A 72,089-nucleotide genomic window follows, 5' to 3' on the forward strand; every position below is an offset into this window, starting at 1 on the left:
ATGCAGCCATCCACAGCCAAGCATTTGATGAAGTTCATGGGGTTTAGGGGGAGTCTTATGGAAGATTTGGGAAAAGGATTGCATGGCATGAAGAGTACAGGAACTCCACAGAAAGATCAACAGAAGCAACTAACCTGAAAACCCAACCAAAGAGCAGATGGGGGTAACCTAGACACCTACCCCTGCACTTATATAGAAGATGCTTGGTCCTCATCAGGTTCTTCAGTAACTGGATCAGGTTCTGTCCTTGAATCTGTTGACTGTGTATGCATCCCTTTCCCATAACTGGTAGTCTTGTCTGGCCATAGTGGGAGAGGATGTGTGTATTTCATCCAGTGACATGATGTGCTGGGAGTTGTGGGGGTGAAATCTAGAAGTTAAGATCTTCCTGCTCATAGGAGATGGGGGGAGGTATGGAGGATCTATATGAGAGGAGGACTGGGAGGAGAGGAAAACTGACATTGGAAAATAAAGTGAGTAAATAAATAAATAAATAAGAAAAACTCAAAAAGAGTAAACATTAAAAAAAACAGGAAAAAAAAGACTTAGTTGGAAGTGTGAGGAGGTGGGGAGGTGTTACATGTAAAATTAAAAAGCAACACACAATCACTGGCTAATCACTGGCCATTGGTCTTGGTCTGTTCTCATCCTGGCAGACAGGTTTAGACCACATTTTCCCTTTAGGAAAATCCTGTCCCACCAAGACTGACTCTGCCTCTCCAGAGCTCAGCAATCACTCTCTCTATATCCAGCAGCTGACTGTTGCCAAATCTACCCAACACTCCCCAATTCCCACATCTAGCTCGGGTGCATTTCTTGCAAACCCCTGCTCTGCCAGTTGCCTTTCTCTAGAGCCCAGTTGAGCCGCCACATGAAGGAAATACACCACACAGTCATAGTTTAGAACTAACAGAGAACAACCACCCAGCACAGAACCTAGCATCCTAATTATATGAACTATTCTATGTTAGAAATCTTCCAGTGGAGGATCCTGGTAGATCTACCACCTGAACTAACATCCTCTGGCCTACAAGGTCTCTGCCTTGCTCCCACCATCCACAAGCAAGGTTCTTTTTCCTGCAATACCCTTCCACACCTGAAAGTCCCGTTTCCTCATCCAGTGATTTGTTTCTTGTCATCTTTATTATCCGATCAATTAGGGGGGAATTCCACTACAGGGAGGATCTGGAAGATGAACATTATAAAAATACACTGTATGAAATTAACTTTATTTCAATTTAAAATTACCCTCAAAAATATACACACACACAGAGTTAATGATTATAGTTGATCGGAACTTTCAAGAATAAGGATCCCAAATATCTTGATGTAATTAAGGAGAACTGGGGAAGAGAGGGGAATAAAGAAGATAGAGAGCTGTAGTCAAGAACCTTACATGAGCTGCAAACTCATGTCAGCAATTTTTTGGCTCTTTTTTAATTAGGTGTTTTCTTCATTTGTATTTCCAATACTATCCCAAAAGTCCCCCATACCCTCTCCCCTACCCACTCCCCTACCCACCCACTCCCACTTCTTGGCCCTGGCGTTCCCCTGTACTGAAGCATATAAAGTTTGCAAGACCAATGGGCCTCTCTTTCCAATGATGGCCGACTAGGCCATCTTCTGCTATATATGCAGCTAGAGACACGAGCTCTGGGGGTACTGGTTAGTTCATATTGTTCCACCTATAGGGTTGCAGATCCCTTTAGCTCCTTGGGTACTTTCTATAGCTCCTCCATTGGGGGCCTTGTGGTCCATCCAATAGCTGACTGTGAACATCCACTTCTGTGTTTGCCAGGCCCCAGTCTCTAGATGGTCCATTCTTTTTAATAGCTGAGTAGCACTCTATTGTAAAAATGTACCACATTTTCTGTATCCATTCCTCTGTTGAGGGGTTTCTGGGTTCTTTCCAGCTTCTGGCTATTATAAATAAGATTGCTATGAACATAGTGGAGCATGTGTTCTTCTTACCAGTTGGAACATCTTCTGGATATATGCCAAGGAGAGGAATTGCGGGATCCTCTGGTAGTACTATGTCCAATTTTCTGAGGAACCACCAGACTGATTTCCAGAGTGGTTGTACAAGCTTGAAATCCCACCAATAATGGAGGAGTGTTTCTCTTTCTCCACATCCTCGCCAGCATCTGCTCTCTCTGTAAGATTGAGAATTGACAAATGGGACCACATAAAATTGCAAAGCTTCTGTAAGGTAAAAGACACCGTCAATAAGACAAAAAGGCCACCAACAGATTGGGAAAGGATCTTTACCTATCCTAAATCAGATAGGGGACGAATATTCAATGTATATAAAGAACTCAAGAAGGTGGACTCCAGAAAATCAAATAACCCCATTAAAAAATGGGGCTCAGAGCTAAACAAAGAATTCTCACCTGAGGAATACCGAATGGCCAAGAAGCACCTGAAAAAATGTTCAGCATCCTTAATCATCAGGGAAATGCAAATCAAACAACCCTGAGATTCCACCTCACACCAGTCAGAATCATTAAGACATATCATCAATTTTATGAGGAAGTACAGCATCTTATATACTGTTTGTAGGGTGAAAATGGGTCAAGGTTATCAGAAATTGAAGTTTAAAATTATTGGTGAATTGTAGTCCTCAGACACAGCTGACTGAGGACTAATAACTACAGCCCATTTATATTTATATTTATATTTATATTTATATTTATATTTATATTTATATTTATATTTATATTTATATTTATATTTATATTTATATTTATATTTATATTTATATTTATATTTATATTTATATTTATATTTAAGTTGGATACCCAGAATCCAAAATATTAACATTTTTGGGCATTGGGCCTAGCCCAAACCAAACCTTGCCAAGGCTACCCTCCAACAAGGATCCATAATTAGCACTCTCTTTGTCTTTTCAACTGGGTCTCTGAGAAAGCATTGGATCTGCCTGGAGCCTAACATAGTTGATATTACATTACATTCAGTAGTGACCTACCAGGCAGCATGTGCCTACTAGGGCAAAAATGGCATCATTATTATTATTATGGAAGTAACTAGTCACATTCTGATTGGAAGGCAGGTCTGTTCTGCATAAGGGAATTCATGCTTAGTACTAGTATATTACACCTAGTATAAAACTGAACAAAAGCCCTAGGGAGGTCATAGACTTTGAGAATAATCAACGATAGGCAAAAAAGATTGTAAGAACCAGAGAACGGGGACCCATTTTAGAAGGTTCTATAGACATGTCAAGGGAACATAAACCCATGAACTCTCAACAATATGTTTATGAGAACAAGGTCAGCATATTGCCAATACTAGTGAGTGGATATATTAATATATACAGGGGAAATTCGATGTGGTCTTAAGGATAGATGAAGAAATAGACATTTATAATGAATTAGAGCTTTTTTCATGAAGGATTAAATGTGCAGAATAATATATCGGAAAGAGATGCAAGGACAAGCAGAATGTATAACATGCATGTTACATAGATACATGACATGGTTCCTGCACAGAGCTAGTGTGGCTTTAGTCTCTCAATGAGAACTTGCTTCTGTACTAGAAATTATGGTTAGATCCATTTAGTGGGCAATGGGAGGGAGGCCAGAGGAAGATAATTTACACAAAGCTGCACGAGCTGCAAGCTAAAAAAACAATAATTTTATCAGAGTTCTATGAATGCAACATTCAAAGTCATAATCATATTAAGTTCCTAGAGTGATACAGAAAACTAGTGCATGTCTTCCATCTGGAATTTCCTCTCATGTGCATGGTTCCTAACATGGTTATTGTTAGGATGGTTGGTTTAGGTTAAGAGTTTGAAAAAATAAATGTCTGTAGCTTTAAAAGTGAGTTGTGAACAGGGTAAGTATATGCAACTTCAAAGGACAGTTATCAAGCTAGGGGACTAGCCGCTATGCCACTAAGGGCAAATCCTTTAACATCTCTGATCTGATGATTGCAACCTAAAAGTTGGGAATCTAAAGACTAGAAGGTTCCTTATATCCTTTCTACAAATAGCTCTTGGGTCCATAGAGTAACAACCCAGAGATCACTAAAGAACCAGTGGGAAGTAGAAAATTGATGCACATGACAAAATATGCCCGAAATCATTAGGGAAGTCATCCTAGCAACCATTACACCAGAGAGTAAGTATCTGTAGTATTTCCCGGTAATTGGCTTTTGTCCTTCCAACTTAACTCTCAACAGAATACCAGAGTTGCACTCTCACTTGTTGTGAGTGGATAACTAAGTCCATGGCCATAAGCATTCATTAAGGAGAACCATTCCACTGAACAGGAAAGTACACAGAAGGAAGAATAGGTAGTTTGAACCTTCCAAAGGAACCACATCTTCTTCTGGGATTGGGTTTGGGGCTAAATATCAAGACTTTGAATGTAGACTCTGTTCTGTCAAGACTTGTGAAGTTTTTAAAGTAGGACTAAATTGAGGCAAGGTTTTTAGAGATTTACCTCATCTATGCATGTCTCCTCACCTCTCCTAAACTTCCTTGCCCTCATAACCATTTTCTTTATATTTGCGCAGATTACTGAATGTCAGTGAATAGAATTACCTCAAACATAAAGGTCTGCATTAATTTGGAGTATGAGGGGACAGTTAAATTCTTAAATATCTTACTATGACATTTATTGCCTTTGTTTGTTGACTTGTATTATAAGGGAATAGGGGAATCTTCAACCCAAAGAAGCAGTGAATGTCAATCCTGACAGTTGTGTAAGGATTCCAGAAAGACCTGAATCAAAACAAACTTAACTTTGTTTCAGAAAAGTTGGCTGAGATAAAAATATGCTCGTCGCATGCTGTTGGTGTGTTTGAAAATGAAATTATAATTAACCTACTGATGGCTGTGAGGTGTTACCTTGAACTCTGTGTGGCACCTTGGCACAGCAGCTGAACTTGCTTTATTGAATACCCAAAGACCTGAACAGGTGAAATCAGGTATGTCCGGGGCCAATTGTACTTTCAGAAAGAAGATTATATCTCTGTTAGTGCTGACTGTAAGAGGGCTGAGGATTAACTGAGCAGCACTAAACAGAAAATAAAGATGAGCTTTGACTGCTTGTCTATGCCTCCCCTTTTCTTCATCCTTGGGGTAATACTTTATTTCTCTTCTTCAGAATTCTGCTTTAAAAATAAGAAATTGTTCTCTGTAGAAATACAGAGCTTGATCCATAACTTTTGGTTAACTAGAGATAAGGTAAGTGCTAAAGGAAGGACACATACCAATGTAACCTCTTTTGTCTTTTTGGAAGGACTCAAACAGCTTTTTGTTATTCTCCTTGGTTGTGCTAAGTCTGAGACTAACAGGATGACAAAGCAGATATCCAAAGTCAGACAACAGGAGCAGATAGCATGGGTCTGAATGTCAGCCTCTGGCTTCTTTAACTTGAATTATTTATTACTCAGTATCATTCTCTGCTTCACCTGGTTTTGTGCCCCAAAAAACTCAAACTGATGACATCTTTGTGGGGTCAGCACTCAAAAACATCTCCATTAGCTACTTGTACCCAATAAAGATCCCATTCAAGGTTTATATCAGAAAACTTTCCTTCTGTAGCTACCCAGAAAATGGTAAACACAGGGAAAATATGTATCAAAGACAGTAGGTATATCCAGAATTGCCCCTTTAGCAAATTGAAAAATTATCAAAAATAATTTATAACTTGGAATAAAAATAAGTATCCACACTTGCCCAGTCTCTTTTGGAGATGATGGACTACACAGAATACACCAAAGCATGGCAACCCATGTTACCAGTATGCATGTTAAAAAACGTGAATTCTATTGCAGGTGATGGAGCAAGAGTTTCCCTGATCTAAAGACATTAAATCAGTGTTCCTAGGATGCTCATAAATCTCCCAAGAAACTTGGGGACCAAGATAACTGGTGCTCAGTTTGGAAGAACAGAAACTTTAGTTATCTTAAGCAGCTTAGACAAATTCATAGTGCAAGGGGCATCACAACTAAACCTCTGATTATGAACCTTTGACTATATTCCTGCTATGGTGCTGTCCAAGTAACAAAGATATCCTGAAACTGAGATAATCCTTCCTGAAAGTCAAGAATAGACTACCCACTTCCAGATTGGGTGTTTCATAGAAAGAGTTCCCAAGATTTAGTCCATGATTTTATTGTGTACACATGAATAATTTTATCACAATTATAAGTTATATAATATTCCACGCTACTTTCTAAATGTAGCTTAAATATATTATCAAAGCATTTGACAAATTCTTATAAATAGAGGAACTTTCCCTAAATGAAAAAGATAATAAAAATTACTAAAAAAATATTCTAAGATATAAAATGATTTCATATTTATTTTGAATGAACAACACCTACACTGTCATAAGACTGAAGCAGCAATTATACTCAGAAGTGGCAATAAAACACAAAAGACACTTATTTCAATCAGTCACATAGGCCATCTATTTCATAAGCTCGGCAATTTCATGGGTGCATTAATAAATGCTTCCAGTCAATCTTTAATTATCTTCTTAAATCCTCATGACAGTATATGAATCAGGTAAGATCTAAAGAATGAGCAGGTTTTCATTGACAGCTGGAAAGGAAGCACTGGGTTCCTCCTATGGAAAGGTAATGTACTGTTACTCTCAATCCAGACTCAGAGAAAGAGATAGAAAATGTTATTATTCCCCTTGAGCCAATGATGTTTTCTTTTTCTCCTCCCCAATACTAACCAGGATTACCAAGGCAATGATTAAGGGAAGAAACATTACTGAGATCACTGAATTCATCCTCCTAGGATTCTCTGATTTTCCCCAAATCACAGCACTGCTTTTTGTTATGTTCCTTACACTGTATATTACAGCACTGACTTGGAACCTGTCCCTTGTTGTTTTAATAAGGATGGACTCCTACCTCCATACACCTATGTACTTCTTCCTCAGTAATCTTTCCTTTATAGACATCTGCTATATCTCTTCTACAGTCCCAAAGATGCTTTCCAACTTCTTCCAAAAAAGGCAAACTATCAGCTTTGTGGGCTGCATAGTTCAATACTTTATGTTTTCCACCATGGGACTGAGTGAATCTTGCCTCATGACAGCCATGGCCTATGACAGGTATGCTGCCATTTGTAACCCTCTTCTGTACTCATCAGTCATGTCACCCACACTTTGTGCTCAGATGGTAATGGGAAGCTACACAGCAGGATTTCTAGGTTCTATATCTCAGGTGTTTGCCATGCTGCAGCTCCACTTCTGTGGATCTAATGTCATCAGACATTTTTTCTGTGACATTCCCCAGTTGTTAAATCTATCCTGCACTGACACTTTTTTTGCACACGTAGAGCTTCTCATATTAACAATGTTGTTTTGTATTTCAAATGCTTTAGTCATCATAATATCCTATGGCTATATTGTCTTGTCCATTCTGAAGATCACTTCAGCTAAGGGTAGGTCCAAGGCATTCAACACCTGTGCTTCTCACCTGACAGCTGTTTCCCTATTCTACACCTCCACTGCTTTTGTCTATTTTAGTTCCAGCTCTGGTGGCTCCTCCAGCTTTGATAGATTTGTGTCTGTATTCTACACTGTGCTGATTCCTATGTTGAACCCTTTGGTGTATAGTCTGAGGAACAAGGAAATCAAAGATGCTGGAAAGAGGTTACAGAAGAAGCTGGGATGCTGCTAATAAAAGAGTCTAAGATTTCTGGCAGGTTTTCCCTACAATCTACCTACTTATGTGATTAAAAAAAAACTTTCAAAGTTATAATATCCATGTGGACTGTGACTGACTCGATGCTAATGAAACATAATCCTTGTAAGTCCTATAGGTTTATCCTTTTCGTGTTACATTAGAAATAGCTTTATCTGTTATTATTTATCCACAGTATTTGTGAAACAACCAAATTTATAAGTTTTTGCTGCTGCGATAAAAGACTTTCAGCCCTGGGTCCTGTCCTTACAGAAGGCTGGAAGCATCCCTGGGTTTAGAACTCTTATCTCACAAATGGCTCAATACAGCAGAATAAAGACCTGGTGAAGACCAATGTTGTTCTTTGTTTCTGAGCAAGAAACCTCCTGTTAGAAGGAATAAAATTAGCATTGACTTGGCTGTGCCTCCTGGGAAAAACAACTACTTCTGACAGTTAAATTATTTCTAAGGCAAATTAATGCTAATCATCTATGAATTTTGATGTTTTATTCTTGTCTCCCCTAGTAACTGGGTGAATAAAAAAGATGTAGATGAAGACTACAGTAAAGATGCAGGAAATGGTTTGCTCATTTACTATGAGTATGATTATTTGATTCTTGAAATGAGTCCATATGAGATTTCAAATTTAAATTCTTAATGATCTGATACTGTGGTACTCTAACATCCTTTCTTAAATCACGGCAATTTACTCTTGGTTAACATGGACAATAAGATAATACTATGAAATTGCTTCTGATATTTCAAATATATATTCCATGTCTTATGAAAGTACCCTCATGAATTTACTGAGTACTCAGTCTCTAAAAATGAATAGAAAGTGTGTAAAATGTTACACATGTCTTTAAAATTAAAGAACAATATAGGTATAATCAAGAGCCTACTAAGTATCCCTCAAAGATTCTGAACAGCAGTGTCTGGAGGAGTTTGGATAGCCCGTTTTCTAGAGAGTCTGGATATATCTCTGTGTTTTGACAGGTGAATACAAGTTCAAGATTAGGACACAATGGCATCAGCTTGTTCCAGATTAACTTTCCTCTAGTTTCTTTGCCACTTGGGATTATACATGACAATGCTCAAAATCAATTTTAACTATAATGGGTTTTGCCTAATGAAAAAGAAGCAGAGGTGATGCAAAGATTTGTGGGAAGAAATCTTTAGAGATAGGTTATACTTTGCCTTTTGTGCATTCTCACTTTGCCACTGAGATATGCAATGTTGCTAACATTGCTCTATATGTAGAGATGTTTAAGATGGATTTAGTTGGCTGACCTTGGCTGACCTTGGATAAACAAAATAAAGCTTTGTAATTAAGCTCTTAGGTTTTTGGCTGTTTGTTTAGCAGAACAGCACCTCATGCTTTTAACATCTGATTTAGTATGATCACAAACTCCTGATACTCAACAACTCAAAAATTTTCAACTCTAGTCATTCACATTATTTCACCCTCTACAAATAATTTCTTTATCCTCTCAATTATTTTTTTATTATAAACCATGCTAAAGTTTACTTTGAGGACATATAGACAACTTGAATTTCATATATTCTCCAATTACTCCAAGCATGAATTTATCAAAGAATGAAAGATAACTATTTTGATAACTATTAAGATAACTTTCAAATTAAGGCAGCTGTATCTCTAATAACACTAATTATGTGGAATATAGTAATGATGTATGATGTATTCTCACTGGAAATCATTCAAATTCTTAAGTTCAAAAAGTATTTACTGATTAAATTTAATTGCAAAAATAGAATAGAAAAGCAGTATTTGACCAAAAATGTAATGATATAAATTTTCTTGCATCTGAAACTAAAGATAAAATATGTAACTTAAGATACAATGGTTATAAGCAATAGGTTTAGACATGCCAAGTTAGGCGTATCACAGACATTCTCTCTTCTTTCTATTCCCCTAGATCTAATCCCCCAATCTCATCCTCAGTGCTGCAACAGAATACCAAGTGTAGCCTTCCTTTCTGACTAATCACATTTCCTGTGGATCCCATAGTCCATTCACTTCTAACCTCCCTCCCGATAACCTCTTAGTAGCTTTATTACAGCCCCCAAACCCAGTAGGTAACCCAAGGGCTGCTCTTACTAGGACAACAAGTAGGCTGAAGGTAAACCCACACCTCTCCCTTTGCCACTGAGATCCACAGCTCCCTGGTCTCATCCCCAGATCTATAGCAGGAAAGCCACTGTGGATTCCCTTTCCTTTCTAACACCATTCCCAACTGTCCACAAAAACTATCTCCCACAATATTTCTTACCACAACTCATCCCAGCCTACAACACCAGCAATTATTCCCTTTAAGCCACCAGCTGAGCCAGCCAGTAAAACAAGAAATCTATAGCTATCACACTCTCCAAAACCCAGGGAGGAAGCAGAATCAAGGAAAAAAACAACCACCAAACAAAAACAAAACCAGAAATTAGCACCTAGACCTATCAGCATCCCAAACCAAGACATATAGACCTCAGCATAAAAACACAATCAATTAACAACTAAAGTAATATTTCCCTACCAGAGCCCAGCTATCCTATCACAGCAGGCCCTGAATATTCCAACATAGGTGAAGCATAAGAAAAAAAATCATTAAAGTCAACTATACTAAGATAATAAAGGTCCTTAAAGAGAAAATTAATAAATACTTTAAAGAAATCCAGAAAAGACACAAACAATTGAAGATGAGTAAAACTGATCAAGCCCTGAGAATGAAAATAGAAGGAATAAAGGAAATAAAAATATGGAAATTCTGAAAATGAAAATTTAGGAAGTTGAACAGGAACTACAGAGGCAAACTTTATCAACACAATACAACAAATGGACAAGAAAATCTGGGATGGGGATGATTACAAGTCTATAGGCATTGAAGATTCAGTAGAAGAAACAGATATGTCAGTCAAAAGAGGTTAAATCTAAAAAGTTTCTGACCCAAACATCCATGAAACCTGGGACACCATGGAAAGACCAAACCTAACAATATTAGGATAGAGGGATGATAAGAATCCCAGGTCAATGGCCCAGAAAATATTTTCAAGAAAATCATAGAAGAAAATATTACTAATTTTAAGACGGACTGCCTATAAATGTACAAGAAGCCTACAGAACACCAAAAATATTGGAACAGAGAAAAATACCCTCACCATATAATAATCAGCATACCAAACACATAGAACTGTCAGGAGCCATCTAGGATAGGATAAAGCTAGTAAGTGACCTTCCAGGAGGTGGCCCACTCTTTTTGCATAGTCTGTAGTGGTAAGGCTACAAAGAGACTTCATCTCAGGATTGCTTCTTGCAGCTGACATGCCTTTCCTGTCATTATCAAATTAATATAATAATTCCTGGGCATTAACCCACCCTATTGATCAAATTTCCTGAAGATAATATAAAGATGAACTTTTATGAATTCATGTTATTTAGATAAATTAATGGTTTTATAGAATTCCATATTCGATTCAAATAATCTTTGGAAGAAAGTTTTAGGAGATGGTCTTGGTTGCTTTGCTAGAAAGATATAATAAAGTTAGAGTTAAGGGTAGAATGCGACCACTCCTTATATAGTAGGTAAAGGCTGCATAATAAGAAACACAGTGAGCTTTTATCATTATACTAAAAAGAGAAATAGGTTTGGGACAAATTTGTATTCAAAGAAACACATTTAGATCCAAGGTTAAAGCCACAGGTGTGCACTAGAATAAAGCAATACCTTGTAAAAAGCTGTTGCTTTGCTCTTATAACGAGCATATTAGAATGAAACACTGCTTTAAACTTAATATCAACATCCTTCTGTAACTCCAATTTTATATAACATCTTATCTCTGAGACAATTTTCTGGAGAACTTTTCATCTAAGAAGGTATAAAAGAGCCAGAGAAAGGAACTAAGACTGTTGATTGAATGGTTTGGCCTGGAGAGCTCTGTTTCATCCATCCAGCCACCCATCCAAGTGTATACATCTGCTTGTCTGTACATATGTGTGTAAGTATATGTGTATGTATGTGAACATGCATGAATACTTGTGGAGTGTATGAGAAAGGTGGTTTGGCCCAATAATAAATGTGAATGTATTAATGTATAAATAAGAATGTGAATGAGAATGTAAATGTATGTATGAAATGTATATGTGTCTGTGCATAAAGCATCTTAATTATTTTCCTTTCTGGTTCACAAAGAGTTAAGCAGCCTAGCCAGAGAGGCTTTTGGCTGACTGGACAGAGAAGGGAGTGATAGTAATAAATTTTATACTTAATTCCCACTGCTAAACAAGAGGTGTTAATCACCTAAGCCAGTAGTTTTTAACCACAAAATAAATAAGAAAGTTTTTAGGATTTTTTTTTAGAAGTTCTCAGCAAGCATTCAGAATAGTTACAGAGCTAGAAGTCCAGAGAGCATCAGTCTTTAAAGCTACCTCTGAGGACATCAGTCTTTAAAACTCCATCCAATCTATGTCTCACTTCAAACCATTCCAGGACAGACTGGCTCCCAGCACAGAGCAGAGAATGAACATTAAAATCTGCAATGGGGGGGCTGGTGAGATGGCTCAGTGGGTAAGAGCACCCGACTGCTCTTCCGAAGGTCCAGAGTTCAAATCCCAGCAATCACATGGTGGCTCACAACCATCCGTAACGAGATCTGGTGCCCTCTTCTGGAGTGTCTGAAGACAGCTACAGTGTACTTACATATAATAAATAAATAAACCTTTAAAAAAAAAAAAAAAAAAAAAAAAAAAAATCTGCAATGGAAAAAGACCAAGGCAAACTTATTAGAATTCCACCTGACTTTCTATCAAGATTTTAAAAACCATGAGGGCCTGGACAGATGGCTGCAGACTCTAAGAGACTACAGATGCCAGCCAGATTTTATGTTGCCAAAAATGGAGAAAATAACATATTTCATGATAAAGCCAAATTTAAACTATATCTATCTACAAATCCAGCCCTACTGCAAATGATAGAATGAAAATTCTAACATAAGGAGGTTGACTACAACCATGAAAACACAGGAAACAAATAGTTTCACATCAGCGAAATCAAAAGAAGGGAAACAAACACACATATATACATGCCTCTACCACTACCATTAACAACAAAAGCAACAACAAAATAACAGGAATCAGCAAGTGTTGGTCACTGATATCTCTCAATGCCAGTGTTTTCAATTCATCAGTAAAAAGATATAAATTAACAAAATGAAAGCAAAGGTAAGATCCATTCTTCTGTTGCATCCAAGAAACACTCCTCAACATCAATAATAAGAATTACCTCAGTTAATGGGTTGGAAAAAGATATCCCAAGTAAATGGACCTAAGAAGCAAGGTTGTATAGGCATTTTTCACATCTAAAAAAAAATACACTTCAAATGAAAACTAAGCAAAAAGAGATAGGGGAAAACACTACATACTCATAAAAGGAAAATCCAAAAAGAAATGACATTTCAAGTTTTTGTTCGTTGGTTGGTTTGGTTTGGTTTTGACTTTTTTTTTTAATTTGGTTGGTTTTTTTTTTTTTTTAAGCTGGTTGATTGGTTGGTTGGTTGGTTGGTTGGTTGGTTGAATGGTTGTTTTTTGGTTTTTTGTTTTGTTTTGTTTTCAAGATAGGGTTTCTCTTTGTAACATCGCTAGCTGCTCTGGAACTTGCTTTGTAAATCATGCTAGCCTCGAATTCACAGAGGTCTGCCTAGTGAGGGCTAGGATTGATTGCATGCACCACCATTCTTGTATTCTTGTATACATTTTAATTATTAAAGTCTAGTTTCCAAACGCAAAGGCATCTAAGTTTGTAAAAGAAACACTATTGTACCTTAAATCACATATTAACCCTAACAGTGATAGTAGAAGACTTCAATACCTTACACTCACCATTGGACAGGTCTTAATTCAACAGATGAATACTGAAGCTAACATGTTATAAACCAAGTGGACCTAACAGATATATACCAAATCTTTTACTCAAACACAAAATAATATATCTTCTTCTCTGTACCTCATGTGACTTTCTCCAAAAATCGACCACACATTTAGACACAAAACAAGTCTCAACAGAAACAAGGAAATTGATATAACTCCCTGCATCCTATCAGACAAACACAGAATAAAGAAGGATATTAACAACAGAAACAAAAGAAAACTTACAAATGCATGGAAATTGGACAACTCTGTATTGAATGAAAAGTGGGCCAAGACAGAAATAAAGACATTAAAGACTTTCTAGAATTCAATTAAAATGAATAGATGGCATATCCAAAATTATGGGATACAACAAAACTGGTGCTAAGAGGAAACTTCATAGCACTTAGTGCCTACATTTTTTTAAAAATTGAAATATTTCACACTATAAACTTTATAACATACTTGAAAGCTCTTGAACAAAAAGAAGTAAGCACATCCAAGAGCAGTAGATGACAGGAAATAATCATACCAAGGGCTAAAATCAATAAATAAATAAATAAATAAAAAACAAGGAGAACAATACAAAGAATCAATGGAACAAAGATTTGGTTCTTTGAGAAAATAAACAAGATAGACAGACCTTTATTCAAACTAATTAATAAACACAGAGAACATTCAAATTTACAAAATAAGAAACAAAAAAAGGAACATAACAGCCAACAGGGAAATCCAAAGATGGGAATGGGTGGGAAGATACCCAGGAAGTCCCAGACCAGCTCAGAGGAGTAGGGGAGGGGAAGGGGGGAGGATTGTGGGAGGAACTGACAGAGAGGAGTAATGTGTGGGATGTAAAGTGAGTAAGTAAAAAATTAAAATTTAAAAAAAAAACTGTACTCCAGAAAATTGAAAACAATCTAAAAGGAAAGAATGGTTCCCTTGACAGGTGCCCCTTATCAAAGTGAAATCAAAATCTGAAAATCAATTTGAGTAGATTTACAACCACTAATAAAATAAAAGCAGTCATTAAAAACTCCACCACCAAACAAAGCCTGAGAACTGATAGTTTTAGTGCAGAATTCAACCAAACTTTCAAACAAGAATTAAAGACAATTCTCCTCAAATTATTTCACAAAATAGAAACAAGAAATATTACCAAATTTATTTTACGAGGCCACAATCACTCTGATACTCAAACCACATAAAGACTCAATGAAGAAATGGAATCACAGACCAATTTTTCTTGAGAACACAGATGTAAACACACCAAATAAATACCTGCAAACAAAATCTTAGAAAACATCAAAAAGATCTTCCACCATGATCAAGTAGGCTTCACTCCAGAAATGCAGGGATAGTTCAATACATAATAATCAGTAAATGTAATCCTGTTTATGTATGTGTTCACATGTATGTGCACAAACTACAACTATTCACCTATTCATGCTGAATGCATTCATCCAGTGATGTGCAACCTCGGCCTAAATCAAGAGTGAGTTTGAGATTATAATCTGTCTTCTGTTTTAACAGTTCTGAATTATGTCCTCATAGTATATGACGTTCATTATAAGACCACTTTATAGTGCTATAAAAATTCATTTATAATTTTGGTTATTTAATAAACAATTACTTAAAGGTTACCAGTTCAAGTATTTACATTTTCTTTTTCTTTTTTTTTATACATTTTAAAAATATTTCTATTAGGTATTTTCCTCATTTACATTTCCAATGCTATCCCAAAAGTCCCCCATACCCTCCCCTACACTCCCCTACCCATCCACTCCCACTTTTTGGCCCTGGCGGTCCCATGTACAGGGGCATATAAACTTTGCATGACCAATGGGCCTCTCTTTACAGTGATGGCCGACTAGTCCATCTTTTAATACATATGGAGCTAGAGACAAGAGCTCTGGGGTACTGGTTAGTTCATATTGTTCTTCCACCTATAGGGTTGCATATCCCTTTAGCTCCTTGGGTACTTTCTCTAGCTCCTCCATTGGGGGCTCTGTGATCCATCCAATAGCTGACTGTGAGCATCCACTTCTGTGTTTGCTAGGCCCCAGCATAGTCTCACAAGAGACAGCCATATCTGGGTCCTTTCAGCAAAATCTTGCTAGTGTATGCAATGGTGTCAGCGTTTGGAAGCTGATTATGGGATGGATCCCCAGATATGGCAGTCTCTAGATGGTCCATCCTTTCGTCACAGCTCCAAACGTTGTGTCTGTAACGGTTCCTTGGGTGTTTTGTTCCCAATTCTAAGAAGTAGCAAAGTGTCCACACTTTGGTCTTCATTCTTCTTGAGTTTCATGCGTTTAGCAAATTGTATCTTATATCTTCAGTATCGTAAGTTTCTGGGCTAATATCCACTTATCAGTGAGTACATATCGTGTGAGTTACTTTGTGATTAGGTTACCTCACTCAGGATGATGTCCTCCAGGTCCATCCATTTGCCTAGGAATTTCATAAATTCATTTTTTTAAATAGCTGAGTAGTACTCCATTGTGTAAATGTACCACATGTTCTGTATCAATTCCTCTGTTGAGGGGCATCTAAGTTCATTCCAGCTTCTGGCTATTATAAATAAGGCTGCTATGAACATAGTGGAGCATGTGTCCTTCTTACCGGTTGGGACATCTTCTGGATATATGCCCAGAAGAGGTATTGCGGGATCCTCTAGTAGTACTATGTCCAGTTTTCGGAGGAACCACCAGACTGATTTCCAGAGTGGTTGTACAAGCTTGCAATCCCATCAACAATGGAGGAGTGTTCCTCTTTCTCCACATCCTTGCCAGCATCTGTTGTCACCTGAATTTTTTATCTTAGCCATTCTGACTGGTGTGAGGTGGAATATCAGGGTTGTTTTGATTTGCATTTCCCTGATGATTAAGGATGTTGAAGAGTTTTTCAGGTGCTTCCCTGCCATTCGGTATTTCTCAGGTGAGAATTCATTGTTCAGTTCTGAGCCCCATTTTTTAATGGGGTTATTTGATTTTCTGGAGTCCACCTTCTTGAGTTCTTTATATATATTGGTTATTAGTCCCCTATCTGATACAGGATGTTGGGTGTTGGATTTTGTCAAATGCTTTCTCCTCATCTAACAAGATGATCATGTGGTTTTTGTCTTTGAGTTTGTTTATATAATGGATTATGTTGATGGATTTCCGTATATAGAACCATCCCTGCATCCCTGCAATGAAACCTACTTGGTCAGGATGGATGATTGTTTTGATGTCTTCTTGGATTCGGTTAGCGAGAACTTTATTGAGGATTTTTGCATCAATATTCATAAGGGAAATTGGTCTGAAGTTCTCTATCTTTGTTGGGTCTTTTTGTGGTTTAGGTATCAGACTAATTTTGGCTTCATAGAATGAGTTGGGTAGAGTTCCTTCTACTTCTATTTTGTGGAATAGTTTGTGCAGAACTGGCATTAGATCTTCTTTGAAGATCTTATAGAACACTGCACTAAACCTGTCTGGTCCTGGGCTTTTTTTTTTTTTTTTTTTTGGTTAGGAGACTATTAATGACTGCTTCTATTTCTTTAGGGAATATAGGACTGTTTAGATCATTAACCTGATCTTGATTTAATTTTGGTACCTAGTATCTGTCTAGAAACTTATCCATTTCATCCAGGTTCTCCAGTTTTGTTGAGTATAGCCTTTTGTAGAAGAATCTGATGGTGATTTGAATTTCTTCAGGATCTGTTGTTATGTCTCCCTTTTCATTTCTGATTTTGCTAATTAGAATGCTTTCTCTGTGCCCTCTAGTGAGTCTGGCTAAGGGTTTATCTATCTTGTTGATTTTCTCAAAGAACCAACTCCTCGATTGGTTGATTCTTTGAATAGTTCTTCTTGTTTCCACTTGGTTGATTTCGCCACTGAGTTTGATTATTTCCTGCCTTCTACTCCTTTTGGGTGAATTTGCTTCCTTTTGTTCTAAAGCTTTTAGGTGTGTTGTCAAGCTACTAATGTGTGCTGTCTCTAGTTTCTTTTTGGAGGCACTCAGAGCTATGCATTTCCCTCTTAGAAATGCTTTCATTGTGTCCCACAAGTTTGGGTATGTTGTGGCTTCATTTTCATTAAACTCCAAAAAGTCATTAATTTCTTTCTTTATTCCTTCCTTGACCAAGGTATCATTGAGAAATGTGTTGTTCAATTTCCACATGAATGGTGGCTTTCTATTATTTACTTTGTTGTTGAAGATCAGCCTTAGTCCTTGGTGATCTCATAGGATGTATGGGACAATTTATTTATTGTATTTTGAGGCTTATTTTGTGACCAATTATGTGGTCAGTTTTGGAGAAGGTATGATGAGGTGCAGAGAAATAGGCATATCCTTTTGTTTTGGATAAAATATTCTGTATATATCTGTTAGATCCATTGTTTCATAAGTTCTGTTAGTTTCACTGAGTCCCTGTTTAGTTTCTGTGTCCATGATCTGTCCATTGGTGAAAGTGGTGTGTTGAAGTCTCCCACTATTATTGTGTGAAGTGCAATGTGTGCTTTGAGCTTTACTAAAGTATCTTTAATGAATGTGGCTGCCCTTGTATTTGGAGCATAGATATTCAGAACTGATAGTTCCTCTTGGAGGATTTTACCTTTGATGAGTATGAAGTGCCCTTCCTTGTCTTTTTTGATGACTTTGGGTTGGAAGTCGATTTTATTAGATATTAGAATGGCTACTCCAGCTTGTTTCTTCAGGCCATTTGCTTGGAAAATTGTTTTCCAGCCTTTTACTCTGAGGTAGTGTCTGTCTTTTTCCCTGAGACGGGCTTCCTGTAAGCAGCAGAATATTGGGTCCTGTTTGTGTAGCCAGTCTGTTAGTCTATGTCTTTTTATTGGGGAATTGAGTCCATTGATATTAAGAGATATTAAGGAAAAGTAATTGTAGCTTCCTATTATTTTTGTTGCTAAAGTTGGCATTCTGTTCTTGTGGCTGTCTTCTTTTAGGTTTGTTGAGGGATTACCTTCTTGCTTTTTCTAGAACGTGGTTTCCGTCCTTGTATTGGTTTTTTTCTGTCATTATCCTTTGAAGGGCTGGATTCATGGAAAGATAATGTGTGAATTCGGTTTTGTCATGGAATGCTTTGGTTTCTCCATCCATGGTAATTGAGAGTTTGGCTGGGTATAGTAGCCTGGGCTGGAATTTGTGTTCTCTTATTGTCTGTATAACATCTGTCCAGGCTCTTCTGGCTTTCATAGTCTCTGGTGAAAAATCTGGTGTAATTCTGATAGGCTTGCCTTTATATGTTACTTGACCTTTCTCCCTTACTGCTTTTAATATTCTCTCCTTATTTAGTGCATTTGTTGTTCTGATTATTATGTGTCAGGAGGAATTTCTTTTTTGGTCCAGTCTATTTGGAGTTCTGTAGGCTTCTTGTATGTTCATGGGCATGTCATTCTTTAGGTTTGGCGAGTTTTCTTCTATAATTTTGTTGAAGATATTTTCTGGTCCTTTGAGTTGAAAACCTTCAATCTCATCTACTCCTATTATCCATAGGTTTGGTCTTCTCATTGTGTCCTGGATTTCCTGGATGTTTTGAGTTTGGATCTTTTTGCATTTTCCATTTTCTTTGATTGTTGTGCAGATGTTCTTTATGGAATCTTCTGCACCTGAGATTCTCTCTTCCATCTCTTGTATTCTGTTGCTGATGCTTGTATCTATTGTTCCAGATTTCTTTCCTAAGGTTTCTATCTCCAGCGTTGCCTCACTTTGGGTTTTCTTTATTGTGTCTACTTCCCTTTTTAGGTCTTGGATGGTTTTATTCAATTCCATCACCTGTTTGGTTGGCTTTTCCTGCAATTCTTTAAGGGATTTTTGTGCTTCCTCTTTAATATCTTCTACCTGTTTAGCAGTGTTCTCCTGTATTTCTTTAAGTGAGTTATTAAAGTTCTTCTTGATGTCCTCTACCATCATCATGAGATATGCTTTTAAATTCAGGTCTAGCTTTTCCGGTGTGTTGGGATGTCCTGGACTGAGCGAAGTGGGAGTCCTGGGTTCTGATGATGGTGAGTGGTCTTGGTTTCTGTTAGTAAGATTCTTATGTTTACCTTTAGCCATCTGGTAATCTCTGCAGTTAGTTGTTATAGTTTTCTTTGTTTAGAGATTGTTCCTCTGGTGATTCTGTTACCCTCTATCAGCAGACCTGGGAGACTAGCTCTCTCCTCTGAGTTTCAGTGGTCAGAGCACTCTCTGCAGTCAGGCTCTCCTCTTACAGGGAAGGTGCACAGATATCTGGGGTTCGGACCTCCCTCCTGGCCGAAGATGAAGGCCCAAAACAGGACCTTTCCCAGAGGCTGTGCTGCTTTGGCCTGTCACAGAAGCTGTTAGCTTCTGTAGTGCACACTCTCACCTGTGCAGACCACTTTCGGTGGAGTCCCAGAAAACCCATTTTTACTTATGATGCAGATCTTAGATGTTTCTTGCCAGGACTTTGTGGTGAGAAAATGGATAATCTGAAAATAGTAAAGTTTTAACTGAGTTAACAATGCATTTTCTTTTCCTTTTCTCTTCTTATTTTTTTCTCCTCTTCTCTTCCTCCTCCTCCTCCTCTTCTTCTTCTTCTTCTGTTGTTGTTGTTGTGGTTGTTGTTGTTGTTACTCATCAAGGATCATCAAGATGATTATAAAAAGAAATATACTGAGATAACCCAGTTCATCCTCCTGGGATTCTCAGATTTCCACCAAATCACAGCTCTGCAATTTGTTATATTTCTGTACCTGGAACAAGTACCTCATTGTTTTAATAAGAATGAATTCCTACCTCCACACTTCTTCCTTGTGATCTGTCCTTAGTAGACCTCTACTATAAACTCAATGGACCCCAAGATGTCACACCCATCTACAGCTCCAGGTCCAAAGGATCCAGTGCCTTCTTCTGGCCTCCACAGGCATGCACATGGTGCATATGCATACATACAGGCAAAAATTCATACACACAAATAAGTAATTTTTTTAAGTCATGTAGAAAGGAAAGTTACTTCTTGGCCATGACTCAAGAGACAAAGTTATTCATGCTATTAGTTTACATCCCTGGAGTGAGTTCTATTTATCAAGCATCCTGTAAAGACTTTCTTATTCACACCTTATTTAATGACCTCAACACCCGTTGAGCCAGAAGTCAATATTATATTAGCATTACAAAAAATATGCTGATGTTTAAGAGATTAAACAATTTCATATTCATTTTTTCTATAATTATTTTTTATTTTTATTAGATATTTTCTTCATTTATATTTCAAATGCTATCCCAAAAGTCCCCTATACCCTCCCCCTGCCCTGCTCCCCTACCCACTAACTCCCACTTCTTGTCCCTGGCGTTCCCCCTGTACTGAGGCATATAAAGTTTGCTAGACCAAAGGGCCACTCTTCCCAATGATGGCCAACTAGGCCATCTTCTGCTACATATGCAGCTAGAGACACAAGTTCTGGGGGTACTGATTAGTTCATATTGTTGTTCCACAACAATATATGAATATGAATATATGAATATGAAAAATGTATAGTTCATATCATCTTTCATTGATAAGATAGCACAGTAAGAATTTGATACAAAACATCTCAGTTGATAATTTTTGTCCCTAACAACTACACTTTTAAAAATTAATTTATTTTTTATTCACCTTTTGTTTTAGCACAAGTCTTCATCTCTTTGTGTATGAGGTTTACTTCTAGCAGAAGACATCTTAAAGTGAAAGGCTGTTTTCAATATAAAATGGAGTCTTCTTGGAACCAAGAAAGTAAGTCTTATAGGAGAATACAGTGGGAAATATTGGAAATGGGTAGCCAATCCCATCACTATTATGCCAGAGGACAATTATTAGCTTTAATGGTTGTTTAGCTTTGCACATTGGATCCTGGAGTAGTTGCAGTGGGCAGCTTCTAGGATTTGGAGTGGGAGTGAGAGTATCTCTGACCATTAACGTAATAAACTTCCACAGGTCATTTGGAGACTTTGGTGGCAAAGGAAGAGGGATTCCAGAAGCACACATTTTTATTTATGGAAAGTCATTTATGTACTGACTTTACATATATAGGTGTGTGTATGTGTATGCATATGTATATGCATGTGCATAAGTATATGTATGTACATTCAGAATATGGATTGTATTCCCTGTCTGTCACCTCCACACCTAGATATAGTACATCAAAAATTATAGCCTTACTCATTTACTTGCTCTTGAATATATATATGTATATATGTGTGTATATATGTATATATATGTGTATGTATATATATATATGTGTGTGTGTGTGTGTATATGTATATATATATGACATGCTTTATTTTACCTTAATCTTGCTCATATTTGTGGGCAAGAAAAATCTAAAGGGGCTACAGAAAACCTAATTCCAAAATTACCTGAAACTTGGTGATTCGAGGGGCCCATTTTGCAATTGATAAAGTGAAGCTCTGGATAGATGAAGGAGTTTCCCACAGCCCCTTCCAAGATGGAAAAGTTGCTGAGGGCAAAATTCCACTTTATTATTTCTACTCAGTTTCCATTCCTTTACACTAAATCTCTATTAGTCAACAAGGTATATGCGATATAACTTTATAATGCCAACAGATTGTGCTATGGGGAAGATTTACTTTGCTAGCAGATGTCTGAAATTATTAACTGGATGTTAATAGTTGCTATAATCTTTGAGACATTTCTATCTCTCTTTCTCTCTCTGTCTCTGTCTCTCTTGTCTATTTCTGGCTCTTTCTGTCAGTGTGTCTCTCTCTGTATCTCTTTGTCTCTCTGTGTGTCTCTTTCTGTCTGTATATCTGTCTCTCTGTCTCTTCCCCCTGCTCTGTCACTCTCTCTCTGTCTGTCTCTCTGTCTCTCTGTCTGTGTGTGTGTGTGTGTTATATGTTCATCTGTGTGAACTTGTTCATGAGGAAATTGCATGTGATGGGCAGAGGTCAACTCATTGCATATTTCTTAATGTTTTCCCACTTGATTTTCTGACAAGAGTCTGTCAATGAAATCTTAGCTCATAGGTCTTACTGCTAGCTTGCTGGCCATAGATCTCCAGCCATTTTCTGGGATTCTACTTATAACTTGCTGTTGAAAAAATTGAAAGTTGAGAGGAGAGTCGGCCTCCAGGGAGGGCTCTGACCCTGGGACTTAGGTGAGATCCCCATCTTGTATCCTGGGTCTCTCAGAGACCAGTCTATGCAGGAGATTGTGCGGGGGCCACAGAAGCAACAGAGCTTCTTGGACAGGGGCCCTTTTGGCCTTCATTCTCAGCCAGGAGGAAGATCTGAGACCCAGACCTCTGGGCACCTTCCCCACCAGAGGAGAGTCAGTCTCCAGGGAGGGATCAGACCCCAGGACTAAGGTGAGATCCCCATTTTGTATCCAGGGTCTATCAGAGACCAGTCCATGCAGGAGATTGTGCGGGGGCCACAGAAGCAACAGAGCTTCTAGGACAGGGTCCCTTCGGGCCTTCATCTTCAGCGAGGAGGCAGAGCTGAGCTCCAGACCTCTGTGTACCTTCCCTACCAGAGGACAGCTTGCCTGCAGAGAGTGCTCTGACTCCTGGGACTCAGGAGAGAGTTGCACTCCAAGGAGTGCTGACAGAGGCTAACAGAATCACAGGAGGAACGAGCTCCAGCCAGAGACACCTAGAGCATCTAACATCAGAGATTTCCAGATGGCAAAAGGCAAACATAAGAATCTTAATAACAGAAACCAAGACCACTTGGCATCATCAGAACCTACTACTCCCACCACAGCAAGTCCTGGATACCCCAACACACCCAAAAAGCAAGATTCGGATTTAAAATCATATCTCATTATGCTGGTAGAGGATTTTAAAAAGGACATTGTACTGGCTATTTTTGTGTCAACTTGACACAGCTGGAGTTATCACAGAGAAAGGAGCTTCAGTTGAGGAAATGCCTCCATGAGATCCAACTGTAAGGCATTTTCTCAATTAGTGATCAAGGGGGAAAGGCCCCTTGTGGGTGGGACCATCCCTGGGCTGGTAGTCTTGGGTTCTATAAGAGTAGGCTGAGCAAGCCAGGGGGGGCAAGCCAGTAAAGAACATCCCTCCATGGCCTCTGCATCAGCTCCTGCTTTTTGACCTGCTTGAGTTCCAGTCCTGACTTCCTTTGGTGATGAACAGCAGTATGGAAGTGTAAGCCGAATAAACCCTTTCCTCCCCAGCTTGCTTCTTGGTCATGATGTTTGTGCAGGAATAGAAACCCTGACTAAGACAGACATTAATAACTCACTTAAAGAAATAAAGGAGAACACTGCTAAACAGGTAGAAGTCCTTAAAGAGGAAACACAAAATACCTTAAAGAATTACAGGGAAACACGACCAAACAGGTGAAGGAATTGAACAAAACCATCCAAGATCTAAAAATTGAAGTAGAAACAATGAAGAAAATGCAAAGGGAGACAACTCTGGAGATAGAATCCCTAGGAAAGAAATCTGGAACCATAGATGCGAGCATCAGCAACAGACTACAAGAGATGGAAGAGAGAACCTCAGGTACAGAAGATTCCATAGAGAACATGGGCACAACAATCAAAGAAAATGCAAAATGCAAAAAAAATCCTAACTCAAAACATCCAGGAAATCCAGGACACAATGAGAAGACCAAACCTAAGGATAATAGGTATAGACGAGAATGAAGATTTTCAGCTTAAAGGGCCAGCAAATATCTTCAACAAAATTGTAGAAGAAAACTTTCCGAACCTAAAGAAAGAGTTGTCCATGACCATATAAGAAGCCTACAGAACTCCAAATAGACTGGACCAGAAAAGAAATTTCTCCCGACACATAATAATCAGAACAACAAATGCACTAAATAAAGATAGAATATTAAAAGCAGTAAGGGAAAAAGGTCAAGTAACATATAAAGGCAAGCCTATCAGAACTACACCAGATTTTTCACCAGAGACTATGAAAGCCAGAAGATCCTGGATAGACGTTATACAGACCCTAACAGAATACAAATGCCAGCCCAGACTACTATACCGAGCAAAACTCTCAGTTATCATAGATGGAGAAACCAAAGTATTCCATGACAAAACCAAATTCGCACAATATCTTTCCACCAGATGAGGCCTTCAAAGGATAATAAAGGGAAAACTCCAACACAAGAAGGGAAATGACACCCTAGAAAAAGCAAGAAAGTAATCCTTCAACAAACCTAAAAGCAGAGAGCAGCAAGAATAGAATCCCAACTCTAACAACAAAAATATGTGGAAGCAACAATTACTTTTCCTTAATACAAATGGGACCTCATAAAATTACAAAGCTTCTGTAAGGCAAAAGACACTGTCAATAAGACAAAAAGGCCACCAACAGATTGGGGTAAGATCTTTACCAATCCTAAATTAGATAAGGGACTAATATCCAACATACACAAAGAACTCAAGAAGATGGACTCCAGAAAATCAAATAACCTCATTTAAAATGGTGTATAGAGCTAAATAAAGAATTCTCAACTGAGGAATACTGAATGCCTAAGAAGCACCTGAAGAAATATTCAACATCCTTAATCATCAGGGAAATGCAAATAAAAACAACCCTGAGATTCCACCTCACACCAGTCAGAATGGCTACGATCAAAAATTCAGGTGACAGCAGATGCTGGTGAGGATGTGAAGTGGAGAAAGGGGAACACTCCTCCATTGCTGGTGGGATTGCAAGCTTGTACAACCACTTTGGAAATCAGTCTGGCGGTTCCTCAGAAAATTGGACATAGTACTACCAGAAGATCCAGCAGTTCCTCTCCTGGGCATATACCCAGAAGATATTCCAACTTGTAATAAGGACACATGCTCCACTATGTTCATAGCAGCCTTATTTTTAATAGCCAGAAGCTAGAAAGAACCCAGATGTCCTTCAACAGAGGAATGGATACAGAAAATGTGGTACATTTACACAATGGAGTACTACTCAGCTACTAAAAATGATGCATTCATGAAGTTTTTAGGCAAATGGATCTATCTGGAGGATATCATCCTGAGTGAGGTAACCCAATCACAACTCAGAAAATTAGACTACCCAAGATACAAATTGCAAAACAGATGAAACTCAAAAAGAAGGAAGACCAAAGTGGATACTTCATTCCGTCTTAGAATGGGGAACAAAATACCTATGGAAAGAGTTACAGAGACAAAGTTTGGAGCTGAGACAGAAGGAAGGACTATCCAGAGACTTCTCCACCCAGGGATCCATCCCATAAACAACCACAAAACCCAGACACTATTGCATATGTCAGCAAGATTTTGCTGACAGGACCCTGACATAGCTGTCTCTTGTGAGGCTATGCCAGTGCCTGGCAAATACAGAAGTGGATGTTCACAGTCATCCATTCTTCCATTGCTGGTGGAATTGCAAGCTTGGATTGGATGGAACACAGGGCCCCCAATGAAGGAGCTAGAGACAGTACCCAAGGAGCTAAAGGGGTTTGCAACCCTCTAGGTGGAACAACAATATGAACTAACCAGTACCCCCTGGAGCTTGTGTCTCTAGTTGCACATGTAGCAGAGGATGGCCTAGTCAGCCATCAATGGAATAAGAAACCCTTGGTCTTGCAAAGATTATATATCCCAGTACAGGGGAATGCCAGGTCCAGGAAGTAGGAGTGGGTGGGGTGGGGAGCAGGGTGGGGATATTGTATAGGGGACTTTCAGATATCATTTGAAATGTAGATGGAGAAAATATTTAATAAAAAGGAAGGAAAAAATAATGTGATAGAATTCTCAATAGAGGAATGGCCAAGAAGCACTTAAAGAAATGTTCAGTGTCTTTAGTCATCAGGGAAATGCAAATCAAAACAACTCAGATTCTGTCCTACACCTGTCACAATGGCTAAATCAAAAGTTCAAGTGACAGCACATGGTTTTTGAGGCTGTTGAGCAAAAGAAACACTCCTCCATTGCTAGTGGCTGTGGAAATTTGTACAACCACACTGCAAATCAATTTGGCATGGTTTCTCAGAAAATTGGGAATAGTTCTTTTTCAAGATGCAACTATACTATACCACTCCTATGCATATATCTAAAAGACACACTACTATAAAACATGGACACTTGCTCAACTATGTTCATTGTGGCTTTATTTGTAATAGCCAGAGACTGGAAACAACCTTGATGTCCTTCAACTGAAGAATGGATAAAAAAAAAATGTGGTTCAGCTACACACTGAATGGAGCTGAATTGCTGAATGGAACACTATTCAGTTATTAAAAACAAAGACATCATGCAATTTTCAGGCAAACGGATGCAACTTGAGCATATCATCCCGAGTGACGTAATAAAGGTGCAGAAAGACACATATGATATACATGTTCATTATAAGTGGATATTAGCCATAAAGTGTAGGATAACGATGTTACAACCCACAGACCCAAAGAAACTGGGTAGTAAGGAGTGTCCATGGGAGAGTTCATGAGTCTCATTCAGAAGAGGAAACACAATAGTCATCAGAGGAGGATGGAGAGAGGGACTGTGTGGGAGAGTGGTGAGGAGGAATATACAGCTGGAGATATGATGTTGAGGGGAAGGGAGATGGCTGGGAGAGAGAATAGAAATTGGTGAGGGACATCTCTAGGACTAGCTGGAGACTATAAATGGGAGAGGCTATGAGGTGTCTATGAGGATGATCCTAGCTGAGATTTATACCAGAGGGAGATACAGAGACTGAAGAGGCCACCTCTCATAGCCAAGCAGGACTTCCAGTGAAACGAGGGAAATGTCAACCTACCCACAAATCCTTCAACTCAAAATTTGTCCTGCCTACAAGAAGTAAATGGATAAAGATGGAGAAGAGACTGAGGAAACAGTCATCAATGACTGGCTCAACTTGAGATCCATCCCATGAGAGAAAGCCAACTCCTAACACTGTTAATGATACTCTGCTGTGCTTACAGACAGGAGCCTAGCATATCTGTCACCAGAGAGGCTTCACCTAGCAGCAGATGGAAACATGCAGAACCCATAGCCAAACTTCAGGTAAAGCTCAGGGTGCCTTGTGGAAGAGTAGAGGATAGAATTGAGCAAGCTGGAAGAGTCAAGGACACCACAAGAAGATCTACATAGTCAACTAACCTATAGGGTTCACAGAGACTGAACCACCAACCAAAGAGTGTTCAGGGACTGGACCTAGGCACTACACACATTTGTAGCAAATGTGTAGCTTGGTCTTCATGTGGGTCCCCTAACAATTGGATCAGGGACTGTCTCTGTTGCCTGCCACTGGATTCCTTTCCCCTAACTAGACTGCTTGGGTGGGCCTCAGTGGGAGAGGAGATACTTAATCCTGCTAGGCTATATGTTCCAGGGTGGGGTGGTACCCAAGGGGATGCTTCCTCTTCTCTGAGGAGAATGACAGGGAAATGGGGTGAGTGATTTGTAAGGCCAGGACTTGGAGGAGGTGGCTGTGACTGGGATATAATATGAACAAAACAAGTAAATTATGAAAACTTTCTTACTAGAGTAATGGTAGGGCAGCAAACTTTATGGTGCCAGATGGCATGGGGAATGGAACAAACTCCTGCTGTCCTCGTCTGAAGGATAAGGTACTGAAGCTCTCCTTAACCCTTCCTCTATAATCCTGGACCATTATGGTGTCAAACTACACCAACACATATGTAAATAGTACTAAATGGAATCAATGGAGAATACAAAAAGAGAATGAAGAGAGACACATTCCATGGGGTAAGCTCTGCGAGGAATTTGAGGGAGAACCAATGATTAATATGGTCAAAATGTATTATGTATATGAATGAAATTCTCAAGTAATGGTAAAATTTTGTTGTATGTATGTGTGAAACTCTCCAATAATGATAAGGAAGGACATATAGGAATTCTTAGAGGGAAGAAACAGAGGGAGAAATTATGTATATTATAATCTCACAAATAAAAAAAATCTAATGAATCTCTGAAAATAACATGAAAATATAATGACAGAGATATTAACAATTTTGTCAGATCTAAGTATCATGTGGCCATTGTTTACACATCACACAGTACTGCTTTAAACCAGAGACATGGAACCACAAACGTATATCTGAATTGAGACTACTGGCCAGAAATGACAACTCAGTTTGCATAATTATCTATATAGTCTCTCCTGGTCCTTTGAACTCCCTGAATGTTGCAGGAATTTTCTTGGGAATATATAAGTAAATGCACAATGACCCAGATATAGATGGAATGAACAGATGAAAAAAAAAAGATTCCTTCCAAGTTCAGTTTTGTGAACCAGTGACTTTATTAGAGTTACTTAACAAACCAAGAATGACTGGAGCAGCAGCATCAACAATGAATCCTTCACTCCAGCATATTTGACCAACAAGCAACTGCCCTCTTGGGGAGTTCCAGCCCCTAGTCAATCATGAATATCCTATGTACTCAGGGGGTAAAACAAACCAACCACATGTGGTCTTATATGAAACTGGGAGTTGGGAGGAAGGACTGTTGAATATAATCTCAGGCAAGGGTGTTGTGATGCCATGTTTCAAGAAGAGAGTTTGTTTGCATGGGTTTGTTTGTTTGTGACATTGTCTCACTCTGTAACCTAGGCTGAAATGGCTTTGTAGCCTAGGTTGCCGTAAAGCCCATGGAAATCCTGTGCCTTATTAAAGCTGGAATTATAGGGGTAAATCACTACTCTTGGCTCTACAGGAAATATTAACATTCTATCACTTTCATTTCCATGGACATGCTTATCTCTGTACTATTATAATATTTAGCTCCCATGGCTGTGAACCAAGGTAGTCCGTAAGGCACTTCTGCTTCATGATGGTGAAGCTCATGTCTACCTGGAGAAAACAGTTCCAACGCAATACTGAGAAATATCACCTTAAAGTTTAACTTATTCTACTACCACCATTACATCACTTTTTAAAAATGACATAATACTAAAACAAAATACTGAACATGCATAGACAATAATAAAGAACATGCCAGTCCATCATATGCTGTTAGTCTCGGATTAAAATAAATTCACACAAGTCTTCTCAGACAAAACTTAATCAGGGGCCTGAAATATCAAAATATATATTTTTGGAATGTTCTGATTGGCTCTATCAATCTAGGGTAAACTTTCTGGTTGTAATGTAGAAAAGGAAGAGACATCAGGTCCCACTATCTCATATATTACTATTGGCTCATAAGATATTGCTAAAGGTCATGACCGGAAAAAATCAAACTATCAGAAGACGAAGGAAATGACACTGAAGAAACCACACCTTCCTTATGATTTTTTCTTCATGATTCAAGCTTTCACTTTTGTGTTTGACCTAAATATTAAATGACTAGGTAGTGTTGTTTGGGTGTTTGTTTGCTTTTACATACTCAAGTTATTTCTGATTAGTCTTCCTAAAAGGCACAAGAAAGCTAATGTGTGGCTTTGTTTCTTTCAAACAAAAACGTTCCGTATGGTCATCCTCATCTGCTCAGGATCACAGAGTAATCAATGGTGATGGCTTAGGCCTTAGGATACTACATCTTGATACTGATGACACAGAATTAGTAGAATCTGAGGTCAGGGATTTGATCAGGAATCTTCTCTAAAGGCATTCCTTGTAATTTAACAAGTGTCAGGCTTCCACAAGTTTCTCAACTTGATATTTTTAAAATACCTGTAGATAGAATAATTAATGAAGAAGTAGCCCATCTGCAACATGGAAATTATGATGCTACTGGTTCTAAAGATGATGCATTTCAAACACACCAAAGCAATTGTTGGCTTATATTGAAATATTGTCTATTTCAAAACCATTTTTATCTGAAGTGCCATGGACTTTGTAGTATTCCAGCCATGTGTACATGATTGCAGGTAACAGAAATTCTCACATGGTGTTGTAGTGAAATCTCCTCATCTCTTACCTTAGCTGCAGATTACCTTTTTCTGCAACCTATTCATGGCATCTTTGATTTCCTTGTTTCTCAGACTATATATCAAAGGGTTCAACATGGGAATCACCACACTATAGAAGACAGATGCAAATCTGTCAAAGCTGGAGGAGCCACCAGAGCTGGAACTCAAATAGACAAAGATACCAGAACTATAGAAGAGAGAAACAGCTGTCAGGTGAGAAGCACAGGTGTTGAAGGCCTTGGACCTACCATTCGCTGAAGTGATCTTCATGATGGATGAGGCGATATACCCATAGGACACCATGATGGCTAAGGCGTTTATAAGCCCAAAAAACATTGTTAATATGACAAGTAGGACATGTGCAAAGAAAGTGTCATTGCAGGATAGATTTAACAGCTGGGGCATGTCACAGAAGAAATGTCTGATGACATTAGATCCACAGAAGTGGAGCTGCAGCAAGACACATATCTGAGATAAAGAACTTACAAGTCCTGCTGTATAGCTTCCTATCACCATCCGAGCACAGAGGCTAGGTGACATGATTGATGAGTAGAGAAGAGGGTTACAAATGGCAGCATACCTGTCATAGGCCATGGCTGTCATGAGGCAAGATTCACTCAGTCCCATAGTGGAAAAGATAAAGTATTGAACTATGCAGCCCACAAAGCTGATAGTTTGCTTTTCCTGGAAGAGGTTGGAAAGCATCTTTGGGACTGTAGAAGAGATATAGCAGAAGTCTATAAAGGACAGATTACTGAGGAAGAAGTACATAGGTGTATGGAGGTAGGAGTCCATCCTTATTAAAACAACAAGGGACAGGTTCCAGGTCAGTGCTGTAATATACAGGATGAGGAACATAACAAAAAGCAGTGCTGTGATTTGGGGGAAATCGGAGAATCCCAGGAGGATAAACTGAGTGATCTTGGTAATATTTCTTTCCCCAATCATTACCTCTGTGCTTGTCCAGCTAAAATAAAAAAAAAAACAAATAAGACAATACATTGCTGACTCAAGTGACATTAGAGCATTGCATTAAAGAAATACATTTAAACTTTAATGACTACTTCCTGAATACAATGCCTAAGAAATAATGTGATCACACACAAGAACATGTACAAACACAAATAAGTGTGTGTGCGTACGCACACACACACACACACACATGCAATAACTTGGATTATACTATTGTGCTTTGTAATTCTGACACAGTGTTTTGTAGCAGAAGTGTATGTTCTTAGTGAAGACAAACATTCTTTCTATGAAAGTGTCATATACAGAACCCCAAAATAAATTTTACAATTTCTTCTCCTGACATTGTTTTAACACACAACATCCCCAATGGCCTGGATGAAAGTGTCAAGATTTGTAATTCAGACATATTTTGAGGGTGCAAATGATGAGTCTCAGAATACATTGACATTTGGCAGGAAAGCACGTGTATTGTTAATATTGATAATCTTTATTCTCACGACAGACACACATCAAAAGAATAAATGGGCATTTCAAAAACAGATGTGCTGATAAGACTTTTCAAATGACAGGGTTAGTCATTTAAATTACTGTGGAATGAGTATACCTCCACCAATAGAATCTGAGATCTAACTCACTGTATGTCAATTATTATATTAATATACTCGGGATAAAGCATAACTTCCAAAGAGAAATTATGAAGTAAAAACATTAAAATAAATGGAAAACCTGGTTGAGACGAAAATAATAAAATGTAATTAAATGTATGTTAATAGTCACAAAATATATGAAGACAGTACAACAATACTTTTTTTGTGAACTATATTTTCTAAATCAGCAAGGGACAGGCACCACAGCACTGATGAGTGCTTTCCTAATCTTGTATAAGTTTGCTTGTATAATTACTTTCACATTTGTAGTCAATGTCTCTCTATACTTGGCTCTTTCTCTATTTTTTCTATTTCACACACATTCAGAGATTAACAGTCATACATGTGCACACACACAATCATATGAATATAAATATACAATCATACACGTTATGTGAAGCATTTCCAAAATTCCTCTTGAACTGCTCAAGAGACTGAAGGACATAAAAGGCTTAACATGGCAAAGCTCTAATAATGTTAGCAATTATTCTTGAAGTTATCACCTCCCTCTGTAAAACACAGTTGCTAGAAGAACAAAGATGAGATAACACGGACCCTTTCACAATCTAGGTCCTACAAATATTGTCTGTAGGCTTCAATAACGGTACTAAGAAATAGTTATTAGAATATCGATTTCTGTCTTATATCATTTTTCTAACTGCCACTCAGTGTTGCTGCATTTTTTTTTCCTCCACAAAGTGCCATCTAGAAAACAGAACTGAGAATGAGAGACTGAGGGAGGCTTTCTTCTTCGTGTTAAGTGCTCTGTTTCCTCACATGTGCATCCATCCACAAGAATATGCTAAATGTCTTACTAACTGATCCTGTTTAACTTCGCACTTGCAACTGAAAATCTTAATTTTGCTGAATTTTTCACTATGGTTTTATGAACTTTGGATATCTTTCTGTATGTTGTACACTGAACAATGCTGTTCCTCAGGTCATCCAAGATGAGTTAACTTTAATGGAAACATTTTGAAATTATAAACTCTCCTGGGTAACATTTTTAACATCAATTTACTTGATCAGTTTAATAAAAATAAGTGAAACACCCAAGATGGTTGAAATTTATCAACCATGGTTACTATCTCACAGAATTCTGGTGATATGGGCAAGCACATGTAGGAATATTCTATGTTGCCCACTATTTGCAAGAAAGACTGAAAAGTTATGAAATACTATTCTTAATCTGAGTATTTTTACAGGGTAATTTATTGAAATGTTAGAGAGGGGGAGAACATACTCCCTCTTATTATTAGTGTTCTTCATGTTGAGCATCTCCCAAAAGAGTTTAAAGTAGAAAAGCTGTTAAAGGTTTGACTGACTAGGTATAGCTTATCAATGCTGATTTAATAAGAACATTCCAAGTTCAGTGAGATATGTTGGGAATAATAAGTTAAAGGCAGATTGCTGAGTAAGTAAAATGTGAGTAAGAGAAACTTAAAGGGCACTTAGACCCACACTACCTGTGTCTAGAGTGGACACTTAGACCAGCACTACCTGTGTCTGGAATGAGCACTTAGACCAGCACTACCTGTGACTGAGTGGATACTTAGACTAACACTACCTATGCTTGAGTGGACACTTAGACCAGCACTACCTGTGTCTGGAATGAGCACTTAGACCAGCACTACCTGTGACTGAGCAGACACTTAGACTAACACTACCTATGCCTGAGTGGACACTTAGACCAGCACTACCTCTGCCTGAGTAGGCACCTAGACTAGTACTACCTGTGCCTGGTCTGGACACTTAAACCAAAACTACCTATGACTACAGGGGGTATGTCTCATATCTGTACTGTTAAAGCTGCTGTCTCTGGGGCCACCAAAGGTGACAGTGGAGAGGTATTTGAAGATGGTGAACAGTCTAGTATAACTGTGCATGAGTACTCTTTCATATCGTAAGACTTGGTTTGTCTCTTATAACTGAAAGTCATGAACCAAAGCTGTGCATCTGAATAGAATATAATTCCTATTATTTCAGAGACATAGCCCTGTGGGCAAAGGTGCAATAAAGTGTTCCAGGGAAGGGAATAGCTGAGATACATGGACAAGCAGGCTTTTATCTTAGGAAATCTGAAAGTCAGCCAACTCTTACTGCTGATCCAGATCTCAACTTCTGGCCTTTAACATCACCTAGGCTTTACAGATACTCTTGTTTAGCTGCCGCTGATTTGATTCTTTCCATTTTAATACATAGGAGATAGAAAGTAACAGAATCCAAGGTACACACTTAAGAATTCAACAAGAACCTCTCTGAAATTTTAAACATAGGATATATGCTTTCTCTGAACATCAGATCATTTGGGTAAGTGCAAAGAGAAACTGAGGGGGAAATATGCAGGATATGGAAGTTAGGAGAGAGGCTAGGAGAAAAATAGGGAAGGCTACCCCCCATAAATCTAACTAAACTATGAGTCCTCCTGTAAAAATGAAAGACCTTGAGATAGTTGATTCTAACTACAAGGCTTACCCTCTGACCTTCATCCAAACACTGCAGAAGACAAAGTTCGTGCCAATTGTTGAAACTGCCAATATTTCAAGTAATTTTCCAGGAGGGGCACTAGTATATTCCTAATGGATGCTTTTGGCCATTAACCTGACTGTCTGCTCACACCAAGTGAAACAGCAACACTGGGGAATCCTCTAAATATGCCGTTCAGAGCCAAAGTGGAAAGGAAAGCCAATTAGAGAAAATATACGACAGACACTTGTTTCTGGCATCATGGTTGTCATGGAGATTTTTCTAATAATTAAAGGCCCAGTTTGCCATGTGCATCAATGCCTAACTTCCCCTGTGATCCTATTATGACACCAGATCATAACATGCCTGACCTTGGAGACACTGGTCTGCAAAGGACATAGGTGTCTGCTAGTCCCCAAATCGCAATTTCTAGGTCATAAACTTGAAATCAGAAATGTTAAAGGATTTTCACAATATTAAATGACCCACTGGTAATATCACATGACATCAATAAATGTATATGCATACAACATAGCAATCACTTTATTTTATATAAATATGCGTACACAGTTTCTCAAATATCTATTGTGAATAAATAATACAGCAGCTCTAACAGAATGACAGTGTATAGTATCCATAAGTGAATAAGACAGGGCACCAAGTTATCCACCAGTTTATGATTAAAAAAACCCTGACATTCAGGAAAAGAATTACTTATCCTGATCATAACCTTGGGTGTGAGTATCATAAAATAAAATTTGGGTTGAGACTGCCAAGATTCTTCAGTCTGTGAACGTACTTTTTTTTATTAGGTATTTTCTTCATTTACATTTCCAATGCTATCCCAAAAGTCCCCCATACCTCCTCTACTCCCCTACCCACCCACTCCCACTTCTTGCCCTTGTGTTCCCCCGTACTGAGGCATATAAAGTTTGCAAGTCCAATGGGCCTCTCTTTCCAGTGATGGCCAACTAGGCCATCTTTTGATACATATGCAGCTAGAGTCAAGAGCTCTGGGGTACTGGTTAGTTCATATTGTTGTTCCACCTATAGGGTTGCAGACCCCTTTAGCTCCTTGGGTACTTCCTCTAGCTCCTCCATTGGGGGCCCTGTGATCCATTCAATAGCTGACTGTGAGCATCCACTTCTGTGTTTGCTAGGCCCTGGCATAGCCTCACAAGAGACAGCCATATCTGGGTCCTTTCAGCAAAATCTTGCTAGTGTATGCAATGGTGTTAGCGTTTAGAAGCTGATTATGGGATGGATCCCCGGATATGGCAGTCTCTAGATGGTCCATCCTTTCATCTCAGCTCCAAACTTTGTCTCTGTAACTCATTCCATGGGTGTTTTGTTCCCAATTCTAAAAAGGGGCAAAGTTTCCACACTTTAGTCTTTGTTCTTCTTGAGTTTCATGTGTTTTGCAAATTGTATCTTGTATCTTGGGTATTCTAAGTTTCTGAGCTAATATCTACTTATCGGTGAGTACATATCATGTGAGTTCTTTTGTGATTGGGTTACCTCACTCAGGATGATGCCCTCCAGGTCCATCCATTTGCCTAGGAATATGGCCTTATCTTCTGGGCCCACGTGGATGGGAAGAGTTGACTCCCAAAGATAGCACTCAGTCCTACACACACACACACACACACACACACAAATAAATACAAATTTTTAAAAGTTGGGTGGTGGAATATTCTGGTTGTATACATTATTTCAAGCCACAGTATTTCCATCTATTAAATGACAATAACAGTAATACCTAAGACATTTCAGTACTCTGAGGATATTATAAAAACTTTAAATTTCATACTATTATTAAACCTCTCTTTATTAATGGAGTGTACACATGTTATTTAGAAGTCTAACATTTCCTATAAGTCAAATCCGTCAGAAAATTTCTTTCATTAAGTAGATTTTACAGGCCAGAGGCAATGAATGATTACAGCAAAATAATAACTTCCAGACACAGCACAACAATTGCATACAGGAACTCACAGGAAACTATGACTTTAGGCCCAAAACCTCTACCCAATCATGCCAGACAACCTATATTATGCACTGGAAGGCAATAAGAGTTCCTGATGTGGAAATTTATGGTTTTGTTGGAGACTCAGTTGTGAAATATGATGTTTTTCTGGAAAATGTCTTGTGAGAGGATTTTTTGCTGAAGCAGACACACAGACACATGATGTTTTTCTGGAAGCTGCCTGGGAAAAGGGCATGTGATGTTTTGCTAGAGTGGACACTTGAGAGAACACATGATGTTTGGAAAGGGTATAAACAACCCCACAGACAACGGTCAACTCAGTGTGGTATTGGTTCACCCTGCCACTCTTTGCTGGTTTTCACTGGGCTTGACTGGTGTTGATATTCACTGATGATGCTGTGTGGTATTGATTTGATTTGCCACTCTTTGATTGTCATCCTTTGTCATTACCTCATAGAAATAAACACACCAAAGAACTCATGGTGGTATTCTGGTGGCTTCTTGACATTTCCACATACTCAGGCTGATTGGCAGAGCCTGATTCATAAATTATGTTTGGAGTTGATGGAGCTACTGCTGCTGATTCATGTGAACTCAACTGCTGTTATCCTGACAACACAGATTGGATTTGCCTCAAAGAACTATTTCTAAACTGGTCCACATCCTCCTTTGCCATATTAATCTTTCCTTTCCATTACCTCTACTGTGTGGTAGGCTAGAAGGGATGTTGAAGTATTTAAGTACCCTTATATTTTGAAAATTATGTTTACAAGTTCCCACCTCTAGATGAAGACCTAATGGCAACTGATTCTCCCTAGAAAAGGAGAATTATTGAATTCTCACGTATGAAGCTACCCATGCTCTAATAGATGGCTCGACCCCTACCCCAATACTGGTATCACAAAGTGGTCTCAGCACGTTTTAAAAGGAATACATGAAATTTAGGGTTACAGTGGTGGAGGAGGTAAGGGAGGAATTGGAGGGGAAGGAATAAAGAGTGATCTTTATCAAAATACATTATATACATTATGAAATTCTCAAAAAATAGACTTAAGTACGTGAGAACCATAGGGAGCAATGAACCTCACTCAGGTAGCATCACACACCCCATAGATCCCAGACACCCAAGGAACTCATGATGCCTTAGGCATCTCCCATAAGTTTCTGAGGATTTGCCCCAAGATCCTGCTAATTCTATGAAGAGTTTATTATTATGTGCAAGGACCACTTTTGATACCCCAAATTTAACACCAATACTTTTTGGGTTTTTATTTAGCACATCAAAATATAATAAGGAAACAAAAATCAAACACATTAACGTAGGATAAGCTAAACCAACAGAAAGAAAACAGGCCAAGATGAGATATAAGAATTGGAAGCCCACTCATTCACAGACTTATAAAAACATTAAGCTAGAAGCTATAATTTATATTCTGAGGAACTGGTACAAAGACCCATTGTTACTGCTTCAGTCTCTGTGAGTTCAAATGAGCTTTGTTCTCCTGCTGCCCTGCATATTCTCTATTTCTTATCCTTTCTGCCTCCACTTCTGTGGTGTCCACTGAGTTCTGATGAGAGGGACTCCGTGGAGACATCCCATTTAGGGCTAAATATTCCAATTAGAGTAATTTACCAAAGCATGAAAAACTCTTCACCAGCAGTGTGACAATGATTCCCCTCTCCAGCATATTTGACTAACAAGCAACTGCTTTCCTGGGGAGTTCCAGCTACTAGTCAACCATGCACATCCTATATATGCCATGAAAAAAATAAACAAACAAAAGCAAAAGCAACCACATATACTATTACATGAAACTGTGGGGAAACACTTGTGACTATCATCTCAGGTAAGGGCCTTATGATTTCCTGTTTCAAGAAGGGAGTTTGCTTGAATGGGTTTGTTTGTGCCTTTCTTTCTTTGTTTCCATCATAGTCTCACACTGTAGCCCAAGTTGGTCTGAAGCCCATGGAAACCCCGGCCTTATTAATGCTGCAGCTAGAGGTGCAAATTACTATTCTTGGATCTGGAGATGATAGCAATGTTCTATCCTTTTCATTTCCGTGGGCACAGTTAACACTGTGCTATTATAAATATTTCATTGTAAGGAAATCAATCCTGTTTCATGATGGTGAAGGTCATGTGTACCTAGAGAAAACAGTTCCACTGCAATACTCAGAAATACCAGCTTAAAGTTATAATTATTATACTACCACCATTACATCATTCACTTAAAGCCTCACAATACTAGAATTCAAGATAGTGAACATGCATAGACAATAAGGAAGAATATTTCAGTCTGTTATGTTACAATAAGTTCACATAAGCCTTACTAAGGTCAAATTTGAGCAGATTCCAGAAATATCAAATTATATTTTATGGTGTGTTCTGATTGGCTGTAACAACCCAGGACAAACTTTCTGGTCTTGATGTAGACAAGAGAGATCAAGTCTCATTATCTCATATACTGCTATTGAACCATAAGATAAGAAACCACACCATCAGAAGACTAAGGAAATGGCAGTGAAGAAACCATGCCTTGCTCACCAGTTTTCTTTACAATTCAAGCTTCCACTTTTGTGTTTAGCTTAAAACTTATTAAAAAATTTACTTTGACAAAATCAAGCTGTTTCTGATTAGCCATCCTAAAAGGGACAAGAAAGCCAATATGTGACTTTCTTCCTTCTTTCCTCTCTTTTTTCCTCTCTTTCTTTCTTTCTTTCTTTCTTTCTTTCTTTCTTTCTTTCTTTCTTTCTTTCTTTCTTTCTTTCTTTCTTTCTTTCTTCCTCTCTTTCTTTCTTTCTTTCTTTTTGGCAGTTCCCAAGTAATTTTATTCAGAATTTTGTGTTTGTTTCCTGAATCAATAAATACTATACAAAACAATGTAAAAATGGCTAACATTTTCTCTCCCCTGCCCCCCTCACTGGGGGACAATTCCCTGGACAACCTCACTCAGCGGTTCTCCCTGTAGATTTGGAAATGAGGTCAGCCATGTTTTTTAGCCCCTTGACTCACTTTTGGAGATTTGGCTGGGGTAGGAAAGCCTTTAGGAACGAGGTTACTAGGTTAGGGAAATGCATTAGTGTTTGGGGTGAAGGAGACGGCGCCTGGGTCAGAGCCTACCCCAAAGAAAAGGGTGTCTAAAATGTACATGATTCCTTATTTTTGCCTCAAAAAGTGACATTTATTCAAAGAGAGAGAAAAAAACTGAAACAAAACAAAAAACAACAAACAAACAAACAAACAAAAACAAGATATCCATCCCCTGGCTCCTCCCCTCCCCCCTCCAGCTGTTCCTTAGCCCCATCCCAGGACTGAACCCTGGGCTAGGGCCAGGTTGCAGGACAGCTCCTCAAATGAGGTCAGCAACGTTGAGGGGCATCTCTTCAATGGAGGTGTTGTAGAAAGTCTCAATGTCTCTAAGAGTCCTCTTGTCTTCTTCTGTCACCATGTTAATAGCCACACGCTTAAGGCCAAACCGACCACCTCGACCGATTCTGTGGCTATAGTTTTCCCTGTTGGTGGGAAGGTCGTAGTTGATGACTAAGGAGACCTGCTGCACATCAATGCCTCTGGCCAACAGGTCAGTGGTAATTAATACTCTGCTAGAGCCAGAGGGGAACTCCCTCATGATCACATCTCGTTCCTTTTGGTCCATATCTCCATGCATGGCAGAAACAGTGAAATCTCGGGCATGCATCTTCTCAGTGAGCCAGTCCACCTTCCTTCTGGTGTTGATAAAGATGACTGCCTGGGTGATGGTCAGCGTCTCATACAAGTCACACAGTGTGTCAAGCTTCCACTCCTCTCGTTCCACATTGATGTAGAATTGGCGGATACCCTCCAGGGTCAACTCTTCCTTCTTGACAAGAATCCGAATAGGGTCTCTCATAAATTTCTTGGTCACCTCAAGGACATCAGAAGGCATTGTAGCAGACAACAAAACTACCTGTGTGTTACTGTTGAGCTTTTGGAATATATCATAGATCTGATCCTTGAACCCACGGCTTAACATTTCATCTGCTTCATCCAGTACAAACATCTTGATGTATTTGGGGGACAGGTATCTCCGGTTAAGCATGTCAAACACCCGTCCAGGGGTGCCCACGATGATATGGGGAGCTGCTATTTGCAGCTTCTGCACCTCAGCATGGACGTTGGTGCCCCCAATGCAGGTATGACAAGAGGCACCCGTGTAGTTTCCTAATGCCATAACCACCTTTTGTATCTGCTGAGCCAATTCACGAGTGGGTGCCAGAACCAAAGCCTGAGTGGCCTTTAGATCTAATTCAATCTGCTGCAGAATTGATATGGCAAATGTAGCTGTTTTCCCAGTCCCAGACTGGGCTTGAGCAATCACATCATAACCCTTGATACAAGGAAGAATAGCTCGCTGCTGGATGGCAGAGGGCTTCTCAAAACCATAGGCATAAATACCACGGAGGAGGGACTCTGTCATCGATTCATGTCATCGAAGCTATCCACAATCTCGTTCCAGTTACTCTCAATGACGCCTTCGGCTCCATCCCGTTGGGGCCATTGTCTCTGGATCCAGAATCCTGACTCGCAGACATGATCCTTAGAATCTAGCGCTTTGTTTCTTTCAAACAGGAAGTTTCCTTGTGATCATTCTCACCTGCTCAGGATCACAGGATAATCAATGGTAATGGCCCCGGCTGTATTACACTACATCAAAATACTGATGACACAATGTTAGAAGACTTGGGGATGAGAATCAATCAGGAATCTTCTGCAGAAGCTTAGGCTAGTGATTTAACAGGTTCAGGCTTCCACAACTTTCCCAACTTGATTTTTCTCAAAGAATTCAAGAACAAACAAAAAAAACCCTCAATTTCATATGGAAAAACCAAAAACTCAGGATAGCAAAAACAATTCTTAACAATAAAAGAACTTCTCTGAGAATCATCACCCCTAAACTCAAGCTGTTCTACAGAGGAATAGTGATAAAAACTGTATGTTATTGGTACAGAGCCAGACTGGTCAATCAATTGAATAGCATTGAAGACACAGAAATAAGCCCACACACTTATGGACACTTGATCTTTGACAAAGAAGCCAAAAATATATAATGGAAAAAAGAAAGCATCTTTCAATAAATGGGGCTGGTCTAACTGGCTGTCTGTATGTAGAAGAATAAAAATAGACCCATATTTGTCACCTTGTACAAAGCTCAAGTCCAAGTGGATCAAGGACCTCAATATAAAACCAGATACACTGAATCTAATAGAAGAGAAAGTGGGAAAGAGCCTTGAACTCATTGGCACAGGGGGAAATTTCCTAAACAGAACTCCAGTGCCTCATGCTCTAAGATCAAGAATTGATAAATGGGACCTCCACTGCAATACTCTAAAATACCAGCTTAAAGTTTTAGTTTTTCTACTACTACCGTTATATCACTTACTTAAGACTACACAATACTAGGAGTCAAGATACTGAACATGCATAGACAATATGAAAGAACATTTCAGTCTCTCATGTGTTGGTATCTTAGCAATGTTTTTTTGTTTTTTGGTTTTTTTGTTTGTTTGTTTTTAGCCTTTACCACAGTTAGGTTTTTATTCACTCACTCATTTTTCAAATACAACAGAGTAAAGTTAAACAAAGTAAAACATCAAAGATGAGAGAAGCCAGCAGAAAGAAAAAAGTCCAAGAGAAAGCACAAGAATAAAAGTCCCACATGTTTACATACTCAGGAAATCCCTTAAAGCACTAAACTGGAATCCATAAATGCAGAGGACCTGGCTCAGCCTCTTGCAGTGCTATGAATAGTGCTACAGTTTTTCTGAGTTCGTATGAGTGTTGCTCATATTGATTTAGAGGACTTGTATTTTTGTTGTTGTTTTTGTTTTGCTTTGTTTTTGATGTCCTCTGACTCTTACACTCTCTCTGACTCTTCTTCCTTAGGGTTTCCTGAGCTCTGAGTGGAAGGATTTGATGGAGATATCCCATTTCCAGGCTGAGTGTTCTGAGCCCTCTCACTCTCTGTGTAATGTCTGGCTGTGCATCTCTATATTTGTTCCCATTTGTTGCAGGGAGAAACTTCTCTGATGATAGCTGAACAAGGCACTGATAGAGCAGAATAACAGTAGGATGTATTTTATCACTACATTTTTCCTTCTTTTTAAACAAGTATTATTTGGTTATACCCTAGGTCCTAGGACTATTAAGTCTCAGGTTATTAGTCTCCCAAGCAGTGTTGGGTGTGGATTCCATTTTGTGGAGTGGGTCTTAAGTCCTACCAGATATGGTTTGGATACTTTCACAAGCTTGGGCCACCACTTCCATGGCAAATCTTACAAGCAGGACAGCATTGTAGACCAAAGGGTTTGTGTCTGGTCTGGTGAATATTCCAAAGTATTATTTTAGGCTCCGTGCATATTTTTTAATTACTAGACACAGTGTTGGTCAATTTTTCTTGTTTAAAAATAATTTATTATGCAAAACAAAAACCCACATTTGCTTACAAATATAAGCTGCCAGCACTAAGAAGAAAGGCAGCAGTTACTTCTGAGATGCTTTATTAACAACTATAATTTTCAGAATTAAAGTCTTCTGAGAAAAATTATTTAAAACCATTCAAAATGTTCTGGGCATACTATAGATATGAGTCAGTGGTTTTAAAGTAGGATATGTCAGTTTTAAGGACCTGCACTATTTTAGAGTTCAAAAACCTCTCAAATTTTTAATTCAAACATAAAGAAGCTTGATATTGAATCTTAGTTGAATTCATTCTTCAGATTCCCATGGATTGGTATGCCCTTAACAATGTGTAATGTCCAGTGACTTTATTACAATAAGTTGACATAAGTCTTACTAAGGTCAAATTTGAGCAGATTTCAGAAATAGCTAAAATTTATTTCATGGAGTGTTCTGGATGACACTAACAACCCAGGACAAACTTTCTGGTCTTAATGTAGACAAGTAAGAGAGATCAGGTCTCACCATTTCATATACTGCTATTGACCCATAAGATAAGAAACCATACCACCAGAACACTAAGGAAATGGCAATGAAGAAACCATGCCTTGCTCACCAGTTTTCTTTACAATTCAAGCTTCCACTTTTGTGTTTGGCTTAAAATTGATAAAGCCATTTACTTTGACAAAATCAAGTTGTTTCTGATTAGTCATCCTAAAAGGCACAAGAAGGCCAATGTGTGGCTTTGTTTCTTTCAAACAGGAAGTTTCCTTGTGATCATTCTCACCTGCTCAGGATCACAGAATAATCAATGGCTTTATTACACTACATCAAAATACTAATGACAAAATGTTAGAAGACTTGGGGATGAGAATCAATCAGCAATCTTCTGTAGAGGCTTAGCCAAGTAATTTAACAGGTCCAGGCTTCCACAACTTTCCCAATTTGATTTTTCTCAAATATTTATAGATAGAATAACTAATGATGAGATGCCCACTTTGTAACATAGAATTATGACCCTGCTGTTCTTAAAACTAATGTGTTTCAATGACATTAAATCAAATGTTGGTTCATGTTGGCATACAGTCTGTTTAAAAAACATATTTATCTGAACTGCCATGAACTTTGTACCATTCCATCCATGTGCACGTGAGTGTGGATAGCAGTAAATCGGACATGGCATTTTGTTGAAATAATCTTATCTGCACCATTAGCTGCAAATTTTCTTTTTCTGCAACCTTTTCATGGCATCTTTGATTTCCTTGTTTCTCAGACTATATATCAAAGGGTTCAACATAGGAATCACAACAGTATAGAAGACAGATGCAAATCTGTCAAAACTAGAGGAGCCACCAGAGCTGGATCGCAAATAGACAAAGATGGCAGTACTATAGAAGAGAGAAACAGCTGTCAGGTGAGAAGCACAGGTGTTGAAGGCCTTGGACCTGCCTTTAGCTGAAGTGATCTTTAAGATGGACCGGACGATAAAACCATAGGACAGCATGGTGGCTAAGGCATTTGCTATTCCAAAACACATGGTTAATATAGCAAGAAGGACCTGTACAAAGAAAGCATCACTACAGGATAGATTTAATAGCTGAGATATGTCACAGAAGAAATGCCTAATGACATTAGGTCCACAGAAATAGAGCTGCATCAAGGCACATAGCTGAGATACAGAACCTGTGAGTCCTGCTGTGTAGCTTCCCATCACCATCTGAGCACATAGTGTGGGTGACATGACTGATGAGTACAGAAGAGGGTTACAAATGGCAGCATACCTGTCATAGGCCATGGCTGTCATGAGGCAAGATTCAGTCAGCCCCATAGTGGAAAGGATAAAGTATTGAACTATGCAGCCCACAAAGCTGATAGTTTGCTTTTCCTGGAAGAAGTTGGAAAGCATCTTGGGGGCTGTGGAAGTGATATAGCAGATGTCTATAATGGAGAGATTACTGAGGAAGAAATACATGGGTGTGTGAAGGTGGGAATCCAATCTTATTAAAGCAATAAGGGAAAAGTTCCAGGTTACAGCCAAAGTGTAGATCATTAAAAACATTACAAAAAGAGGTACTGTGATTCTGGGGAAATCTGAGAATCCCAGGAGGATGAACTGGGTGATCTTGGTAATATTTCTTTCCCCAATCATGTCTTCAGTGCTAATGCTCCTAAAATCAGAAGGAAATGAGAAAATGCAGTTGACTCCATTGACATTGGATTATTATTTTAATGATAGATAATGATGAACATTTTAAAATTTAATGACAACTTCTTAAAACAATACCTAAGAAATAAGTGATCACACAAACATATACAAACACAAATAAGTACACACACAAACCCAAACCCACACACACACTCACAAGTCTGCACCACACTGTCACATTTGTAATCCATATATTTGTGGAGCAGAATACTAAGATCCTAGTAAAGTTTAAATTAGTCTTCTTATGGAAGGGTCATATGAGGGACTTTAGAAAGAGACAGGTAGTGCCTTGATGCCAAAGGGTCTGTCTCTTTTGTGAGTAGGGTTCCTCTAATTAAGAGACACACAGAAGGATTTTAGTGATTTCACAATTTAGTTCTCATTCTCCTTGCTCTATATTAAATGATCCCAGTGGCTTCCACACAATGACTTGGAACACTTACTTAAAGAGAGGACAACAGAAGTCTTTGACTAGAAAGTTATTGAGCTGATAGAACTAGTGACAAATGCATAGACTCAGCCCACACTTGGGTACATGGTGACTGTCCATTAGATCATGATTGTTACTGTTAGTGACAGCTACATCTGGATAGAATGATGCCAGGTCTCCAATGTTCCCAAGATGTCTTCACCCTGCCCACAATGAGACACAATGGCTCCAGGCAGCTGTAGATTCAGAACCAGAATCCAGGCAGATCAAAATACCCAGGGACATTGAAACAACCTGGAAAAAAAAAACCCTATTCTTTGACCTCCTTGACCTCCTTGTACAGAGGGACTGTTGGAGAGAAACTTGAAGCAATCCCACTAAAATCATGGACAAGACAAGTCATACTACTCTCTCCCTATCTATTTAGTATACTACTTGAAATTCTACCCAGAGCAATAAGACAAATAAAGAAGATCAAGGGGAAACAAATTAGAAAAAAAGAAGTCAAAGTAGTGCTATTTCCAGTAACATGGTATTATGCATAAGCAACCCCAAAATTCTACCAAAGAACTTCTACAACTGATAAACAACCTCAGCAAAGTGGCTGGATATAAAATTAACTCAAAGAAACCAGTAGCCCTCATTTATACAAATGATAAACAGGATGAGAAAGAAATTAAGAAAAAATATCCTTTACAATAGCCATGAATAATATAAAATATTTTGGTGTAACTTTAACCAAACAAATGAAAGATCTATATAACATGAAGTTTCAAGTCCCTGAAGAAAGAAATTGAGGAAGATATCAGATATGGAAAGATCTCCCTTGCTCATTCATATAGAGAAATGTTCGTCTTTCTAAAAGCAATCTGCAGATTAAATGCAATACCCATTAAAATTCCAAAACAATTTTATATACCTTGAAAGAGCAATTATCAACTTTGTATGAAAAAACAAAACATTTAGAAAAACCAAAAAAATCCTGAATAATAAAAAAACTTTGGTCAGAAGCACCATCCCTGACCTCAAGCTGTACTATAAAATAATAGTGATAAAAACGTCATGATATTGGTACAGAAACTGATACATTGATCACTGGAATTGAATCAAAGACCCAGAAATAAACCCAAAATTGATCTTTGATAAAGAATCCAAAACCAATGGAAAAATGAAAGCATATTCAACAAATGGTGCTGGTCTAACTGGATATCTATATGTAGAAGAATGCAAATGATCTAAATTCATCATCTTGCACAAAACTCAATTCATGTGGATCAAGGTCCTCAACATAAAACATAATACACTAAATTCCATAGAAGAGAAAGTAGGAAATAGACTTGAACACATTGGTACAGGAGACAATTTCTTTAAAACAACAATGGCTCAAGCTCTAAGATCAACAACTGATAAATGTGACCTCAGGAAGCTGACAAGCTTCTGTAAGGCAAAGGTCACTGTCAATAGGACAAAACAGAAGCCTACAGAATGAGAAAGGCTCTTCACCAAACCTCTATCTGATAGAGGGCTAATATCCAAAACTTATAAAGACCTCAAGAAGTTAGACATGGACAACTCAAAGAGGCCAATTTAAATATAGAGTACTGAGCTAAACAAAGAATCCTCAACAGAGGAATCTATAATGACTGAGAAGCACTTAAAGAAATTTTCAAGATCGTTAGTCATCAGAGGAATGCAAATCAAAACAATTCTAAGGTTAAATCTTTTACGCACATCAGAATAGCTAAGAAAACTCAAGTGATACCACATGCTGTCAAGAATGTGGAGCAAGGGGAACACTCTTCCATTGTTGGTGAAAGTGCAAACTTGTACAACCACTTTGGAAATCAATTTGTCAGTTTCTCAGAAAACTTAGGATAGTTCTACCTCAGAACCCAGATATACAACTCCTGAGAATATACCCAAAAAAATGCTCCACCATCCCACAAAGTTATTTGCTCAACTATGTTTATAGTAATTTTATTCATAATAGCCTGGAACTGAAAACAATCTAGATGTTCCTTGACTGAGGAATGAATAAAGAATATATGGTACATCTACACAATGGGATAGCTATTAAAACAAATATATCATAAATTTTGCAAGCAAATGGAAGGAACTTGAGAATATCATCCAGAGTGAGGTAACCCAGGCCCAAAAGGACATTTTTGGCATGTACTCACAAGTGGATATTAGCCATAAAATACAGGATACCCATGCTATACTACACAGACTCAAAGAAGCCAAACCAGAAGAAAGGCATAAGTAAGGATACTTTAATCTCACTTACAAAAGGGAATAAAATAGTCATAAGATGCAGATGGAAGTAGGGAACTGGGTAGGAGAGGGAATAGGAAGTGGATTGGTTCAGGGTCAAGCGCAAGGAAGGATAGGAGAGATGGCCAGATGGCCACAAGAATGAATGGAAATCTGCACCCACTGAAGGGGTTGGGGAAGTGGGGAATATCTAGAGGCCATGACAGAGACTCATGGTAATGAAAACCCCCAAGAATCAATGGGGGTGACCTTATCTGTGACTCAGAACACTGGGGATATGGAACCTAAAAAGGCTACCTCCTATAGCCAGGAAGGAACCCCAATGGAGTAATAGAGACACCAACCCACCCATCAAACTTTTGACACAAAATGTATCCTGTCTATAAGAAATTCAGGGACAGGGGATAGAACAGAGACTGAGGGGATGGCCAACTAATAATCAGCCCAATCTGAGACCCATTCAATTGACAAGACCAATCCCTAACACTGTTAGGGTTTGGTTCATACTATGTTATGCTTGCAGAAAGGAGTCTAGCAAGGCTGTCCTTTGAGAGTATCCACACAACAGCTGACTCAAAAGAGATTCAGGGACCTATAGCCAAGACTTACATGGAACTCAGGCAGTCTAATGGAAGAGTTTGGGGAAGGATTGATGGATCTAAAGAGGATATGGATTCTACAGGAAGAGCAACAGAGTCAACTAACCTGAACCCCTGGGGGCTTCCAGAAACTGAACCACCAGAGTGAGCATGAACTGGACCTAGGCCCCTTGCACGTGTGTATCAGATGTGGAGCTTGATTTTCATGCAGTTCTCCGAACAACTGGAGTGGGAGCTGACAATGAGTGTGTTGTCTGCCTGTGGATCTTGTTCCCCTAATTGAGCTGTTTTGCCTGGCCTCTGTGAGAGAGGATGTACCTATGTGCCTAGTCCTGAAATGATGGGTTTACAAGAGGTTGTTGATACACAGGGGTGCTCCACTTTCTCAGAGAAGAAGAGGGGGGAAATTGGGAAGAAGCAGCAAGAGGGGGATTGAGAGGAGGGGGAGTGACATTGGGATGTAAAGTACATTTGTTATTTAGTTTTTAAAAATATAAAAATAAAAATAAATAAGTGGTTGAAATGGCAATGTAGCTTACCTTTGAGCTGCTGCTACCAATATGAGGCCAAGATATAAAACATTTCAACGAGAGAGAGAGAGAGAAAGAGAGAGGGGGGGGGAGGGAGGGAGGGAGGGAGGGAGGGAGGGAAGGAAGGAAGGAAGGAAGGAAGGAAGGAAGGAAGGAAGGAAGGAAGGAAGGAAGGAAGGAAAGAAGGAAGGAAGGGAGAAGTGTTAATAGTCACGAACTATACACAGTACAATACCTTCTGTGTGATACTATATAGTCCTTGTTTTTTTTAGGGGCCACAATGTGCCATCTCACTTGAAGTAACATTTCCTTTCCATTATTTATTTCCAGCAGTCTAGTAAAAAAAATATTAGATATTTTCTTTATTTACATTTCAAATGCTATCCCCTTTCCAAGTTTCCTCTCCAGAAATCCCCTATACCCTCACCCCTTCCCAGGCTCCCCAAACCACCCACTCACTCCTGCTTCCTAGCCCTGGAATTCCCCGATAGCACAGTATCTTCGCAAGACCAAGGGCATCTCCTCCCATTGATGGTCGACTAGGCCATCCTCTGCTAAATATGCAGCTAGAGACATAAGCTCTGGGGGTACTGGTTAGTTCATATTGTTGTTCCTCCTATAGGGTTGCAGACCCCTTCAGCTACTTGGGTACTTTCTCTAGCTCCTTTGTAGGGGACCTGACCTTGATATAGCTGTCTCCTGAGAGGCTATGCCAGTGCCTGGCAAATACAGAAGTGGATTCTCACAGCCATCTATTGGATGGAACACAGGGTCCCCTATGAAGGAGCTAGAGAAAGTACCCAAGAAGATACTATATTTTCTATATCAACAAGGAATGAGCATCCATAGCTCTTAGGAGTATAAGAAATGCTTTCCTAATCTTGTATAAGTTTGCCTTCAGTAATTACTCTCAGGAATGTGCTCTGTATATCTCTCCTTATGTGTGTATCTCTATTTCACACTCATAGATATACACAGAGGCATACACATGCACACACACACACAAATGTACACACAAATGAACACACTGTGTGAATCATTTCCAAAGAAATGAAGTTATTAAAACCAAATAAAAGACAAACTTTAAAAAGAACGGGTGCTGTGACTTTTATTTTCATTTTTATACTTACCTGAGTTTTCACAATATTGTATAACAACTATATTTCAATAATAATTTACTGTATATACTATAACAACACAGATAGGGAGAAAGGAATCTGACATTCACTTGTTGGTTGTGCATCCCCTCATCATGCTAACTTGTCTCAGCCTCAGTAGTCTCATGTATAAATGGAGATGATGAAATTGCCCATCCTACAGAACTGCTCAAGAGACCAAATGATATAAAGGTAATAACACAGCAGAGCTCCATTAATGTTAGCAATTATTCTGGCTGTCACCACCTCCCTCTGTAAAATGAAGTTATTGTACAACAAAAATGAGATATCAAGGGTCCTTTGACAAACTAGGTCCTACAAACATTGTCTGAACTAGGTTTTAATAACAGCATTCAGAAATAGTTATGAGAATATCGATTTCTGTATCATATCATTTTTCTAACTCCCATTATACTGCAGAAAGGCGTTGCTGCATTTGTTTTCCTCTACCAAGTGACATCTAGAAGACAGCGCTGAGGATGAGGGACTGGGCGAAGGCTTTCTCCTGAGTGTTAAGTGTTGTGTTCACTCACATCAACTGGTCCTGTACAACTTTGCACTTAAAACTCAAAATCTTAGTTTTGCTAAATTTCCCTTATGGCTTTATGAACTTACGCGCTGTTTATTCTTTAAGTAAACAATGTTATTTCTCAGTTCATCCAAGCTGAGTTAAGATGAAGGAAACATTTTGAAATTATGAACTCACATGGGTAACATTCTTGAACAACACTTAATTGATAAGTTGAATAAAAATGAGTGAAACTCCCAAGATGGTTGAAATTTACGTCAATATCTCACAACATTCTGGTGGGATGGGCAGGCACATTTAGGCATATTCTATGTAGTCCACTATTACCAAGAAAGAATGAAAACTTGTGAACTGCTATTATTAGTCTTAGTATTTTTTCCACATTAATTTATTTAAATGTTGGAACAGAGGAAATACAAAAACATACTCACTCTTTTTGTTAATATTCTGTGTGTCTTCAGTATCTCCCAAGACAGTTTAAAGTAGAAGAAATATTTAACACTTAGCTTAGTAGATAGAGCTTATCAATTCTAATATAATAAAAATGTGGTCAGTTTAATGAACTCTGCTGGGAATAATAAGTTAAATGCAGGTTGCTGAGTAAGGAAAATGTGAGTAAGAGAAACCCAAAGGACACCTAGACCAGCACTACCTGTCACTAGAGTGGGCATATTTCACATCTATACTGTTAAAGCTATTATCTTGGGTCCACCAAAAGTGACAGTGGAGAGGTATTTGAACATGGTGAACAGTCTAGTGGAACTATGTACTCTGTCATATCATAAGACTTAGTTTGTCACTTAAACTGAAAATCATGAACCAAAGCTGTGCATCTAAAGAGAATATAATTCCTGCTATTTCAGAGACATAGCCCAGGTGAGAAAAAGGCTATGGAAAGAGTCCCAGAGAAAATGAAAAGTTGAAATTTGTGGACAAGCAGGCTTTGATCTTAGGAAATCTGAAACTCAGTCAACTCTTATTGTTGATCCAGATCTCAACTTCTGGCTTTTCACATCACCTAGGCTTTAAAGATAGTCTTGTTTAGCCCCTGCTGATTTGATTCTCCCTGTTTTAATACATGGAAGACAGAAAGTAACAGAATCCAAGGTACATACTTAAGAAGTTAACAAGAACCTTGACACTGACCTGAAATTTTAAACATAGGATATATTTTTTTTTCTCTGAATAACCGATTATTTGGGTAAGTACACAGAGAAACTGAGGGAAAATATGCAGGATATGGAAATTAGGAGAGGAGCTGGGAGAAAAATGGAGGAAGTTACTCCCCATAAGTCTTACTAGTCCTCCTGTAAAAATGAAGGACCTTGAGATAGCTGATTCTAACTGCAAGGCTTACCTCTGACCTTCATCCAGACACTGCAGGAAGACAGAGTTTGTGCCAAATGTTGAAACTGCCAATATTTCAAGTAATTTTCCAAGAGGGACACTAGTATATTCCTAATGGATGCTTTTGGCCATTAACCTGGCTGTCTGCTCACAGCAAGTGAGAAAACAACACTGGGGAATCCCCTGAACATGCTGTTGAGAGCAAAAGTGAAAAGGAAAGGCCAATTAGAGAAAATATACGACAGACACTTGTTCTCTGGCATCATGGTTGTCGTGGGGATTTTTCTAATAATTAAAGGCCTAGTTTGCCATGTGCATCAATTCTTAACTTCCCCTGTGATCCTATTATGACACCAGATCATAGCATGCCTGGCTTTGAAGGCACTGGTCTGCAAAGGACATAGGGGTCTGTTAGTCCCCCAAACTCAATTTCTAGGAGATAAACTTGAAATCGGAGTTGTTATGGGGTTTCTCCAACATAGAATGACAAGCTGATAATATAACCTGCCATGTTTAGTATCCATAACTGAAGAAATCAAGGCAGCAAGTTTTCCATCAAGTTATGATAAGAACTGAAATTCAGGAAAAGAGTGGCTTATCCTGATCACAAGCTTGGGTATTGGTATTGCAAAATAAAATAACTGTTGAGGACTGGCAAGATTCTTTATTCAGTGACAGGTACTTGTATCAAGCTTATAGCATTAGCTTCTGGGCCCACATGGTGTGCAGAGAGAGCTGAAACCCAAAGTCAGCCCCTTCTCCAACATAGAAACATACACACACACACATACACACACAAAGATAAATGCAAATTTTACAAGTTTTTGGTGGTGGAATTTTTGCTTTGCTACTTACTTGTATGCATTTCCTCAAACACAGTATTTTCATCTATTCAATGGCAATAATAGTAGTATATAAGTCATAAAGTTTCTCTGAAAAGAAGTAAGAAAAAGATAATAAAAACTTTAAAGTAAAAAATCTTTAAAGTAGCAAAAACTCTTCTCAAGGATAAAAGAACCTCTGGTGGAATCACCATGCCGGACCTAAAGCTCTACTACAGAGCAATTGTGATAAAAACTGCATGGTACTGGTATAGTGACAGACAAGTAGACCAATGGAATAGAATTGAAGACCCAGAAATGAACCCACACACCTACGGTCACTTGATCTTCGACAAGGGAGCTAAAAACATCCAGTGGAAGAAAGACAGCATTTTCAACAAATGGTGCTGGCACACCTGGTTGTTAACATGTAGAAGAATGCGAATCGATCCATTCCTATCTCCTTGTACTAAGGTCAAGTCTAAGTGGATCAAGGAACTTCACATAAAACCAGAGACACTGAAACTTATAGAGGAGAAAGTGGGGAAAAGCCTTGAAGATATGGGCACAGGGGAAAAATTCCTGAATAGAACAGTACTGGCTTGTGCTGTAAGATCGAGAATTGACAAGTGGGACCTCATGAAACTACAAAGCTTCTGCAAGGCTAAAGACACCATCAATAAGACAAAAAAACCACCAACAGATTGGGAAAGGATCTTCACCTATCCTAAATCAGATAAGGGACTAATATCCAATATATATAAAGAACTCAAGAAGGTGGACTCCAGAAAGTCAAATAACCCCATTAAAAAATGGGGCTCAGAACTGAACAAAGAATTCTCACCTGAGGAATACCGAATGGCAGAGAAGCACCTGAAAAAATGTTCAACATCCTTAATCATCAGGGAAATGCAAATCAAAACAACCCTGAGATTCCACCTCACACCAGTCAGAATGGCTAAGATCAAAAATTCAGGTGACAGCAGATGCTGGCGAGGATGTGAAGAAAGAGGAACACTCCTCCATTGTTGGTGGGATTGCAAGCTTGTACAACCACTCTAGAAATCAGTCTGGCGGTTCCTCAGAAAATTGGACATAGTACTACTAGAGGATCCAGCAATACCTCTCCTGGGCATATATCCAGAAGATGTCCCAACCGGTAAAAAGGACACATGCTCCACTATGTTCATAGCAGCCCTATTTATAATAGCCAGAAGCTGGAAAGAACCCAGATGTCCCTCAACAGAGGAATGGATACAGAAATTATGGTACATTTACACAATGGAGTACTACTCAGCTATTAAAAAGAATGAATTTATGAAATTCCTAGCCAAATGGATGGACCTGGAGGGCATCATCTTGAGTGAGGTAACACAATCACAAAGGAACTCACACAATATGTATTCACTGATAAGTGGATATTAGCCCAAAACTTAGGATACCCAAGATATAAGATACAATTTGCTAAACGCATGAAACTCAAGAAGAATGAAGACCAAAGTGTGGACACTGTGCACCTTCTTAGAACTGGGAACAAAACACCCAGGGAAGGAGTTACAGAGACAAAGTTCGTAGCTGTGATGAAAGGATGGACCATTTAGAGACTGCCGTATCCAGGGATCCGTCCCATAATCAGCTTCTAAACGCTGACACCATTGCATACACTAGCAAGATTTTGCTGAAAGGACCCAAATATAGCTGTCTCTTGTGAGACGATGCCGGGGCCTAGCAAACACAGGAGTGGATGTTCACAGTCAGCTATTGGATGTATCACAGGGCTCCCAATGGAGAAGCTAGAGAAAGTACCCAAGGAGCTAAAGGGATCTGCAACCCTATTGTTGGAACAACATGATGTACTAACCAGAACCCCGGAGCTCTTGTCTCTAGCTGCATATGGATCGAAAGATGGCCTAGTCGGCCATCAATGGAAAGAGAGGCCCATTGGACTTGCAAACTTTATATGCCCCAATATAGGGGAATGCCAGGGCCAAAAGAATGGGAATGGGTGGGTAGGGAAGTGGGGGGCGCTATGGGGGACTTTTGGGATAGCATTGGAAATGTAATTGAGGATAATATGTAATAAAAATATTAAAAATATAAAAAAAAGTTTCTTAACTGCTATGCCAGATGCTCTAGAGCTTCAGCAGTAACACTTGCTTGATGCACATCCTACCTCCAAAAGAAGACTCCGTTTAATGTCGTGACTTTTATTTTGTGCTTCTCTAAAGGGAGAAATGAGTTAAAAACTTTTCTTAAAATGAGTTACTTGAAGCTGGAGAGCTGGCTTTTGGTTGAGAGCACTTACTGATGTGGCTGAGGGTCTGGGTTCGGTTCTCAGCACCCACATGGTGGTTGGCAACCACTCATAACTTCACTTGTAGGGAATCTCATATCCTCCCCAAAGTCCAGAAGCATCAGGCACAGACATGAGACATGTGCCTTCATGCAGGTAAAACACTCATACACAGAAAATTAAATAAATGTATCTTTAAAATTAAAGGAGCTTCCTGTCTTAATTTGGCTGATGGAAATTCATTGTAATACCAGATACATATACTATTAATACAAGCTTGTTGGAAGCTTACAGTGGTATGTCAAGATGGTAAATATGTAACTTGAAAACCAAATCTTTGATGTTCCCTTTCAGATCACAAAACATTCATGAATAATTGATAAAAATAATGGAAGCTAAAGAAAAAAATCTTTAAAGTAATATTATACATCAGACCTTCTGTCTACTAATGGAATGTACACATGTGACTTAGAAATCCTTCTAACATATGCTAAGTCCAGCTCTTCATAAAAATTCTTCATGCAAACACTTTCACTAAATAAGTCATAAGAGCCAGGAGCAATAAATGATTATAGCCAGTTAGGGGCTTCCAGACATAGCAGAACAATTACATGTGACACTCACAGGCAGCCGTGACTATAGGAACAAAACCTCCATCAGATCAAGTCAGACAAAATCTCATCAAGTACTGGGAGGTACTAAGGAGTTCCCACCCCTAGATGAGGACCTATTGGAAAGGGAGAGTTAGTTGATTTTTCAAGTATGAAGCCCCTAAGAGGCTACCCAGTAGGAGGCTCTACACCCATGCCTGTACTGGCATCACAAAGAGGACACAGAAGGTTTCAAAGGAATATATGAAAAGTTAGGGATTGGTGGTGGAGGGGGTAAGGGAGGAATTGGAGGGGAAAGAATAAAGAGAAATCCTCATCAAAATTGTGTGTGTGTGTGTGTGTGTGTGTGTGTGTGTGTTTCAGTATATGTATGTAAATATATATTCTGAAACTCTCAGACAATAGACTTAAGGACACAAGGATCACAGAGAGCCATGCACCTCCCTAGGGAGCATCACCCACCCTTACAGGCTCCAGACACCCAAGGACCTCATAAAGCTCTGTGCATCTCCAAAAGGTTTCTGAGGTATCTGCATCAAGAGCCTGCTAACTCTACACAGGCTTTGTTACTGTTTTCAGAACATGTACCTGACCATAGCTGAGCCAGGACCACCTGTTGGCCCTGTTGGTGTGGGCACAGGAGAGCTTGTGGGCTGAACAACACAGCCATCACCTAGACCCAGATCCAGGGCTTTGAATTGTCCCACTCCACTTCTACCCCATCTATGAACTTCAGGGGTGCATGACAGGGTCATCCTGCAGATCCAAAGTTGTAGAATCTTCATGAAACAGGGCAACAACAGGATTTCTGAGAAGAGTCCCTGTGAGGATCCAGTGTTGATAGTGTAGCAGAAGCCAGAGGCCTTGAATGATTCATTGCAATGAACATTTGCAAGTAATGTTATTTGAGTAAAAGGGTATACTCTTTGTGACACACTGCAGCTTCCACTGCAAGGTTTTATTTGGTTGTTTTAAATTTTTATTGATTCTTTGTGAATTTTACATTATGCTCTCCAATTCCACTTATCTCTGGTCCCTTCATATCCATCCTGGCAATCTCTGCCCCCAAAAGAAAACAAAAATTATGAACAAACAAACAAGACCAAGAACCAGATAACCCAGGAACTAGGATAGAGCCAAACACAACTGGCAAAATAAAAAAATCAATGAATGATTCCCAATGACAGATCAGTGCTAATCCAGTGTCATAAAAGATGCTGCCTCCAGCAGCTAATGGGGACAGATGCCAAACCCTTTAGCCAAACATTAGAGAGATCCCAGACTGAAAGTCTCCATCAGGTCCCTCCCCTCAGAGCTTGGTGGAATCCCATAGAAGGTGAGATGTAACCAGACTTCTGACAACTTTATTGGATTCTTTTATCTTTCTCCCTTCTAACACTATTCCACCTTTCCAACTCCTCAACACTAGGTAGGAGAGAAAGATTAGAGGGGGAAGGGGCATTAATCTTGTTAGACTACTTGCTGCTGATTAAGGCAGTCATGTTTCTTGGGTCAAGTTTTATCTTCCTTGTCAAGATATCTCCAACCAGCAATCCAGCAATCCAATCAACAACAGCAGCAGCAGCAGCCACAGCCATGCCTTTCAAGATACCAGTATTTTTATACCCTCTGAAGAGTCCCTAGAACTCCAAACTCAAACTATCTTCAGTTGGCAAAATTACTCCTTTGCGAAGACAAATCATATTTAGCTGTTGTGAATCAGTCCCATATTTCACACCTCAGAGAAAAACAAAAACTTTTTCCCATAACACTTCTTTTGTTTTAAATTATTTTTTATTCACTTTACATGCAATTACATCACTTTACAGCCCCTCCCTCCTCTCCTCCCAGTCATGTCCTTACAAATCCCTTACCCCATTACCTTCTCTTCTCCTCAGAGAATAGGAAGTCCCTCTTAGGTACCACCCCATCATGGGTCATCTAGTCCAAGCAGGACTAAGCATACCCTCTCCCACTGAGGCACAACCAGGCAATCCAGCTAAGGAAAGGGAAACCAATGGCAGGCAACAGAGTCAGAGACAACAACCACTCTAGTAGTTAAGATAACCACCTGAAGAACAAGCTGCACATCTGCTACAAATGTGTAGGGGATATAGGTCCAGCCCCTGCCTGCTCTTTTTTTGGGAGTTCTGTAAGCCCCCATGGACCCAAATTAGTTAACCCCTCCAACTCACTCACTTTTACCTCCCCACACCCCTACTCTTCCACATGACTTCCTGAGTCTCACTACAGGTAGTGCTTGGTCCTCTGTATATATGATATGATTTTTGGCTTTGTGTTTGGGAGAACTCCTAACAGTGGGAGTGAATATATCTCTGACTCTTTTGCTTGCTTTTGGGACACTTCCTCCTACTGGGTTACCACACCCAGCCTTGATGTAAGGGTTTCTTTCTGGTTCAGTTGATGTGCCATGTTCAGTTGATGTCCCTGAGAGGCCTGCTATTTTCTGGGGAAGAGACTAGTTGAAGGGAATAGAAGGGTTGTTTTGGGATTTGAAGAAGAGAGGTGTAACTGGGAAAAGAGGAGGGGAAGCTTTGGTCTGGATGTATTATATAAGAGAAGAAATAATAATAGTAGTAGTAGTAGTAGTAGTAGTAGTAGTAATAATAATAATAATAATAATAATAATAATAATAATAATAATTGGGGCGTTGAACTAAACAGGGAATTCCCAACATAAGAAACACAATTGGGTAAGAAATATTTTCTAGAATGTTCATCATTCTTAGCTATCAGGAAAACACAAATTCCAACTTTTTGAGATTTTTTCTTAACACAGAGTGATCAAAACCACAATTATGAAAAGCTGGTGTAGAAGTGGAAACATGGAAACACTATTTTGCTGCTGCTGAGAGTGAATATTGGTGCAATCTCTGTGGAAATTGGTGTTGAGGCTGCTCAAAAGCTCAAAATGGCACATGATGCAGCTATAGCACTGCTGAGCTCCATATCCCACTATAGGTATATAAAGGACTCTATATCCTATAGGAATACCTGCCAATTCATGTTCATTACTGTTCTATTACAAATAGCCAACAGCCAAGATGTCCATCAACTGAAGAACAATAAAAAATGTGTCACATGTACACAGTGGTATTTTATTTAGCTGTAAAGAAAATTGAAATTACAATATTTGCAGGTAAATGGATGGAGCTGACAGTGGTAAGCCAGATCCAAAAAGACAAGCTCCACATGTTCTCTCTCATATGTGTGTGTTACTTTCAAATGTTTAGATATGAGTGTTTTAATTGGATTGTTTATAGAATTCAGGAAAAGAGTAAGAGTCATGGAAGGAGTGTAGTTGTTAAGAAAGGGGAAGAAACAATGCAACATTAAGGGTTAAATGAGGAGGGCAGGGCAAAGGAGAGAGTGTACCGGGCTACCTAATGCTAAAAACATTTGGGAAAGTCATATTGAAAACTACTAACATAGAAGCCTAATAAAATCCACACATCTACATATTAATGGAACTGCCCTGTCTTGAGGGCACAGTGCCTCCCCCACAGTGTCTAGCTTCACCTTTACCTTTACCACAGTGTTTACCTTTCCACTGATTGCTTCCTTTCCTGTGCAGAAGCTTTCTAGACCCCCAGTGTATTCCCTCCTTTTCTTGTCTTGTGACAAAGTATCTCACACAAGCAACTTAGGGAGGGAAAAGTTCCCTTTAAATCATAGTTTCAACACTTTGGGGTAGAGAAGACATGACAGACAGAGCATGAGCACAGGTCATATGACAGTGACTGACAAACTGTGGAACACAAGGCTACACTGAAAGAGTTAAGAGCCAGAAATAGATCTGCACCTTCGAGCTGAGGCTGATCCACAGATCGCTATGCTCAGGTCCCCCCAGGAGAGACCTTTTCTCCCAGGAGTGCTTTCACTCCCAGGCTCAAAGGTGAGATAGCCATTTTCTCTCCAATAACTGTCTGGAGCAGGACCGCAAGGAGGACATGGGGCATAAGAACAGTGGAGTAGCTGGGACAGGATCCTTCCAGTCACCATCTGCACACTGAGCTTGGGCTGTTCCAGTGCCATATGTGCACAAGTTCCGACAGGAGAGAGCTGGTCTCCCAGTAGTGCTGACACAGGATTACATTCCAACAGGAGGAACAAGCTCCAGCCAGAGACAGCAAGAACATCTAACAACAGAGATAACCAGATGGTAAAAAGCAAATGCAAGAATCTGACTAACAGAAACCAAAACTACTTGGCATCATCAGAACTCACCCACCACACCAAGTCCTTGGTACCCCAACACACAGGAAAAGAAAGATTTGTATTTAAAATCATAACTCATGATGCTGATAGAGAATTTTAAGAAGGACATAAATAACTCTGCTAAAGAAATACAGGAGAACACAAGTAAACAGGTAGAACCCCTTAAAGAGGAAACAAAAATTCCTTAAAGAAATACAGGAAATCACAACCAAACAGGTGAAAAAATTGAACAAAACCATCCAGGATTTAAAGATGGAAGTAGGAACAATAAAAAGAAATCACAAAGTTAGACAAATATGGAGATAGAAAACCTAGGAAAGAGGACAGGAACCATAGATGCAAGCATCACCAACAGAATACAAGAAATAGAAGAGAGAATCTCAGGTGCAGAAGACACCATAGAAAACATTGACAAACAACCAAAGAAAATGCAAAATGCAAAAATCTCCTAACTCAAAACATCCAGGAAATTGAGGACACAATGATAAGACCAAACCTAAGGATAGGCCGGGCGTGGTGGCGCACGCCTTTAATCCCAGCACTCGGGAGGCAGAGGCAGGCGGATTTCTGAGTTCGAGGCCAGCCTGGTCTACAAAGTGAGCTCCAGGACAGCCAGAGCTATAAAGAGAAACCCTGTCTCGAAAAACCAAAAAAAAAAAAAAAAAAAAAAAAAAACCTAAGGATAGTAGATATAGAAGGGAACAAAGAGTCCCAAATTAACGGGCCAGTAAATATCTTCAACAAAAGTATAGAAGAAAACTTCCCTAACCTAAGGAAAGACGTGCCCATGAAATTACAAGAAGCCGAAAGAACACCAAATAGATTGGATCAGAAAAGAAATTCCTCCCTTCACATAATAATCAAAACACCAAATGTACAAAGCAAAGAAAGAATATTAAAAGCAGTAAAGGAAAAAGGACAAGTAACATATGAAGGTAAACCTATTAGAATTAAACCAGATGTTTTGCCAGAGAATATGAAAGCCAGAAGATCCTAGGCAGATGTCATTTAGACACTAAGGGAACACAAATGCCAGTTCAGGTTACTGTACCCAGCAAAATTCCCATTAACCATAGATGGAGAAACCAAGATATTCCAGGACAAAGAAAAAAAATTTACACAATATCTCCCTCTCCACAAATCCAGCCCTTCAAATGATAACAAATGGAAAATTTCAAGTCTCTGAAGAAAGAAAGTGAAGAATATCTCAGAAGATGGAAAGATTTCCCATGCTCAAGAATAGGCAGGATTAATATAGTAAAAATGGCCATCTTGATGAAAGCAATCTACAGATTCTTTGCAATCTGCATTCAATTCCCAACTCAATTATTAATAGAGTTAGAAAGAGGAATTTGCAAATTCATCTGAAATAACAAAAAACCTAGGATAGCAAAAACTATTCTCAACAATAAGAGAACTTCTGGTGGAATCACCATGCCCGACCTCAAGCTGTACTACAGAGCAATTGTGATTAAACAAACAAACAAACAAACAAACCACATGGTATTGGTACAGTGACAGGCAGGTAGATCAATGAAATAGATATGAAGACCCAGAAATGAATCCACACACCTATGGTCATTTAATCTTTGACAAAGGCGCTAAAAAAACATCCAGCAGGAAAAAGACAGCATTTTCAACAAATGGTGCTGGTGGTGGTTAGTATATAGAAGAATTCAAATTGATCCATTCCTATCTCCTTGTACAAAGCTCAAGTACAAGTGGATCAAGGACCTCCACATAAAACCAGATACACAGAAGCTAATAGAAGAGAAAGTGGGGAAGAGACTCGAGTACTTGGGCACAGGGGAAATTTTCCTGAACAGAACACCAATAGCGTATGCTGTAATAACAAGCATTGACAAATAGGACATCATAAAATTTCAAAGCTTCTGTAAGGCAAAGGACACTGTCAATAGGACAAAATGGCAACCAACAGATTGGGATAAGATCTTTACCAACCCTAAATCCAATAGAGGGCTAATTCCAATGTATACAAAGAACTCAAGAAGTTAGACTCCAGAGAACCAAATAACCTTATTAAAAATGGGGTACAGGACTAAACAAATAATTCTCAACTGAGGAGTACTGAATGGCTGAGATGCACCTAAAGAAAGGTTCAACATCCTTAGTTGTCAGGGAAATGCACAACAGAAAAACCCTGAGATCCACCTCACACCAAGCACAATGCCTAAGATCAAAAACTCAGGTGACAGCAGATGCTAGCGAGGATTTGGAGAAAGATAAATACTTCATTGCTGGTGGGATTGCAAGCTGGGACAACCACTCTGAAAATCAGTTTCGTGGTTCCTCAGAAAATTGAACAAATGCAGGACCCAGCAATACTACTCCTGAGCATATACTCAGAAGATGCTCCAACATGTAACAAGGACACATGCTCCACTATATTCATAGCAGCCTTGTTCATTATAGCCAGAAGGTGCAAAGAACCCAGATGTCCCTCAATAGAGGAAGGGATACAGAAAGTGTGGTACATTTACACAATGGAGTACTACTCAGCTATTAAAAACAATGAGTTTTTGAAATTCTTAGCAAATGGATGGAACTAGAAAATATCATCCTGAGTGAGGTAACCCAGTCACTAAAGAAGACTCATGATATGCACTCACTGATAAGTGGCTATTATCCCAGGATCTTGGAATTACCAAGATACAATTCACAAACCACATGAAACTCAAAAATAAGGAAGACCAAAGTGTGGATACTTTGGTCCTTCTTAGAAGGGGGAACAAAATACCCATGGGAGGAGTTACAGAGACAAAGTGTGATGCAGAGACTGAAGGAATGACCATCCAGATACTGCCCCACCTGGTGTCCATCTCATACACAATCACCAAACCCAGACACTACTGTGGATGCTAAGAAGTACTTGCTGATAGGAGCCTGATATAGCTGTCTCCTGAGAGGCTTTACCTGTGCCTGACCAATACAGAGGTGGATCCTCACAGTCTACTATTAGACTGAGCACAAGATCCCCAATGAAGGAGCAAGAGAAAGGACCAAGGAGCTAAAGGGGTTTGCAGCCCCATAGGAGGAACAACAATATGAACTAACCCACAGTACCCACAGAGCTCCCAGGGACTAAACCACCAACCAAAGAGTACACATAGTTGGACTCATGGATCCAACTGCATTTGTGACAGCGGATGGCTTTGTGGGACATCCAATTAGATAAGCACCATTTGTTGAAGATGATCTCCCTTTTCATTTTATAATCCTGCACTTGAAACTCTTAAACATCATCTTAATAGATGTTAGTGTGGCCTAAGATAAAGAACACATGCTTTTTTGCATATGGAAAAATATTCTTTGCATGTTATGTCTTCCTAGGGCTCTTACTGCACATCAGACAAATATGTATGCCGGGGCTAAATTCTCGGCTCTAGCCTACTGCTTTAAGTCTGCTTTTGTCCTTACTGTACTGTTTATTACATCTCTGTAATATAATTTTCTGGTTAGTAATTTTTTATTCAAGTTCATTCTAACTAAAGAGCTATTCTACTCTCTAGATATTACCCTTAGCCTCACATCAAATGAGAATATTTGGGCTTTGAGATAGTATATGTACTGGCTAGTTTTGTGTCAACTTGACACAGCTGGAGTTATCACAGAGAAAGGAGCTTCAGTTAAGGAGATGCTTCCATGGGATCCAACTGTAAGGCATTTTCTCAATTAGTGATCAAGGGGGAAAGGCCCCTTGTGGGTGGTGCCATCTCTGGGCTGGTAGTCTTGGGTTCTATAAGAGAGTAGGCTGAGCAAGCTAGAGGAGGCAAACCAGTAAAGAACATCCCCCCATGGCCTCTGCATCAGCTCCTGCTTTCTGACCTGCTTGAGTTCCAGTCCTGACTTCCTTTGGTGATGAACAGCAGTATGGAAGTGTAAGCCAAATAAACCCTTTCCTTCCCAAGTTGCTTCTTGGTCATGATGTTTGTGCAGGAATAAAAACCTTGACTAAGACAGTATATATTCAAAGTCACATATCTTTAAGTGCTAGAGTCAAAGTCCAACTCCCATTATTTGACATTAGGTTCTGGCTTTGTTCTGAATTGCTCCCACCTGTTCCTTGAAGCCTTGTTTTTCTCACATACATGGGAAATGATCCCATGTCCACTTTGAGGGATTGCCGTGCTTGTTCATTCGAATTAAATGTATGAGAAAATTATGCATCAGAATTGAAAGTTCTATGTAAGCAATGACATGTATCCATCCTAGTTTATTGCCAATCAGTGTTACTAGCTTGCTGTGCCGTTTTGGAAAATTCTGCCCTCAGGTTTTACCTCCAGAAACAGATTTTGAACTAGGCCTGTGCATGTGTCCTCTCCAGGTCAAATGACTCTAAGGGCAGTCAGATGGGCTATAATTCTGTGATTGTTGCAAGCCCATGGAAAGGGAGCATGGGGTCAGAAGGGCATGTTGATGCAGGCCTTCAAACTTACAGAGACAGCTACGCCGTGACAATTAGGAACCAGAGGGCAAATGACCTCTGCTCTCCATGACACATTAAAGAGAATCCCAGTGGTGGCCATCTCCACTGCTACACATTAACAGTGGTTTTGTGCCCCCAAAAGACCTATCTAAGAATGCAATGGGCATTCTGAAAAGTAACCTTGATGAAGAAATAGGTAACTGCAATCTTCGACATTAACTGTGGCTAGTTAAATCTCAGTGACTGGGCGATGCTGCCAGTAATACCATGGGCACTTACTGAGGAACACCCTGTTATGCTTTCTTTCCTCTTCCTCACTTCCTCACCTTCTCCTTAGGACAGTTCCTTGGGTTCTTTTACTCTTGACTCAAGTTCTCTGAACTGTAAAAAGAATATTCAGGAAAATCCAGGAAAATCCGGGTATTACCATGAGGTAGGTGATACTGTTGAATTCTAATTATGTAATGTCTTGAGGATATGACCTTGAAATTGGTTACTCTCTTGGTTTTTCACCCATAAAATTTGGAAAATAGGACTGATTTGAATAAAATGGTATATATGAAATATGACTCAATGTGAAAGTAAATAATTGATAGCTGAATTAAAATCAGTTATTTAGCTTTGCGCAGTGGCAGTATCGTAGCCAATGAGGTTTATCTGAGGCATGATTATTGCTAATTGAAAACTTTTCCTAAAATCAGTTATTTACTGAGTTTCTGGGGAATTTCAAAAGATCAAAACATGTTTGTCTCTGTTTCCCAATTTCCCCTACCCAAAGGACACTTTTAATGTTTGCCCTTGGGGATTTTGCTTTGTAAATCATAGTAGTTTCATTTCCACTTAAATAAAGAACCTTGGTTCATGACTACTGAGAAGCAAGAGACAAAAATGAGCAGAGTGCTCATACACAAGTCCATTAGCCCTGTTGGAATACTGCAAACAGCCCCTGTTGTTCTAGCTCCAGAGACTGGGACATAAGCCTTAGTAACTCCTGGAATATGATGTAGGCAACCCAGGCGTGGTAGATGCTCAGCCCTGGCAGATGGAACTGGTCTGGTAGTCTCTTTGAAGCTTTTTTGTTTGAATTCTCATTGAATAGTAGCTCCAGCTTTGCCTCAGTGCACCTGAGCATGTTTTTATTAGACAAAGATTGATATGGGTCTTGATTAACTATATCCACAAAAGAAAATCTCCAATGAGTGTTTATATTGGTGTTTACATGACTCAGTTCTTGCTTCACTCATCTTGAAAAATGGAAAACTCATGCAAAATCATCTTCAAAGAAAGTGAGTATACTTAGAAGTATTTCCTTTTCTCCAACTTTTCTAAAATGTAACATAACAAATGTCAAGATAGTTATTTGATTGTTTATATCATATAAAATTATAATAAAGAAAATCATCCTCAACTTGTCAGTCTTCCACCGCACCCCAGCTTAAAGTGAATACAATAAGGCTGGCTGCTCTGTCACCAGAATGCATAAAATAGTAGTGAAATTAAGTGAGTTGCTGAGTCAGGAGTTTTGCCTGTTGTTGGTGATTTGGGGTAATGTAATCTGTAAAAGTGTACAATTTAAAGATGGCTTTATTTGCTCTTATGTACAGTCTGTACTGAAAAATTGTGTTAGCCTCACTCTAAGAGTAATGTAAGTATATATAAATAGTATGTATGTATGAAATAATGAATATTTGCAGTGATGATATGCCAGTACCTCTAATCTGATTGTTACATCATATACCAAATTGTCATTTACATTATAAACACTACTAAAATGTCACACTGTATCCCACAAGTATGTACAACTATGTGTCCATTAAAAGTGAAATTTTCAAAAAAAAATTTTAAAAACACAATAAACAGATCCCCAAGTTCTTAAAAAGCAAAATTAAACCAAAGTAAACCTAAAATTAAACCAAAGTAACCAAAATATGATATTCCTAGCAGCACATCCAAAGCTGGATATATTTGTATATTTTCTTATATCTGTTGTAAGTTCATTACAAAAAGCTCGGTAAAGTTTCCTATACCAATGTCTAAGCATGAGTTTCACAAAATGAAGTGTTGTCTTAACTAAGGAACGTCAGTCTCTGAAAGCTTGTTTCAAGGTTGTCCTTTTCTTTTCTTTTCTTTTCTTTTCTTTTCTTTTCTTTTCTTTTCTTTTCTTTTCTTTCCTTTCCTTTCCTTTCCTTTCCTTTTCTTTTCTTTTCTAATTACAGTCCAGCCATTACTGCCCCCCTGTCCCCCCTTCTACAGTTCTTCATCCCATTCCCCCTCGCCCCTGTCCCTGAGAGGGTGCTCCCTCTCCACCAGACCTCCCCCAACCCTGAGGGCAGACCAGGCAGTCCTTTACTATATGTGTCAGGGCCTAGGCAGGTGGGCCTTGAACCAGCTCCTATATGCTGCCTGGTTGGTGGCTCAGTGTCTGAGAGCTCCGAGGGATCTTGGTTAGTTCAGACTGCTGGTCTACCTATGGGGTCACTCTCCTCTTCTGCTTGTTCCATCTATAGGATGTAAGTATCTGCTTCTGTCTCAGTCAGCTACTGTTGGGCCTCTCAGAGGACAGCCATGCTTGGTTCCTGTCTGTAAACACATAATAGCATTGGTAATAGTGTCAGGTCTCCCCATGAGGTGGATCCCCCAGTTGGGCTGATCACTAGATGTTTCCCTCAGTCTCTTCTCTATTTTTCTCCCTGCAGTTCTTTTAGACAAGAACACTTCTGGGTCAGTAACTTTGACTGTTGGTTGGTAACACCATCTGTCCTCTTGAGGCCCTATCTATCTACTGGAGGTGGACTCTTTGAGTTCCCTCTCCCTACTGTTGGGCACTTCATCTAAGGTCACTCTCATTGAGTCCTGAGAATCTCTCACCTCCCAAGTTTCTGGTACTTTCTAGAGTGTCTCCCTACCTCCCACCTTCTGAGGCACCATATTTCCACTCATTCTTTTGGCCTCTGGGCTTCTCTTCTGTCCCTCCCCACCCCCTCCCTTACCTGATCCTGTTCTTCTTGTCCCCTCCCCCTCCCCCTCCCCTCTCCTGCCTAAATACCTCCCTCCCTTTGCCTCCAGTGATTATTTTCTTACCCCTACTAAGCATCCTCATGCAGCCTTTCTGCTGTTAAAGTTCTTAAATTCTGTTGGTTGTATCCTAGATAGTCTGTACTTTTTGAATAATATTCATTTATTAGTGAGTATATAACATGCATGTCCTTTTGGGCCTGGGTTACCTCACTCAAGATGATATTTTCTAGTTCCATCCATTTGATTGCATAATTCCTGGTGTTTTCATTTTTAATATCTGAATTCCATTGTGTAAATGAAATAAATTTTCTGTATCCATTCTTTCATTGTGGAAAATCTAGGTTGTTTCCAGCTTCTGGTTCTTAAAGATAAGGTGACTATGAACATCATGTGGCACATGTCGCTCTGGTATGGTAGGGCAGCTTTTGGGTATATGCCCAGGAGTGATGTAGCGGGGGTCTTCAGATAGGTCTATTTCCAATTTTCTAAGGAACCACCAGACTGATTTCCGGAGTGGTTGCACCAGTTTACAATCCCACCAGCAATGGAGGAGTGTTTTTCTTTCACCACATCCTTGCCAATATTTGCTGTCAACTGAGTTTTTGATCTTAGCCATCACGATTGGCATAAGATGGAATCTCAGGGTCATTTTGATTTGCATTGCTCTGATGAATAAGAACTTTGAACATTTCTTTTTTTTTTAAGTGCTTCTTACCATTCAAGTTTCCTCTTCTGTGAATTCTCTGTTTAGCTGTGTACCCCATTTTTTGATTGTGTTGTTTGATTTTTTGGAGGCTAGCTTTTTGAGTTCTTCATATATTTTGGGTATTAGCCCTCTATTGGATGTAGGATGAGGGAAGTTTTTTTTTCCCAATCTGTAGATTGTGAGTTTTTCCTATTCATGGTATCTTTTGCCTTACAATTTTTCTGTTTTATAAGGTCCCATTTATCAATTGTTGAGCTTAGAGCCTGAGCCATTGGAGTTCTGTTTAAGAAATTTCCCCCTATGCCACTTTCTTTTCCATTAAATTCAGTATATCCAATTTACATTGAGGTCTTTGATCCACTTGGACTTGAGCTTTGTGCAAGGCAATAGATATGGATCTATTTTCATTTCTCTATATACAGACTGCCAGTTAGAACAGCACCATTTATTGAAGACCCTTTCTTTCTTTCTTTCTTTCTTTCTTTCTTTCTTTCTTTCTTTCTTTCTTTCTTTCTTTCTTTCTTTCTTTCTTTCTTTCTTCCTTTCTTCCTTTCTTCCTTTCTTCCTTTCTTCCTTTCTTTCTTTCTTTCTTTCTTTCTTTCTTTCTTTCTTTCTTTCTTTCTTTCTTTCTTTCTTTCTTTCTTTCTTTCTTTTCATTGTATGTTTTTAGCTTCTTTGTCAAAGATCAAGTGTCCATAAGTGTCTGGGCTTATTTCTGAGTCTTCAGTTCTATTCCATTGATTGACCTGTCTGTTTCTGTACCAGTACCATGAGGTTTTAATCACTAATCCTCTGACATACAGCTTGAGGTCAGGGGGTGATGATTCCCTGAGAAATTCTTTTATTGTGAAAAATTGATTTTGCTACCCTGGGTTTTTTGTTTTGTCGTATGAAATTGAGATTTTTTGATGTGTTCTTGGATTCAGCTTGCTAGAATTTTATTAAGTATTTTACATCAATATTTATAAGCAAGATTGGTCTGAAGTTCTGACTTTTTGCTGGGTCTTTGTGTAGTTTAGGTATCAGAGTAACTGTGGCTTTATAGAATGAATTGATAGTGTTCATTCAGTTTCAATTGTATAGGATAGGTAAGGAGTATCAGTATTATTAGGTTTTCTCTGAAGGTCTGGTAGAATTCTGCACTGAAGTCATCTAGCCCTGGGCTTTGTTGTTGTTGTTGTTGTTGTTGTTGGGTGGCTTTTAATGACTTCTTTTATTTCCTTAGGGCATATGGGACTGTTTAGATTGTTTCCCTTCACTTTCATCTAGATTTTCCAGTTTCGTTGAAAATGGCTTATGTAGTAAGATCTGATGAATTTCTGAATTTCCTGTTTCTATTGTTATGTCTCTCTTTTCATTTCTGATTTTGTTATTCTGATACTGTCACTGAGCCTTTTAGTTAGTTTGGCTAAGGATTTATCTATCTTGTTGATTTTCTCAAAGAACCAGCTTTTGGTTTTGTTGATTCTTTGTATTGTTCTCTTTGTTTCTACCTGGTTGATTTTGGCCCTGAGTTAAACTATTTCCTGTCATCTACTCCTCCTGAGTATGTTTACTTCTTTTTGTTCTAGGGATTTCAGGTGTGTAGTCATGTTAATCGAGGATATCTCCGGTTTATTTATGAGGGCACTTAGGGTATGAATTTTCCTCTTAGCACTGCTTTCATTGTGTCCCAGAAGTTTGGATATGCTGTGTCTTCTTTTTTCATTGAATTCTGTAGTCTATTTCCTTTCTCCATTTCTTCCCTGACCAGGTTATCATTGAGTAGAGAGTTGTTCCATTTCCATGGGTATGTGGGATTTCTGTTGTATTTGTGGTTATTGAAGTCTAGCCTTAGTCCATGGTGATCTGAGAGGATGCATAGGAATATTTCAATCTTCTTATATCTGTTGAGGTCTGTTTGTGGTTGATTATATGGTCAGTTTTGGAGAAGGTACCATGAGGTGTTGAGAAGAAGGTATATTCTTTTGTTTTAGGATGAAATGTCCTATACATATTTGTTAAATCCATTTGGTTCATAACTTCTATTAGTTTCACTGTGTCTCTGTTTGGTTTCTGTTTCACTGACTTGTCCATTGACGAGAGTGGGGTGTTGAAATCTCTCACTTTTTTGTGTGAGTTTAATGTGTGTTTTGAACTTTAGTAAAGTTTCTTTTATGAATGTGGGTGCCCTTGCATTTGGAACATAAATGTTCAGAATCAAGACTTGGTGGTTTTTTCCTTTGATAAATATGAAATGTCATTCCCCATCTCATTTGATAACTTTTGGTTGAAAGTCTATTTTACTGGATATTAGAATGGCAACTCCAGCTTGTTTCTTGGGACAATTTACTTAGAAAAGTTTTTTCTAGCCTTTAACTCTGAGACAGTGTCTGTCTTTGTCATTGTGTTTCTTGTATGCAGCAAAATGTTAGATCCTGCTTGCATATCCAGTCTGTTAGCTTGTTTTTTTATTGAGGTATTGAGTCTGTTGATGTTGAAAGATATTAAAGACAGTTACTGTCATGTTTGTTGTTTAAGGTGGTATTATGTGTGATTCTCTTCTTTTAGGTTTGTTGTAAGATGATTAATTTCTTTTATTTTCTTGGGTGTACTTACCATCATTTTGGAGTTTTCCTTCTAGTATCCACTGAAGGGCTAGATTAGGGGAAAGATGTTGTTCAAATTTGGTTTAGTCATGGAATATCTTGGTTTCCCCATCTATGTGGATTGTGAATTTTGTAAGCTGGCCTCTATGGTCTCTTAGCATCTGCCTGGCATTTGTTCAGGATCTTCTAGCTTTTAGAGTCTTTGTTCAGAAGTCTGGGGCAATTCTGATAATTCTGCCATTTATATGTTTACGCAGCCTTTTTTTTTAACCTTTCAGGTTTTAATATTATTTCTTTGTTCTGTGCATTTAGTGTTTTGATTATTATATGACAGGAGAATTTTCTTTTCTAATCCACTATATTTGGGGTTCTGTAGACTTTGTGTACATTTATGGCCATCTCTTTCTTTATATTGGGGAAGTTTTCTTCTATGATTTTGTTGAAGATATTGTCGGACCATTTGAGCTGGGAATCTTTGCTTTCTTCTATTCCTTTTCTATTCCTTTTAAAGACAAGACAAGTAAATCCCTCGAACGAATACTTGAATACTGGGAAACACAATGAAAAAAAAAAGGAATTGATCAAAGCAGACCAAGACCTAAAAATGAAAATGGAATCAATAAAGTAATCACAAATAGAGGCAACCCTGGAAATGGAAAACCTAGGAAAGAGGTTAAGAGCTACAGATGCATCACAATAGATTTGGTCCTTTCATTTTCTCCCGAACTTCATGGGTGTTTTCGGTTAGAAGTCTTTATGCATTTTATTTTCTTTGACCATTGTGTCAATATTTTTTATGGTATCTTCTACACCTGAGAGTAGAAGAAGAAGAAGAAGATTATTTTCTTACTATTTCTAGGGTATATAGTTTTCTTCCTTCAGTTGGAGTTTTCCATTTATTATCCTTGGAAGGGCTGGATTTGTGGAAAGATACTGTGTAAATTTGTTTTTCTCATGGAATATCCTGGTTTCTCCATCTATGGTAATTGAGAGTTTTGTTGGGTATAGTACTGGACCAGCATTTGTGCTCTCTTAGGGTCTGCATAACATCTGCCCAGAATCTTCTGGCTTTCATAGTTTCTGGTGAGGAACCTGGTATAATTCTGATAGGTCTGCCTTTATATGTTACTTGACATTTTTCCCTTACTGCTTTTAATATTCTTTCTTTGTTTTGTGCATTTATGTGACAGGAGGAATTTCTTTTCTGGTCCAATCATTTTGGAGTTCTGTAGGTGTCTTGTATGTACATGGGCATCTCTTTCTTTAGGTTAGGGAAGTTTTCTTCTATAATTTTGTTGAAGATATTTACTGGCCCTTTAAGTTGGGAATCTTCACTCTCTTCTACACCTATTATCCTTAGGTTTAG

At 38.8% G+C, this 72,089-nt stretch overlaps 3 protein-coding genes and 2 pseudogenes across 3 annotated transcripts; 2 read left to right on the forward strand and 3 right to left on the reverse strand.

Moving 5' to 3' along the window:
• Nucleotides 1-6,732: 6,732 nt before the first annotated feature.
• LOC110285891 (olfactory receptor 5AN1-like) lies at nucleotides 6,733-7,671 on the forward strand. The gene has a single exon (XM_021152356.1). The coding sequence runs from the start codon at nucleotides 6,733-6,735 to the stop codon at nucleotides 7,669-7,671; it is 939 nt and encodes a 312-aa protein (XP_021008015.1).
• A 22,758-nt stretch (nucleotides 7,672-30,429) lies between these two features.
• LOC110285869 (olfactory receptor 5AN1-like) lies at nucleotides 30,430-31,368 on the reverse strand. The gene has a single exon (XM_021152329.2). It carries the CDS (start codon nucleotides 31,366-31,368, stop codon nucleotides 30,430-30,432), a length of 939 nt encoding a protein of 312 aa, XP_021007988.1.
• An 8,437-nt stretch (nucleotides 31,369-39,805) lies between these two features.
• Nucleotides 39,806-41,067, reverse strand: LOC110285628 (eukaryotic initiation factor 4A-I pseudogene; annotated as a pseudogene).
• Nucleotides 41,068-44,138: 3,071 nt separating this feature from the next.
• LOC110285889 (olfactory receptor 5AN1-like) lies at nucleotides 44,139-45,077 on the reverse strand. Its single transcript, XM_021152354.2, has one exon. The coding sequence runs from the start codon at nucleotides 45,075-45,077 to the stop codon at nucleotides 44,139-44,141; it is 939 nt and encodes a 312-aa protein (XP_021008013.1).
• A 19,951-nt stretch (nucleotides 45,078-65,028) lies between these two features.
• On the forward strand, nucleotides 65,029-65,146 carry LOC115030055 (U4 spliceosomal RNA; annotated as a pseudogene).
• Nucleotides 65,147-72,089: the final 6,943 nt, after the last annotated feature.

This window comes from Mus caroli, unplaced genomic scaffold (assembly GCF_978045245.1).
Source record: "Mus caroli unplaced genomic scaffold, Mus_caroli_1 scaffold_20, whole genome shotgun sequence".
Classification (NCBI taxonomy): Eukaryota; Metazoa; Chordata; class Mammalia; order Rodentia; family Muridae; genus Mus; species Mus caroli.

Coding starts and splice junctions, on each gene's coding strand:
- LOC110285891 (XM_021152356.1), top strand. CDS start 6,733: ATGATTAAGGGAAGAAACATTACTGAGATCACTGAATTCATCCTCCTA.
- LOC110285869 (XM_021152329.2), bottom strand. CDS start 31,368: ATGATTGGGGAAAGAAATATTACCAAGATCACTCAGTTTATCCTCCTG.
- LOC110285889 (XM_021152354.2), bottom strand. CDS start 45,077: ATGATTGGGGAAAGAAATATTACCAAGATCACCCAGTTCATCCTCCTG.